General features: G+C 39.9%; 3 protein-coding genes across 5 annotated transcripts in view; all 3 read right to left on the minus strand.

Annotated features, from left to right (window-relative positions):
* Positions 1-939: 939 nt before the first annotated feature.
* On the minus strand, positions 940-14446 carry LOC121950464 (angiotensin II receptor-associated protein). The gene is made up of 5 exons (XM_042496474.1): positions 14314-14446; positions 12600-12634; positions 12324-12432; positions 9317-9527; positions 940-2028 (listed from the first exon to the last, which is right to left on the minus strand). Exons 1-5 carry the CDS (start codon positions 14338-14340, stop codon positions 1901-1903), a joined length of 510 nt encoding a protein of 169 aa, XP_042352408.1. The 5' UTR covers positions 14341-14446; the 3' UTR covers positions 940-1900.
* A 6079-nt stretch (positions 14447-20525) lies between these two features.
* On the minus strand, positions 20526-52392 carry draxina (dorsal inhibitory axon guidance protein a). 2 transcript variants are annotated; one of them, XM_042497361.1, is made up of 7 exons: positions 52213-52392; positions 35419-35939; positions 34005-34219; positions 27228-27348; positions 25638-25730; positions 23839-23928; positions 20526-21715 (listed from the first exon to the last, which is right to left on the minus strand). In XM_042497361.1, the coding sequence occupies exons 2-7, from the start codon at positions 35915-35917 to the stop codon at positions 21603-21605; spliced, it is 1131 nt and encodes a 376-aa protein (XP_042353295.1). In that variant the 5' UTR covers positions 35918-35939; positions 52213-52392; the 3' UTR covers positions 20526-21602. The 2 variants fall into 2 exon arrangements, with proteins under 2 accessions (XP_042353295.1, XP_042353307.1); XM_042497373.1 differs by having other exon boundaries at positions 35419-35942.
* An 8309-nt stretch (positions 52393-60701) lies between these two features.
* Positions 60702-72089, minus strand: part of pank4 (pantothenate kinase 4 (inactive)) — a 16073-nt gene continuing 4685 nt past the window's right edge. The window contains exons 5-20 of one of the 2 annotated variants that reach the window (XM_042509506.1): positions 71333-71425; positions 70661-70814; positions 70114-70295; positions 69859-69940; positions 69589-69689; positions 68533-68538; positions 67587-67742; positions 66855-66967; positions 65672-65759; positions 65267-65418; positions 64390-64445; positions 64219-64268; positions 63874-63978; positions 63691-63791; positions 63395-63463; positions 60702-61975 (exon numbers count right to left, since the gene is read on the minus strand). In XM_042509506.1, the coding sequence (XP_042365440.1) occupies positions 61732-61975; positions 63395-63463; positions 63691-63791; positions 63874-63978; positions 64219-64268; positions 64390-64445; positions 65267-65418; positions 65672-65759; positions 66855-66967; positions 67587-67742; positions 68533-68538; positions 69589-69689; positions 69859-69940; positions 70114-70295; positions 70661-70814; positions 71333-71425 (1752 nt within the window). In that variant the 3' untranslated portion in view covers positions 60702-61731. The remainder of the gene's footprint in view (positions 61976-63394; positions 63464-63690; positions 63792-63873; positions 63979-64218; positions 64269-64389; positions 64446-65266; positions 65419-65671; positions 65760-66854; positions 66968-67586; positions 67743-68532; positions 68539-69588; positions 69690-69858; positions 69941-70113; positions 70296-70660; positions 70815-71332; positions 71426-72089) is intronic. The other variant, XM_042509514.1, reaches the window with a different exon arrangement.

The raw sequence follows: 72089 nt of genomic DNA on the forward strand, positions 1-72089 counted from the left end.
AGGTTCAAACCGTTTTTTGTAGCAGACTGTTAACTCTATTTTTGTTTCTATTTTAACACAGGGCTGTATGGGGATTCACTTCTGGAGCTAGCCTCTAGTGGCTATTTCAAGATCTGCAGTTTTTGGCACTTCCACATTGGCTCTATTTTCAGCCCCAGAGGTTGCCTTCTGAGATTTGTTCACTGTCAGTGATCCATTATTTGATTGCCATGTGTGATTTGCCCACTACTGCAGCAGTTACAACCCATAAAGTATGGGGTGTAGTGAAGTTGGGCACGGTGTAATTGATTGAGCTCACAGTTGCCAGATGTCACCAAAATATTCAAAGTGTGGCTATGCTACATGCCTGTGGCATCTGGTGGCATTTTATGCAACTGAATGCTTCCATTAACATAGTTTTATTGAATGAAGTGGCAAATAAATTATCAAATGAAGTACTCAATTAGGATCAGTTAAGAGTACTAGTACTGTAATATTTAAAAAAGAAAAAAAGTCCAGGGTTCATAGGCTCGCTGGGTGTGGAACTACCAATGTTGATTACAAAAGACAGTAAAAGTGGTGCTGGTACTACAGTGTGATCATTTCACATCACTATAATGTGACAGACACAGTTACCAAATCTCCATTCTGTCACGTATGTCATCATGATCTGAAACAGGAACCAAAAACTTTCAAAAGAGGACCAAAGAAAATCCAAATGATGCAATCAGTCAGTAAAATCAGCAGCCGCAGCGTCCTTCACATTGTGTAATCCACACACACTAAAACTGAGAGTGCACAGTTTATCCAGTGATCAGTAAATGATGAAAAAACACTGTGCTGCTGCAAATGGTAAATGTGAACCTTTAAACCCTTCATTTCATATTTGTGATGTGACAGGACTGTCTCATGTCTTCTGTCTTCACAGAGTGGGGACAAATTCTATCAGATCAGCAGCTATCAGAGGCTGCACAGTATGCGGTCTATAATTTATTGAAACAAGTTTTACATTACAAGAAAATGTTTCCGGCAGTCTAGACACTTGCAATTTTAATGATATCTATAACAATGACACATTTAAAATGGTTTGAAATGAAAGCTTATTAATTTAAATCTTTACAAAAACTAACAGTTACAGTGACGGTAGTCTTAATACGAATTTTGCATAGATCAACATCACTATCAGTGAACAGTGTCCGTCTGTGTGCTGCACCGCACTGTGAAGGTTTTGCTGATTTCTCACTCGGTTATGAGAATTTCAATTCAATTTGGTTATTCACGTCTTCAACTCAGTCGAAGGATTTCACAGCTCTTACGAGTTGAAAGAGTACAAAGGCACAAGGTAGCTTCTAAAGGCATGGCATTGAACATTCATTTCATTTCTCTTGTGTTAAAAAAAACAGCATTTGCTGCACTGTAAAGCAAAAAAAGTAACAGGAAAATAATCATTACAAACTACACACAAGGAGAATATGATAATGTACAGATCACAAAGAGAAAATACTATGAATGCCTGTAAGTGCCAGATTTTTTAACAATGACTCACTTGGAAAAAAGTAAACTGACAAAACTGCTGCAGAAAACAGTTCAATTCAAAACCTCTCTACTAAAAACAGTAGGCGGCAACAACAGAAACAGCATGGGAGCAGAGGAGCAGTGTTTTCCTCTGTATTTATTCAGCAGCGATGTGCCAGCTCAGCAAAAAACATTTCAATCTTAGAAGAAAACATTAAAATGGGTTTAATTAGAGCTAATGATTTACCAAAATAAAAGCACTTAATTTAGTGTCAGGGCTGCTGCAGACCGACTGCACAAAGACAGGGACCGATGTGGAATCGATTGTAAAAAATTGCCCCTCGAGCAAAGCACTGCTGCATAAAGAATCAGAGGAAAACACTGCATCGTTCACCGCCTGGGTCTCTCAGTATGTGCGTGCTGCCGCCTGTTTGCTGTCCTGGGCCTGGTTGAAGGGATTCCCTGAGCTGGAGGACTCATCCTGGTGGTCAATGGACTGGTAGGCATCTCTGTTTCGTGCTACAGAGGGGAAACCTGCAGAGACAAGCCAAACGTCTTCAGCACACACAGCCAGAACCCCTGCCATGCAAATGCATTATTCATAATCATATCTGCTTAGAATCACTGCGGCTAATCAAGTGTGCAATATACATATTAAAACTGCACAAGAAAGGAATCCTTAGAAATCTTCTAAACAACTTCCTTTTTCTTGATTTTTCAGCCCAGAAGAAAAACTTTGGATTGTACATTTCTGCAAACCACAAACACTTTACATTTGTGCATTTCATACATATCATATCAGTTTCTAGCCTATATTTAAGCTGACTTTATCACTGACAGGCGAAAGGAATTATGCATGGTGACCTGGGTTAGACACCTGCCCAGATGCAGAACACCGAGACTGACACCAAAATAAATCTGTTGTGTTTTAGCAAATTATCGCTGTTTTCATCTGCTTTTCATGCTCCAAATGTGGGTGTTTTCTAGCAATCAGTGTGTTTCCAGAGGCTTTTTAGGCTTCAAACATAGTTGATTTTTAGCAACCTGTTGGTTTGTTTCTATCAGCTTTCTAGACTCCAAACTTGTATTGTGGCGACCCATCAGGTTTTGTTTATCTCAGCATCTTTTTTAGGCTCCAAACTGTGTTTTTTAGCAGCCCATTTTTTTCAGTGTCGTTTTAGGCTTCAAATATGGTTGTTTTTTTAGAACTTGTCAAAGTGTTCCCAGCTGCTTTTTTGGCTCCAAACATTGTTTTGTAGCGACCTGTCTGTGGAATTCCATCGACTTTTACGCTCTCAACATGAGTGTTGCGTAATGACATGTCAGTGTTTTTACGACTTTTCAAGCTCCAGACATAGTTATTTTGTAGTGACCTGTTTATGTAATTCAATTAAGTTTTAAGGCTCCAAGCGTGAGTGTTTTGTAGCAACCTGTCAGTGGTTTTCCAGCATCTTTAGGCTCCTGACACTTTGTAGCAACCTATTGTGTTTCCGTTGGCTCTTGGCTCCAAATGTGTTTGTGTGTAGCAATCCATTTGTGTATTTCTAGCGGCTTTGTAGGGTCCAGATGTTGGTGCTTTGTGGCAACCCATCAAATATTCCTTTTCTTTTTTCTGCTGCTTTTTAGGATCCGGACAAGTTAGTTTTTTAGCGACCTGTGGACAGGGAAAGTGCCACAAAAAAGTGGCTGGCATTTCTAGAGTTGTTCAAATGTAACGTATGCACTACATAGCAACAAGCAATCATAACGTATCCATGGTTTGCAGAAACATACAATGCCAACATTTTATCTGGCAGCTGGGATGGCTTTTTACACTTATTTCTTTTTACAGAGATTAATGACACAGTTTTTGTTATCTTGACTTGAGCATCTGGTCCCTTCTGGATAAATATAGATTTCACTGTTGAAAGAGGTCTTTGCCAACAAACAGTAAAGCACACACTGCCTCTGATAGATGCTGTGATAAGAAAACAGCTAATTACAGTCAAAAAAACTCTTTGAGTGATGCAGAAACTCCTCTCATTTAAGCATTTTCTTTCTACATCATCTACTGTCTGATTAACTGCTTTTTCTGCAGCTAATTGATAAGAAATTGACCACAGGGACAGATCGTCAATGATCTGAGAAGAAGTCTGAAAAATTTCTTGTGAGCAGAATCTTCGAATACGTGTTTACCGAAAACCTTTGATGTAAGCTCTGTATACTTTATGTAAACACGCTTTATAATGAATTTTAAGAGTGCAGTATACTGACACAATCCATCAAGTCTTACAAAGCTCCTTATGCTCTAAAACAAACAGCCTCAACTCTGACACTGTCAGAATACAAATGACGTGTTTTTGGAAGTTCAAAGGCCCACACACTCTTGCGTCTGCGTGGCCTTAAGTCCTGTAACTGTGACAAACATGCACATATTAATACAAATCAAACAAACACTTTCATTGCAGAGGGTTTGGATGATTTGGAAAAAGTAAATGTTAATTCTACTCAATCTTCACAACTGACATTTTTATTATATTTACTTTATTTTAAAGCATAAAAATACATTAATAGTTTAAAAAAACTGCACCAAGTTTCTTAACAAACATTCAATAACTTAACTCTGCATTTTAAGCAGGTCACATTCATTGTCTATTATAAGTCAACATTACTTTAATTAGGCTGATTTGAGAATGTGCACCATCATGCAGCTCTGCTTTAAATATATGCAAACAGAATACACAAACACAAATGAGCTGTCTGGAGAGTAAAAATATGAATAATACATAGATGCAAACTTTCACAAACATATAAATTCACATAATACAACAGACATGAATACATACATACTGACAAACACAGCGATGCAGGCAGGTATGGGCGGGTAAAGAGGACTGAGAAAGATGGACAACAGAACATTACCAAGAAAATAGTTGTTAACAAAATAAATAAATTAAAAAATAAATAACAATAAAAGAAAAGTTGGTTTCTTTTTTTTTGTCCTGCAGCCTTATTTGTGTTCTTACTTCCTGTGTGGGAGAAGATGGAGGAGGATGATTGGAGAAGAGAAAATGGTAAAAAGGAAGAAGCCGGGAATCAATAACGGCGGCCAATAAAAGCACTGTCAGCACTATCCGTAGTGCATCGACTGTCCACAGAGGTCTCTAAATCTGAGAGGTCAGAGGTCAGCAGTGGTGAAAAGAAGAGAAAAGAGACAAAAAAAAGTCAAATCATAACAGGAAAAAACATGAGACAACACGAATGTTCACATGTTCACATGACACAAAACATGACAGTGTGACAGATGGACAGACTGTGAAGTCAGAAACGATGACAAGCAGGAAAAGAACAAGGAAATGAGGGTTTTGACACACATGAGAATTACGCATCAACGGACGGCGTCACCACGAGACAGCTGAGGACATTCATTAAGCCCTGCTCTCCTTTAGTTACTGTTGCTATGCCTGTCAAGCTTCACATTCTGGTGCAGTTCACATAATTATTATAGATTTCACAACTCAAAATTGGTGGTAATTTTTGACACAATCATTTCAAACAGTTAACAAAAGTAGCTTCTCATTTTTAGCCAGTGACTTCAGTGTTTTTACAGGTGAAGTGACAACTGTTGCTGGCAGCTTTTTGCTATATACATTTGCTATATTTTGCTATAGCTCGCTAAATAAATGATGCATGGATTTGTAAAGAGAACTGGATAAAGCACTGGAGGCAGGGCCTGGTTCATTCCTACAAGAGTTGCTCAGTGGCACATGAAGCCTAACAACTGTTGAGTTAGGTGTGGGTTGAATACATTGTTTGCTATGATGATGGCAGCACATGTAGATGAAGCAGCCAGTAGCTCCTCAAATTCTGCTTTTTTTTGTTGCTATTTCTTTAACTTCATGGCCCCGTCTGCTGGAGCGCAACTTCTCTATGGTAGAGAAGCACATATCAACATCAGGAAAAGTTGTGTGGGTTTTGGACTGAATGCAGCAGACGGTGAGAGGATCCCCACCAACAGCATATGTTGTTGGTGGGGATCCTTGAGGGGAGAAATGAAACTGTTGAGGGGAGAGCGGCAGATGAAAAGAGGAAGGAGAGCTGGCATCAGGGCAAAGCAGACCCGATTTGGACCGAGAGCTGTTCCTCTACAAAGCCTTCTTCTGACTAATGTCCGCTCGCAGGAGAATAAAGTGGAAGAGATGCAATTAGAGATGCAAAAAGAGGCTAAATCAGCAACGTAAGATCAGAGACTGCTTTGTGCACATCTTCACAGATACATGGTTAACCCCTAACATCCCGGATCAAGCTGTTGCACTGGACGGCTGGACCTTATTGGGAGCTGACAGGACACAAGACTCTGATGCAAATTCAAAAAATGCACTGTGAGAATTGTATGATGCCATCAGCAGCAACATGCCCAAAAACCAGGATGGAATTTTCATTGCAGCTGCTGATTTTGCTCAACTTATCCTTCGACTCCAAAGATGTAGCAGGATCAAGGACAAAATTTAATGTCAGGTTTTAAATTTTTAAAAAAATGACTAATAAACCTTGTACTTTGTTCCACATGAGATGTATAAAATGACTTTATCGCGAAAATAGAGTATAAATTATCTTCTTTTTTTTCTTTAGCCATCGGCGTGAGACTCGCTTTGGCTTTGCGTTTTTCCCTCTCCCACTTCAGCTCACTGCCTCTCACAAACACACACAAAAAAGCAGGGCTTTTGCAGAGCTCCAGACTGTGACTATTTAGTAGCATTTTGCGACCACGGAGCATTAAGACTTGCAAAAATTGTTAATATATGAGCTGCTTCTGGTATAGCACTGTACTTTCTTGAATGCAAATAAAATGATTCAATCTTGTGACTCTTCTGGACTTTCCAAATAACATCAGACCAAATGGATTAAAGTTTGCTCTTTGTTTTGAAAGGCCACAAAAAACCCTCACAACTGACACTGCACACTGCTTCAGCGTGTGGTGAAATCCAAAGCCTGACAGGCCGCTGACATGGGAAGGGGAAGTGTTTAGTGAACGGTCAATTATAGTTAAGGTGTAATCGCTCAGTCTTACAGCCTCTATTGTATAACACCACGTAAAAATAAAATCAAACACACAAAAACCGAGTGATTTAGAGCAGTATAAGACGTCCGCCAATCAAAATTCAATGTATCCCCGTACGCCTGAATCGACTTCTCACTCATGCACCTGATTGCCTGGTTCCCAGAGCGCTCGGTGCAGCAGGGGAGTCGTGTTAACACCAGCTATGCAATCAGACAGCAATTAAAACACACATTGTCTGAAACTAACATTAGCAACACTCATCAGTCACGGCGCAGCCAATCACAGTCTAATGGATGTACCTGCTGCGTGTATGTGACATTAAAGTAAAAACCACAGAGGGGAACAGATTCATCAATATTCAATTATCCTCCAAACAGTTGAATCAGGAGACTGCAGTGTTGGTCACAAAGCAGGAGGAATTTCATTGCTTTTCCCAGGGTGTCGTGTCATAAATTACTGTTTTAGCTGGTGATATGACAGTTAATAATAAATCACACGTCACACCTCCTGGTTTATTTTTGTCATTTCTGTTGTTTTTATATTTATGAAGGCAAAAATCTGCATCAAATCACACAAGCTGATGGTAAATATAGCCACATTTGGTTAATCCATATAGATGAGTCACATTTTTAAGGATAAAGAGTAACAGACGTCACAGTTCGGTGGGATTTCTGATGGAAAAGCTTTCAGGGAAGCGAGTCTAAGTCTGCAAAATCAATGACCACACTTGTTTAATCAAAGAACACATCTTGAGTATCTCTTGACCAGTCAATGGAAGAAGTGTACTGAGAGAGAGAGATACTCAGCGGTCCAGAACATCACAAAATCTCTGCTTCTGTGCACAAACATGCTGCTTTGGACTCCATCTGTGTTTCTTTTACGTCAATCCTGTGCTATTTTTCTATCAAGACACTAAGGCTGTAACCTACTGAGCGCTGAATGCTGAAAGGCTTTTAATTAATGTCAACTATATGTCTATTTGTCTTTGGATGTTTAGATTTATTTGTCTTTGGATGTTCAGATTTATTTGTCTTTAGATGTTTAGATTTTGGTTATTAAAGACTGAAAAGTGAAAGTTAAGCAGACGCCTAGTCAACATTCATAATGTTACTGCGGGGGTATGCAGCACTTTTGTTAATTATTTACACGTTTTTAAGTATTTTTAATATACTTAATAATTTTTTTTTTTTAAAATGGACTAAAATCCTGATAAATGCTGTTCTGCAGCAGGGCAAAGATTGGAGACGATGTTTAAATCACGAATACGGCTCAGTGGGAAACCTCTGGTCAATTGTTTGGTCGATATGCTCTTGTGGGACCAAACTCTCATTAGCTGCACAGTCACTGTTTCTTTTCCATGCTGAAAACAGCAGTCGTTGATGTTCATCACCTGTATTTGTCCTCTGTGACGGTTAGCGTTCCCCATATTTCTTTCCACTGTGATTGGCTGGCTGGTGACAGTAACAAGGCCACCTGTCACGTCCACATGATACGCCCCTGTACGGCGTCAGCTGAGAATGCGGCTGAACAGAACTGTTCACGGTGTCATTTTATGCCAGTGGACGGCAAGTAGCACCTACAACGGCAGCATGATGCGCAGACAGTCTGCATCAGGTGAGAACGTGGCCTAGACAGAGCCTGTTGCATCAATATAATACACTGCAGGTCACCTTATGACGCTGCCGGTAACGACATAATATAAGGAGCACCACAGTCCTGGACTTTCATGCGGGACTCCTGTGTTTGATTTCCATCTGAATGTGATGTTTTTTTCTACACCTAACCATCCGTGCCCTTGTTTCCTAATCCTAAGCATGCGCTTTGATTGACATGACGGATACCTAGAGCGTAACATGAAGACGCAGAAGTCCAATGCAAAGCTGCAATATGTAATGAGTCGGGATAAGAACATGTTGGATAATATTACAATGTAGATAATGTTTATTTTTCACTTTAGGCAATTCACTTCCCAGAGGGTGGGTGTTAATATCGAGCTTTGTGAGGGGAAAAAAAGACGCTTTGGTAGAGCGCACTCAGTGTACTGTGGCCATTCGGCTTACTCGAGACTTTTTTCCAACATCAATCGATCGGTTGAAGGGTACGTAGAACTTCTTTGGTTGATTACAGCCCTAGTTTTCAGCCTGCGTGTGTTTAATGTTCCTGCATGCAGAATAAACTGGTGGCCAGACTGACACACAAACGTTATAAACATCTCGTGGAGAAATGATTATCCTGCCCGGGCTGAACTGCAGCTCAGATATTTTGCTGCATTTTCAAGTCTTGTGACTGAAACTAATTAGTTTGACTGTGGAATCATCTGCCAGTGGTTTAGCACACAGACTTCCCAGTGTGTGCTGTGCTTGGCAGGCCTTTCATGACAAACTGCATAAAACAACACAGGGAGGATCTCAAAGCGCCCCTGGACACATGCATCACTCCGTTCCTCCAGCTTTGGTCACACTCAGGGATCATTTTTTTGTGGGGAGAAAACCTCAAACATTTCTCACTGGTTCTGAAATCATACTTGAACATGTACTGACTCAGTGAAACCTTATTTTGTTCTGTAATGAGTTATTTTCTGTCATCTACCTCTCAAAAGGAGATTTGATCATATGGAGTTGATTCTGGTAGCATCACTGTAGGAATCTTATTTTTGGAAGCATTTAATTTCCTGTTTTTGTCTTAATCAGAGCTGAAAATCCCTCTTCTTCATAACCAGCCCTACACTTGTGATCACTAACTTTTCGTGTCACTGTACTCGACTTATCTCGCAGTACTTACCAAAGTTAACATTGTAATCTCCTCCACGCTCGCGGTACATTTGGTAGACGAAGAAGCAGGACGCGGGTTTGAGCAGCAGGCTGAGGATGGCCATCCCTGCGCTGAAGCGAAACGCGTTCCTCCCGCTCTCTGCTGCAAAGTCATTCATCGGGTAAAAGATCCCAAAATGGATGATGTCGGTCACTATCGTCACAAACATCCCCACCAGAAACTACAAGAGGAACAGAAAGAGAAAGACGTCTTAATGGACACAGATGGTGCGTCAGGCTTTTGGGCTTACTGCATGTGTCAGTATGGAAAGTGCTTTCACGCTCTGAAGCGCCGACACAAATCTGTAATTAGACCACGGGGAAAGATTTCTTCCAAAAGACTGTGTGTGGAAAACAGTCGAGATTTCTGAGGGGAAATGACTTAAAAACCAAAGCGGTGCCAAGAAATCAGAATGAAAAGAAAAATGCAAGAAATAAGATTAAAAACATTCAATTTGGGATTTTTCCTGTTGCCTTTATTATCTGGAAGAGTCAAATCTGTATTTTGGGATGAGAAATGATTCTCCAAGGACTCTTTAACATCAGGGACCCAGCCCGGGTCCAAGTACACCTGACCCCAAAATGTGAAGTGCAGATCAGCGAGTATAACATTATCTGTCTGTATATGGGTCTGTTTAACCCTTTGAAACCTGGATTGACATTACTTTACTTCTGCTGCTATTCTGATGCCTTTACGAATATTTAATCTTTTGAAACCTGAGCAAACTGGTGGCCTTTCTTTTCATAACAAGGGACAAAGAGATATGAGCAACTTGGCAGAAATTTTTCTGCATGAAATAAGTAGATTTTAAGCTGGGGAAAAATGTACTGTAAAACTGTATTCAGAATTATCATTATTGTATTTTATAAGATATATGATTGTATTTTATAAGTATTTTACAGAATTTTCATTATTTATTAAGCTTTTTTTCACTTCCTTGTTTGTTTGTTTTACTTTTTTCTTTCTTTCTTTTTTTGGCTAATTTTTAAGTAATTTTCTTGTAGTTTCTACCAACTTTTTGATAATTTGATAATTTAATTTCTCCATTAGTTGCTCAATGCCTTCTTCTCATGTTTTGAAAAGAAATCAAGCCAAGACATGGCTCTTGCGATTGCCAGCATTTTCTACACATAAACAGATGTCACATATATGATAACGTACTCGGTTACAGAACACAAATAATGCGAAGGCTGAGCGGAGAGGAGGGCAATGTGACTCAAGCACCGTAAGAATCAATCACACCATATATGAGAACACCTCGAAAGCCAGATATGAAGGAAATATGAATTGAACATATGATTACTCCCATTTTAAACCACTTGAGGTTCGAGAAAGAGAAGCTAAGAGTTGATAATAAAAAGCAGCATGCAGGATGCTCCATAGCACAGGAGAAAGAGGGACTATGTCCCATCTCTAGGAGGGTTTCTATTACAGATTTGCATTAAACTTGAGCAATATTTTCAAAATGTCAAAAAAATTGCGAGATGACTGCTGATTGATGTTCTGCGACTTCTACTGTGGTGATAGTTTCTACTGACAACCTCATAGCTACAGCGTCATGTGACCTATAAAAGTGAAAAAAGTGTTTCCATTGCAATTTTGCAAAAAAAATGCTTTACGACATTGCCTGAAAAACCGCCTCATGCAGGCGTAAAAACTTTTTTTTGCAATAAATGGGAGTTTTTCCGGAAATTGAAATGTTTCCATTAGGTGTTTTTTATATTTCGCAATTTCAATTTGCACAATTTGAGGGTTAATGGAAACCCGCCTTCAGTCTCTCCCTGGAGGATTTGATTTTAAAGCTGCACCCTGAACCACAAAGAGTCCTCTGCATTATTTCTTCTTTCAACTTTCCTCCCCACTTTGGCCGACTCAGTCCACAGGGCTCTTTCCTGAGGCTCCCTGGACTTTTAAGTACACAAGGTAAAGGCTCCCCTATGGTTACTTCCCAACGGCAGTGACAGTCAGAATCCATTACTGTCAGACGTGTCATTGAAAGAGGCGCTGGACAGCCAGTTTTTTTCTTAGGGTGCGTCTCCTTGACCCTGTGGTGGATTGTATTGACATGTAGCGCACATTCACAGTCAGAGGCCGCTGTCACACAGACAGACTTTGACTTTGGCTGAGATATAACTAAAAGTCAGACTTCTGATAGACATCTACATTCATTTAATTTGCTTTTTTGACTTTCTTAAAGTGGTGCTCTTATACTTTTCCTTTTTTATGTTATACATTTATCATTACTGTGTCAGATGTTCTTATAAAATGTTGCCATGGTTTCAAAGCTAAAACCGTGGTGGTAGTGAAGCATATTACCAAGGTTTTAGCTTCACTCCACTGGCTCCCAGTATCTTTTTAAATAGCTTTTAAGATTATTTAACTTGTTTTTAATGGTTTGGGACTGGCCTACATTACAACTCAGATCTTCTGCTGCTGGGTTTTTTAAATACACACAATTAAATGCACAAGGCAGCACAGCTTAATACCCCTCCAAAAACTTAAGATAGCTGTATTTTTGAACTGGGTATGCGCTCTCTAAATTTATATTCCATATTATTGTTGCTTTACAACATTATTAGAAAACCCCAAATTATGAGCCACATTTTCCTCTTTTTTTGGTCATGTGGTGACGCTGATCAGAAACAGGAGTTGTTCAAAGATATGGCAAGTCTTTATGTTTGTTAAACTTGCATTAGACTAATTTAAAAGCCAAATTAAGACTGGCCAAACACTGCAGACCAGTCTGAAACATCTGCTGCTGTGAACTGACGCACCATGAAAGCCTCGGTTATGGCGCTCTGTGCTGAATTAAGGCAAGGCTGTCTCTCTCAAAGGGACGCTCACAGATTGTCCCAGATTCCACAGACAAATAGGTTAGCACGGATACGCATTGCTGTGCCTATAGTTAGACTCCTGTACGAGACCCACATGATGTTCAGATTGCAGCCTGCGTGAAGGAATCATGTCCAAGACTCACCATGAGCACGGCATCGATGGAGTCCCTCTGTGCGATGGCCCAGACCCCGACTGCTAAAACACTGAAGTTCCCCCAGGCGAAGGAGGTGGGCAGCCACGCCATGCAGCCCCTGCAGCACACACACGATACAGTCTCATATCAGGGATACACAAGGACGTGGAGGTGAAAGAGTACGCCTGAATCATGACTCTGAGGCTGTGTGTGTGTGTGTGTGTGTGTGTGTGTGTGTGCCAGAAGAGGAGAGAAATTCCTCAGGTTTGTGGAAAAAACACTCACCATACTGTAAGCAGCCAGTGCACCAGTACTATGGCCTACAACAGAGAGCAAAAGACAAAAGACAGAAATACAGGATCGCTTTTAATTTTTTTACCGGTGGTCAAGGACACTTCAGTCTAGACATGACTGACAAAAAATGACAATCAGTACTCCATTTATTAACTAAAACTGCAAACACTCAGTGACTCCAACTTTTACACAGTGATGGCTCCATATTTTTAAGAATAGAAGAATATTTTAAGAATAATTAAAAGGTCTGGTATGCAGGATTTGTGAGAATCTATTTCTTTGCTAGATATTGAATATAACATAATATAGGGCATTTTTTTATTTTTGCATCAGCCACTGTAGTTTGATGCCCCTTGGCAGTTAGCAAGGCGGAAATACAGCTTTTTTTTTTTTTTTTTTTTTTACATAAAACTGTTTTATTCAGTGCTTTTGATTGTTTAAATCACTGGGTTTGTTTCGGAAAGTCACCTTGTTTTTCAACATTTTTGCTTTAAAAAAAAAAATACTAAAAAGGTTGTCAAAAAAGTTGGCTTTATTATTTTAGATTATTTTTCTCCCAATTGACTTATTGACTAATCAACCAAACAACTAATAACTACTCTACTTTAAAAGTGTCTCCTTGGACTATGGAACTTTTTTTTTTTTTTTTTTTTTTTTTTACATTTTCTTAACAAAATGATTCGTTTATTTATGGAAAATTAACTCACAGTTAATTCATACTAAAGATGCAGCTGTGGTTCAGTCTAAGTGAGCTCACAAACATCAGGACTACAAGACTTAATGTAAAACATGTGATCAGTTTGCATCTGGAATAAAATGTGATGCTGCATCAGTGTGACCGATTTCTCGGCTTCACAGATTGCTGGTTTGAAATTTCTTTGAACCTGAATTATAAATCAGAAAATTCACCATCTTCCCCTGAAAAAAGCATCAGTATGAGAGCTCCATCCGTTTCTTATTCACATCTATTTCTCTGACATTTCACATTACGTATTAAAGTCCAAGTTTCTGAGTTTTGAAAGAAAGTTTTTAAAACTTTTTTTGCACTTTTTTTTGCCTTGAAAAGAGTGAAAAAATATAATTCAACTGAGTGTTGGTTATTTTTTTAAAGGGACATGACACAGAGTCATCAGTTTACTCTTTTCATGTTCCTTACAGTAAAGTTGGTAATTATTTTTTTAAATGCAGCATGTGGACATTCAGAAATGACTAACAAGTTATTGTCTTTTGGTTAATTTAAAGCAGAATGTGAAGATTTTTGTTTCAATATCTAGTGGAAAATTCACTGTATATCAGTTTTTGTTTGATCTTTGCCAAAGCTGTGTGCACATCATCTTAACATCACCTATAATCATCACTATTTTTTTAACATCCAGTAATGTCAGTTTCTGTCTACAGAGCTGCTGCTGCTCATCACTGACAACAAATCAGTGAAATCTATCATCTTAAACACACTTTAACACATTTTTAAAAGCTGTATCTCCCAAATAACTAAACCTACTACGACTATATTTAACAACAACAACAAAAAAATCCAACACTTTTCTCTAGTTTATTCTGATGTGTATAAAGAGGCACGTAGTTGCCACATAAAGGAATTAGCAGTAAGAATTAAGCAACAAAGTTGGCATCATCACATCATTTCACACAGTTACACAATTAACAAAACATCCAACATTACAAACAAGTACAGACGCAGACTCACCTTTAGATTAATGGCAGGGATTTCCATCACAGGCTGTTTGGGGAAAGCAGCTCCTTCTTTATCCGCTTCACTGCTTCAACTTGTTGCTACATGAAAAGCTGCCGCAGATTGTTTCTTACACAAACTTCTCCCTCAAACTCCTCCTCCTCCCTTCAGATCAGCCTGCAAACACAAACCATGTGACAGCAGCCTGACTGCGTCCCATGTGACTCACACCTCCTCCCCCCCTCCTCGCCTCTCCTCCTGCTCCCGCTCGGACCGACAGAGAGCACGTGGGCGTCAACAGTTTCCCTCCAGAGGTTCAGTATGAATGATCAGGAATGTAGCATGTCTGTATGAACATTAAAAAATGAATGAATGAGGGATTCAGTCTGCTCAGCTGCTAACACGTTACAAGATAGGAAAAAAATATACAAAATTATATGTAAAAAGTTGAAGAAATGTATTTATTTTTTAATGCATATTGATTTTTTTAAAAATGTAAATACTATATTTACTCTTTATTTTCTGGAATATGAATTTTCTTAAAAGTAAAATTGGTAAGCAGCTACATGAAGGGCCATTAACCCATTAAATAAAAAATATAATATAGTATGTTATCAGCACAACAACAGAATTAACAAATCACTAATTAGCACTTAACATTAAGTACAGCGGATGGAAACGTCATCATTATTATGTTTTTTTAATAAAGTATTGGACAAGTTCAAATATGATTTGATGATGATGCTATAAAGTTAATGGATCATTGAAATAATTATAATCTATCCTCTGGAGATCATGGATGTGTAAATACAATTTCAAGGCAATTAATTAAGACTTTGATTTTTAATTTGACTCTAAATTAGGCAGATATACAACTTTCTTCATTATGGCTCCAACAGACATGAACTGTAATATATATAAACTCATTAAGTTTTATCTTCCTACAACAAAATGTATGATTAATGTTGTAATTTATCCTCCTGTTATCTCGCCTTCAACATGGTTATAACTAAGAGAAATCTTCTTATTTAGCTTCTTCTGGACAAATCAGTATTTATGCGGTAAATCTGATCAAAAGTAAGGTTAGTTTAGGTCAGCGTGAGGAAAGTGATTGATAGCTCACAGCTGATCAGATTAAATGTTGAAGTAACCATTTTTCAGACTGATGCTCTGCAGTCAAAGGGCTCTTTGTCTGCTTGTTTGTGACTATTTTAAATGTAATTATATTGTTTTTTTCCATCCATTCTTCCTACGCTCATTCCACAAAAATACTGTTTCTGTTTTCACGAATACTGCTGGTGTTTCGTTTTTCTGTGTGTCTCACCTCATTGTATCGACTGATTGGCTCTAAAGTTTACTGTGATCGCAACTTTAAATAATAGTTACCCAAGAAGAAATTTCCCAAGGGGACAATAAAGTTTATTTTGATCTTGACCTTGAATTTTTTGGCAGAGATACAGGCGATGTGATGCGATGCAGCAGCGGGCTTTTATTGCCGCTAGTTCTCTGTTGTCGGCTTGGTGTGTCTGGGCCTTTAGAGACAAACTTGCCTCCAAAAGTGGGCGACTTCGCTTGAGTTATCTTCAAGGTGAAGGAAAAAAAGTTACATGCTCATACTGCTTCACAGGAAACACTTCCTGCAGATAAGCATAATTCTCCTCTCACTTTTCAATTTCTCATCTCACTTTTCTAAAGGTAGAAAATCATGAAATATCTTTCACTTGTGGGAACTGACCTCCGCCCTCCTCGTTACTGAACGTCCGAAATTGTCTCGATCTGGATTTAAAGCACATTTGACCCTTGAACTCACTGTAAATCAGGGCGGACGAAGGCAGCGGCAAAATCTTTGAAATGTTCATGTGAGATGCTCTCGTCATGATTGGACTCGTTCCTTCTTGCGCCTTAAAGGAGATGATCCATTGTGTGCCTGAAGCGTGGCAGATGGCCTCCTTCAGCCCCTCATTCAGTGTGAACCCTGACCTCCTGCTGACCTCTGACCCCTGACTCGAGCTTTTCCTCCATGATTGAGGCATTGATTGAGTGCCGAATGTGTTAAATGAGATTGCAGTGTGATAAATGTGGGACGTGTTATTTAATTTGAGGTGTAACATCGTTGAACGTCAGAGGAAAAGCAATTCTCAGAGCAGCTGATGCGCATAAGTGCAAATAAATGATGCTTTTTACACCCTGAGCTGCCGTGACAGTGAGTGACAGAGTGTGTAAATGTGATGCTTGAGCTCATCATCTTTCACACTTCACTTTTATACATTTTATCTATTTTTAGTACTGCTAATTAACCCTTGATAGCTTGATTAAATAGCCTAATTTTTCTCAAGAACATAAGAAAACATGTAGCAACTTTATAAGAAATGACCCCCAAAAATCAGGAGCGTGTCGCCACAAACCTGAAATCTGATTGGCCACCTCAGGTGCCGCCCCATTACGATTGGCTGCACAATCTGTTTGAACTGTTTGACAAATAAACTGAATTTTCTTTTATAGATGCAATTCAGTCGTCAACCTGAGAGGCAGAAATGTGTCAGAGTAGTGTCTATTCTGCCAAAAAACCACAGAGGAGGAAGAAGATCTGCTGTTTGGAGCGGAGCCGCAGAGCAGAGTTTCATTTTACGTTTGTGAGGTGTTTCTCTGTTGTGTTGTGATGGGTAGGTCTATTCATCTTTTAATCTAAACTGTAAACAGGAATGTAAGACAGTGAGATGTTTGTAATTGATGTAGGTATGGGTAATGGAAACAGAAATAGCACGTTAAAACTGTGCTGATGTGGTGCTCGCAGCAGTGCTTGTACTTCATGCCACTCCTGCATAAGTCAGCGCCCCACTTGGACCACACCAATAAAAAAAAAAAATCTGGACATGCCATGGCCAAAAATTTGTAAGTTACAAGAAATTTTCATAAACATTAGCACACACAAAAAACAATAAAACAAACAAGGAAATGACTTGAAAAGGTGCTAAAAATTACATAACATCATTTCAAATACATTATTATTAGAAGTATAGGTGTAGTTTTATAGATATCGCCCTTTTTCTTTCATAATTATCTAATGAATTTAAGGAGTCTTGTTGGAGTCTGTAACATGCAAAGTTGCAGCCTTCTGTCACCCTTTAAATCTGGCGTCTTGTTTCTTTCATAACACAAAGGCAATTTGCAACTGCAAAGTGCTAAAAAATACATAATTTTCAGTATATAGGCAGTAATAGGTTTCCTATTTTCATTTAACCATTTGAAACCTGAAGCAACATCACCTTTTTGTGCTGCTTTCAGTCGCCTTTTACAAGTATTTGAACTCTCAGGAAAGTGGTGCAATGTCTTTAAAACATATGGGGAAGAAAAGGAAATGAGCAACTTGGTCAGAAATGTTCCACAAATTGCAAAAATCAGTCGATCTAAAAAGTGATTGAAAAAAGCTAGGGAAAATATCTAGGGAAATTTTCTTGTACTTTTCACTAATTTCTTGCTTATTTGGTTAGTTTCTTCTTTTGTTGCTCACTGCCTTCTTCCAGTACTAATTTCTTGCAATTTCCAAGACAATTCTCGCCAAGCTCCTGAAAGAAAACAAGCCAATTTGCTCAAGTTTCAAAGGTTTTAAATGCCTTTTAAAAGCATTAGACCACAGCACACAAAAACTGATGTCGATCCAGGTTTCATTAAACGAGTTTTGGTCTGTTTTGTTCTCTCTGTTTACTCATGTAAATACTTCTCACTGTAGCAGGCCACCTGTGTCCTTGCGAGCGTTCCCTGATCTTGAAAAGTTGTGCTAAGAAAGCAACTTTTGGTAATTAATGACTTGGAGAAACCCTTAAGAAAGGTAGAAGTGCCTTTGTGGGTGCTGGTGATGTGAAGCTACAGCTCTGCCGGGACGTGGCTCTGTGTAATCTATCACTCGGCTGGCTGTTGGCCAGGTTTCAACAGGGCACTCTCTGTCAGAGGTAACTATTAAAAATACATCACTGCTGCTTTTATTCTGTAGCCGTAAATCAGGATGGCACAATCACAGTCCGAGCGAGCCGGTGGTTGGGAGAGAAAAATGAGTGTTACTTTCTCCACCTGATCAAATATTGATAGATTCTCAGCGAGCGTGTGTGTGTTCGGATCAGAGACACGCTGAGTGTTATTGCTTGCACTTGCTCTAATGTGTCGTAAGCTTCGCGTTAAAAGGTTTTGACACAGTTCAGGGGAGTTTGGAGATAATGAGCTTCAAAGATTTGCAGCGTTCATCTCATCACATTGAGATGGATGGCGCCTCATTACTGCCTCTGAAAAAGATTATGTGTTTAGAATATGTGACAGAATCGGTCATGATCTTTATTCTTCTGAAGCAGCTCAAAGAGGAATTTCTCTCTTCCTCAAAGAAAACAAGACATTTAACCTCTCACCTTTCTTCAGAACATCCTGACGCTCACTAACCTGCTGAGTCAGCCACATACTCCAAACCTGTGCTGGAAAGTAACTGATTACATTTACTCTAGTACTGTACTTAAGGACACTTAAAGGAATTACACTTAATTTCCATGTTATGTTACTGTATACTTACTTATTATTGCAACACTGCTGTACACACACTTGTGTGTATATGCACCCACAACCTGTACATACAGTAAAACTTTATTTAATAGCCCGGGCTATTATTTGCTTAAACCACTGAACTCAGTAGGCTTATATTTGGGAGAGGTGTCTAAATATCAGACAGGCTTTGAATTACTTTTACATAAAACTGTTACTTAGCAAAGATGGAAATACAATCAAATTGTTTCATGAAGCCTTTTTTTGTCATCTCTCTTGTTTACTCCGCCAGTATTCGTCAACTAAATACAACTAAAACACGTATATAAAGATGAAATGCATGGTAACAGGGCCTCTAATTAAGAGAGGCCTTTATTTGTCAAATTGTGTAGCCACATTTGGCTAGTAAAAAGAACTGCATTTCTAATTAGGACTTGGCTTTAATTTGAAGTTTTACGTTATTTATACCTCTGTCCATATCTCACCTACAGTGTTAAATTTATATTACTTATATTTTATGGTCCTTTTTACAAAAACATCTTGTCTTATCTTAAATTAAGTTTCAAATATAGAAAAAGTTTTATCCTCTAATTACACAAGCAATTCCTGAGCTCATGGCTAGGGATGGGAACAGAGAACCAGTTCCAGCTGAGAACCCGATTCTAAATTGTCCAATCCATGGCAGTTATCACTTTCCTTTATTGGGTTTCATTAACCCTCAAATTGCACAAATGGAGATGCAAATATAAACTACGCCTGATGGAAACATGTCAGTTTTGAAAAAAAAAGGTAGTTTTTTAGGCATGGTGCAGCAGGCACTACAAGAGGTGTTATTGCATTGTATAACATCTCAAAAGTCTAGCGGATCATCAAGAAGTTTTGAATCCACATTTCCTCTGTGACTATCACCTCCCAGAAATCCCTAATATATGGCAGCTCCCACGTATAAGGGGCTCACCTTTCCATTAGCGCTCGCATAATACGCCTACGTCACCTTGACTGGAAATAATGACGGCTAGTGTGGTGGCTGCAATAGAAAAAAAAACTGCCAATGTTTTTGGAAATTCATCGCCACACTTGTAGTGCTCCGTGCAGAATTTGTGCCCAGTGTTTGTAGCGAGACGTTTGTAGCAGAGTGTTTGTAGCGAGGCGTTTGTAGCAGTGTAGCTCAGTGTTTTTAGCACAGTGTTTGTAGCTCAGTGTTTTTAGCACAGTGTTTGTAGCTCAGTGTTTTTAGCACAGTGTTTGTAGCTCAGTGTTTGTAGCTCAGTGTTTGTAGCACAGTGTTTGTAGCGAGGCGTTTGTAGCTCAGTGTTTGTAGCGAGGCGTTTGTAGCAGTGTAGCTCAGTGTTTTTAGCACAGTGTTTGTAGCTCAGTGTTTGTAGCACAGTGTTTGTAGCGAGGCGTTTGTAGCGAGGCGTTTGTAGCGAGGTGTTTGTAGCGAGGCGTTTGTAGCAAGGCGTTTGTAGCCCAGTATTTGTAGCTCAGTGTTTGTAGCAAGGTGTTGTGTTTCTATAGTTGTATTTTAGAGTTACCCTGTCCATGGTCCTGAAACAGACCTGAAACAGAACAATAAACAGAACAAACACTTTACAGGCCGTTTCGTGGTTGTACATACGCCTCAGTGCTGAAAACATAGACAGGTTTACACCACAGTTTTTTTTCTAAGTAAGTTTTTAATCATCAAACAAAAAAGACAGAAAAACACAGTATGTGTACAAACGTGTTGAAGTACAGTATAAATAAAACATATATTAAGACGTGTAAAAGGAAGGTCAAACAAGCATCTTTGTTTATCGTTCTACCGTTACGTACATTTGAAGAGAAGTGGCGCCAATTCAACTAAAAGTTGTTTTCAAACACTTTCTTATTTACAATAACAGACAGCAGACTGGGTTCAAACAGCATTTCTAAATCATTTTCAGCATTTGTTTGATGAGTAAGAGTGCCAGGAAACAAAATGTGGCAGAGACACAGAAACTAATTTAGCATAATTTCTGTGACGGCTTACTTGACTCAAACTGAATGATCCTGAACCAATAAAAGCCATCCGTTTGGGACTCCTTTGCATTACTCAAGCACAGTAATGCAATAATAAAAATGATTTGTAAACATTGTTAGACTCAGATCAGCAGGACAGAGACAATCAGATGCAGGAAAAACTGAGAGACATTTGAAAAAGGGTTTTCAAAACTCATAAAATCTGCTCTTGCTCAAAATTAAAACCCAATCAACAGCCATAATTGCCATAACTGTGGTGATATTAACACATTAAGTATGAGATGTTTCATGATGTGATGTGTTGCCAGCTGGGGGAATGTTTTATACCAATTTAAGCAAATAAAGTACGAATCTTCTAGAATGAAATCATCTTTGTTTTGCATGAGTTAGTTTTAAAAAAGCCCATTTTTTTCTATTCTGTAGTGCTGCTGCAGCGATAAAGACTGAAATAAAACGGATTTATGTGTTTAACTGAACTGAATAAGCGCTTAAAGGTGCTGATTTGCTAGAATAGAAAGTGTGGCTCATCCCATAATGCAACAGTCAAACAGTATGTCCTGTTAAATCGTGTGTTTTTTTTTTTAAATGACCAGATGTTGGTATCTGGATGTGTTCCACCGTGTTATTGATTATAAAAACCAGCAAGCCATCACCTTTCAGCACTTGGCAGCGTGTTAGCAGTGTCATGTGATGTGTTGGCTGAACTATGTCAGAGTGGTCATGGGGACATTTTTCCTGCTCTTCCTCCTTCACGCTCCTCCATCTTGTCCTCCTCTTCCTCAGATAGTGATGAAGCCTCCTTGGTCGCTGCTGACGGACTCTGGCACCACGCAGCGACCCCTCCTCCTGGTTACACGCCGCTTCCGGTGGAATTTAGCATAACAACGAAACCCTGAAAGTAAGATTTAGATTTATTAAAATCATAAACTATCAGAATTATTATTATCACAGAAGTACAGACAGTCATTGCTATGGAGATGATAGTTGCATTGGTGTGAAGTAGCAAGTTTGACAACGTTGCAGACCGGCGCATTGCACATAGTTGCAAGTTTCAACCCATTTTGTCACAAATCACTGGGCTTAAATTATGAGCAGTGAGACTTTGAGGACATGTCTAAAGCCACGTTTAGACGAAAACCACCCCACTAAAAACAGAAAAGTATTTTCTTTGCGTTTTTCAAGAAATCTTTCATAAGATAACACTGAGGGAACTATCCTCATGTACATGGATCCGCCAAAACAACAGAAAGGCTGCCAGGACGAAAGTTGGTATAAAACCTACACTGTATATAATGATGGTTCCCCTTAAGTGTAACTCGATCTCGAGTGCCCCCTGGTGTCTGTTTGCAGTATAGGTCATAAAGCCCGCCCCTCCATTTCAGTGAATGGGACACAGGCCAAACTAAAAACCCAAAGTACACTCCAAATAAATTTTCCCAAAGATGGTTTCTGTCACTGAAGGTAGTTCTCATCACCCTGATGCTTGTTCAAGTGCTTGTTTTTATAAGTTTTAATGATTTAGTAATTTCTACAAAAAAGGGGTTTTCAGCCATGATTGACAACTGTGACAGCCAATCCGTGCAATCGCATTTAATGGCGTTGCTAACGATTGTTCGGATTGGTGTTCCACCACCGCAGATATCGCTACTGCGCAGACTCCAGCTCTTAATGACATCACCAACACAAGATGGCAACGCCTGTATCTCGGATATTTTATCCTTACTTAAGCATGGTGGGGGTAAGTGGGGGAGTGTCATCCATCTTTATATACAGTCTGTGGTTCTCATATGATTCACACATTGCAAGTTCACACAGCGACAGAAAGGGTTGCATTTTCAAAAGACTGCACTCTGGAACCTGGTTTCAAAAGTTTGTATTTTCAGGTCCCCAAAGGCCAAACCGAAACTAAAGTTTAACATTTCATGCAAAAAACATAGAGGTGCAAACAGCCTCTAAAATACATGAATGCACATGAAAAGACAAGCTACTGCTATAAACACTCACATAGAATCTAAAAGTGCCACCAAGAGGAGTATTTCTTTAGAGCGAAAGTTTCACATGTACGGGATGCATGTTTATTCATTTTGTGGCTGATACTTTGATTGATAACGCTCTCACGTCTCTACAGTAAATATGAAGCTCGAGCCGCTGAACTCGGCTAAGCTCAAAAACAGGAAACAGGAAAAACATTTAGTCTGATTTTGTCTAAATCTAACAAATCCATCCCCCAGCATCTGAGCTCACTAATTAATATCTTGTTTAATCAGTACAAAAAACAAAGTGTTGACACGATCAGTAACTTCCTGGAGTCTTGTTGGTTGCCTGGCAACTGCTTCATATGTTCACTTGCTGCTGACAGACATTAGAGTGGTATCAATCTTCTCATCTTACTCTCCTCCAGAGACCAAATAGGTTTATTTCACAAAAATGTCAAACTATTTCTTTAAGCAGTGACCCATGCCTTGTGGTACTTTAACTGTTAAAATAGTGATATATCATTATAGATATATATATCATAGACATTTTTCAGAGCAGACAGTTTGACTCAGGGCAGGAAAATCACAGCTGAAATTACTTCCATTAAGTGTCCAAGTGGTTTATTCTAGTAAGGCAGCATGCACCAAGATCCACTATAAATGGGATGCAGCTAGTATTAATGATATTAAAGACACCCTTTTATTGTGACATGTTGAAATGTCTGCAGTGTAAAAATGTCTATATACACCACATTGTACTAAAGCCACAACACCAGCCAACATCCAATCACTATCACCTGAGCCTGACCTCGCCCGCCACTTTCACACCTGCTGCCACTTCGCCTCATCAGCCCTGCAGAAAACCTTTATATACCGGCTCATTTCCACACATTCCTGTAAGTTCTGCCTGTTTTTGTTGTTGTTTTTCATGAGCTTTTCCCTGTCCTTCTTGTCCCTGAGTCATTTGGGTTAAAAAACCTGTTTCTCTACTGATCCATTTAAAAAAAAAACACAGCTTGACGTCAGTCCCCTCACTCACCTTCCTCACACATGCAGTCGTCGTAGCATTTGTTGTTCAGGCCTCTGTTGTGAGGTTTGCACTCGTGTTGTCTCAAGTCACAACAAGAACCTTCAACAGAACAAGCACATGACATTCAGCAACCAGACGCGTGTGCATATTGGCATGCAGATGATTCATATGAAACAGAAAAAAGAAAATGACTCAGAGTTGTAGAAATCATAGCTTTCACAAGGACTCCCAGGTCCTGAAAAATTGTATTCAGTTTCTTATTATGACTGATGAAGTACACAAAGAACACAAAATAATCTGCCAAAGAACAGTTTAGGTTATTTCACTTTCTGTTTTTGTGCTTTCTCTCAGTGATTTGAAGTTGGCGGGGCTCAGGTGGAAAAACATGATGCCACATGCTTCTATTAACCAATCTGGATTAAGTAATTTTTGATTTGATTTGATTTATTGATTTTGAACAGGGAAAAAAAGAAATAGAGAAATTATTATGCAAAAAAAAACAACAACCATGAAGCAAAGAAATGGTCCAATACATAAGGACTTGGTTTACATTTTTGCAAAAGAGTGAGAAAAAGTGAAAATTTATTTAATCCCACCCATTCTCCATAAGTCATTGAATTTTAATTAACTAGCCTCCTTATTTATTTAAACATATACTTAGTTAAATATTTACATACACCCACATACTCAAAATTAAATATCCATGATTTTCATCATTATTTACAGAAAAAAAGAGGAAGATAAAGTAGGAAATAAATATTAAAGTCTCCTAACTCACTGCCAGTCAGGCAGCATCTCTGATGTGGGGCAGTTTGCATTTTTCATGACCAGTATCATATAATATCCTCTGGTTAGTCACAGCAACTATTCTTTGACACTGGTTAAGGTTGTTACTTCATCCGACAAAGTTCACCAGAGTTTCACTCTACTTTTGTGTTATTGTCATGATAGATGCAGAGTTGTTTGGTTATGTAGAAAATTAGCAGAGTGGTTTTTGTGTTAAGTAATATGTAAGTATGTTTTTTTTAACTTTTAAAAGTGTTAAAGGCCTTTAAAGTGCAAGTGCCTCATTTCCACTGCATAGTATGGCTTGGACTCGACTGGACTTACTTGGAACAGTTTTTTGTTGGTTTGTTAGTTTGTTTGTTTCTGTTTTCAACAAGGTTTTGGATAGTACCTGGAACTATGATATCACCTCGGTCGAGGTTCCAGTGAGCTGATCCGACATTAGAAGTTGGCGTTAAACCACTGCAGACCACTGATTGGTCAAAGAGAATCATCACTCGCGCAACACGGGACATCCTGCACAGACCATTTCTAAATAGCCAACCTTCTTTCAATAATAACTGCATTTTTTTTTTGTTATTGATTCAACTCCGATTTTAAAAAACACATTGTGGTCAACTGAGAAAGTGCAGATGTTCCTCTGTTTGGCATGAGAGAGGATTCAGTGAGCCACTATGAGGGATCAGCTATATAAAGAGGGAAAAACTGCAGTGGAAAAAGAAATTGAGAGAAGCACTTGGTACAAAAAAAGCTGAATAAAGCCAAATTGTGCAGAAAAAATGAGGCAAAAGATGGCAAACCCAACATGTTTGCACTGTTACAATTAAATTCTGTCAAATATGAAAACATTTCTTTCCACAACTGAAGGGAAAATGGCCTCTTGTTTTCCTTTGATACAAAATAGAAATGTGCTGATGTCACAGTACTTTATTCCTTTAACTATAAATAAATAGATTTTTTGTATTCTGGAGCACCGAAGAGTTTTATTGTGATCAGGAGCAACTCGTGTGATGCACACTGACCTGGGAGACAGTCCAGGTGGTGGTCACATGGCTCGATCGCATCAGCGTCTACAGTCAAGTTTCCACTGCTGAGGTTCTTACTCCGCTTCTTGTCTGCAACAGGAGCAATAAATGAAAAAAACAAAAAGCAGTTCGATTCTGAAGGTGTCTGATCAATACGCAGCCTCAACCAAACATTGATTGATTTGTCACTTGGTTACATCTTTTATGTCAGGTATTTTCTTGCGAAGCCATTTTTATTAGTACAAGAACACATTTTTCACTTGATTCATGCACAAAGATTTCAACACAGGTCAGATGGGTTAGCCGCTAACCCCCCAAAACATGAAGTATACTTAACGTTCAAGTTGGTAGTTATTATCTCAACACCTACTGGATGGCTTGCCATTATATTTTGCACAGACAATAATAGTGTCCAGATGGGAAATCCCACAGACTTTGGTGGGCTGGTTTATCCAAGTGCATGAGCTTGACGTCTTATTTTTAAGATTATTGGAATATGTTGTAATGACGGTGGCGCGTATAGATGAAGCAGCCAGTAAATTAAATCCTTACTACTTTTTGCTTTATTTTATTTTTCTATTTCCATGGCCCCTTCTCCTGAAGCACAACTTTCTACAAAAGAGAAGCACTTATCAACTTTGAGAAAAGTTATGTGGGATTTGGACTGAATGCAACAGACTGCGCGAGGATCTCCACCAACAGCATACGCCGAGCGGCCAGTCAGACCAGAGGTGAGAAACAAAACCGAAAGTGCCAGATGAAGAGAGGGAAGAGAGCTGGCATCAGGGCAAGGCTGACCCGACTTGGGCTGAGAGCTTTTCCTCTACCAAGCCTTCTTCTGGCTCATGTCTGGTTGCAGGAGAATAAAGTGGGTGAGATACGATTGAGGCTCACTCAGCAACGGGAAATCAGAGACTGCTCTGAGCACATCTTCACAGAGATATGGTTAACCCCTAACATCCCGGATCAAGCTGTTGCACTGGACGGCTGGACCTTGTTGGGAGCTGACAGGACACAAGACTCTGATGCAAATTCAAAAAATGCACTGTGTGAACTGTATGATGCCATCAGCAGCAACATGCCAAAACAACAGGATGGAATTTTCATAGTAGCTACTGATTTCAATCAACTCATCCTCCAACTCCTAAGATGTAGGATCAAGGACAGACCTGAAGTTCTCATCTTGATGTTTATTTGTCAATTGAAATGAAATGTGCTACAGATATTCATGGTCCTCTGAGGAGAAATTCTCATAATGCTGAAGATCCCGGACTTCAAGCACGACCAGTCTGAAGCAGTTTTAGTGTACTTAGTAAAATATCTCAAGGACCACAAGATTTATTGGCACCAAATTTAGTACCGAATTCCATGGTGCCCAGATGATGTATCCAAATCACTTCAGTGATCCATTCACTTCTCCAGTTGTACTACCATGAGGACATTTGTAGTTCTTTTTCAAAATATCTCAACAACGATTGGATGGATTGCCCTGAAATGTTGCGCAGACATTCACAGACTCATGAGAATGAATCACTAGAGCTTTGACCTCCTGATCTTTCATCTAGCACCTGCTAACTAACTTCAAACCTTTTTTCTTGGAGGAAGGCCAGGTGTCCACAGGTTTCATGTCCTCATAGTCTGTCCAATCAAACAGCGCCATGTCCAATGTTGGCATCACCTCTCCTTGTCCTTTACCTCTTCCGGACCTCTGAAAATAAAACATGACAACTTGCATTTTAAAACTGGTATTTAATCTACATATCAGTGGGAACATTTACACACTGCATTAATTCACATTCTGTTTAAGAAATCCAAACAGAAGACAACAAACATGCAGATCTGTAGCGCATAATCCTCTTTTCAATTAGTTTCAGCATGCTGTATAATTTCTGCCTCCATAGTAATATATGAAATATCTTCTTTATTTATGTATTCAGAGACAATTGTGATCAGAATATGAAGATGTGTATTAAAAACTAATCCTAAATTTGACATGATCCGGCCTACGAGCTGCTGTGGAGAATTCATTGAAGAGATCAATTCTGTCTCTTCAGATTAATGTTCAGTTATTACAATTACACCACAGCAGCAGAAGATGACTTTGTTTTTGATTTGTTGACTGTTTTCTGTGAGTGCTGCAGGTAAACACGTTCAGGGTGTTCTTTATGAAACACATCGGACTCGTGTTGCGAGGAGCAGCAGTAATGCTTCATTGATTCATTCATAAAACGCCCTCACAGTCAACAGAGGCAAAAGCAGAGCTTTAAGAGCCGATTGATTGGTATCAGAGAATATGACGCCCACTGCCTGGAATACAAATATAAAAATATGACATCATTTGTATTGTTAATACATATACAATATACAGACTGAAACATACGGCTCATTACACACAACCAGTGAAGGCAGCAGGAAACTAATGCAGCCTGCAAGTGACCCTAGGTAGACAATTTATTATTCCACTACCATATGGGTGAATTTAGATACAAACAAAGGTAATGGTTAAGTTAAGTCAACCTCTAATTTTGTCAAAAGCTTCACAGCATTGTTAGGACTACAGTTTTTTACCTCTTGCATGTATTTTTCAGCATAGCAGTACTTTGTGCTGCCACTTTCAATTGTTATAAATCTGGTTTTATCATGTTTGGCTGTTCTTTTGCATTGTTCATATGTATACCTCCAAAAGGTAACCACAATTCGTGAATATAAACCTTGTAATCTGCAAGGCTGCAATCACATAAACAATGTGTTGGTGTGAGTAAAGAAATAAGTAGTATAAAGTGTGAAAATGTGGGTAAGGAGGCAGGTTGAGGTGGTGAATTGGTCAAACAGACATACGACTTTATCCCAGGAGACCCATGGCTGTGTCCCATGTGAAATAACCTTTACATTTAGCATGAAACTTTAACTTAAGTAGATAGGGTAACTTGTGGAGCGCTAATTTATTTTACAAACAGCTGTATGAGGATATGTTGGCCAGTCTCCAACTTGGATCCTTTTCAGGTAAAAATGTTTCAAAAAAAGTTTAAACCGCAGCTAACCACACTTACTGAGGTAGGTGTGGTTTCATCTTTTAAAACATTGTTTAGGTAGGATGAAACATTGTCTTCAATAAACGTTCAGGTATTAATTGATTTACTTGTTCATCTATTTCTTATTTACCTTTGTTTTATCCCCACTGATGTAATGTCATCTTCTTATATTTTTGCTTATACAATTTTTTATCTTCTTTTATTGCATTTATTCTTATATTTCATTTTTTTTAATTCATTTAGTACATTAACTGCCTCTCGAGCTCTGCCTGCTTTATCACTTTTATTCCTTTTTTGCTTTATTCTTGTTGACCTTTTGTATCGGCATTTTGTACTTGCCTTTTTTGTTTTGTTTTACAGACCTTTCTCTGTATGGCACGTTTATTTTATTATTACCTAAGTTTCTCGCTTTGCTTTGTCTGTCAAAGCACTTTGTAAACAACTGTTTTAAAGGTTATATATATATATAGGCATTGCCCTTTTCCTCATGTACGCTGTTTTTTGAAAGCCTTGCATCTATGTGACGTGCGTTGAACTATCCTCTTTCAACTTTCCTTTCAAAAAGACCCATAATATGACTCACATGGTTTGTGCTTTTACTGATCTGCCACTAATTTTGTAAAAGTTTGAGATAACTAAAACTACTGAACTTAACTGTGGTGGAGGTCCACTCTGTAGAGATTAAAAATGCAGCCAACTGAAGCAATAGTTTGCACAGAAAGTTGAGTTCTCCTGCTCACAGAGCCAAGCTGGTCGTACACATAAAATTAGGTGAAAAATACTCTTTTCATCTGCTCTCGCGGCTGTGTTGGTCTTGGTTGTCCTTCACTGAAAGCAACACACATGAGTTCTCTTGGGGTTGGTAACAGCGACAAAAACTGCCCACGCTGACATTTATTGCAGCAGAATGATTTGGTTTCTGTTGGCATCTGAAAGAAATTTGAGCAAAGGCATCACCAGTTGGTGTTTGCTCTCGGCAGCTCAGGTCCCTGCCAGCCATATCCTCTCGCACGGCTCATGAAGCTGCAGCCTCGGCTTCTCTACGCTGCATTTCTTTGGCTATATACTCTGGCTCAAATAAATACGGCTGAACATCTCAGCCCAGATGCTGTTAAAGTACAGTATCTTTGTCTATTACATCACCTGCACTTATATTTTGGTTTGTCCACTAAGCTGTTGCTTAGATGTAGCTAGCAATAAAATTATGCTTTTGAGCTGCATGTAGAGCACACCCCCTTGTTACCAGTAGGCAAAATCCAACCTTTAGTTTTTTCTGCATCAAATTACGTCACGGTCACGTCAGGAAACATGCAAGGACAAAAGATTTTGCAGCTAAAAACTTTGCTTTCTCTGTCAATATAGCACTTAAGCAATTTTTCTTTCAATCGCGACATTTACCTTTAACGCTGATCATGTAATCGACAGCCACATAAAAGATGCTGAATTTGCCTAAAGACCTTGTTCATGGTTTTAAGAAACATGTTCTCATTCCCTGGTCATCAAATACTGACACTTTGTTAAGGCCCATGGCATCTGTTAGTGATGCACGGGGAACCCTTTAGTGTCTCGATGTGAGGCAAAGCTGAAACAGTTGTGGTTAGGTTTAGGCAAACAAACTACACGGTTATGTTTAAAAAAACATGTTTTAGGTTAAAATAAACACATTTGTTAGGTAACATGATGTAAATACATAAATAGAGTGACGCCATTGTGCAACAACTGTACAGTCAGAGCAACATTTTGTTTGACCCATCCACTTTCTCACTGTTTACACTACAGTAGTTGCTTTCTTGTCAGTTATCGCTGTGGATGGATTTAAATTGGATTGAGTTGAAAACAGGGTGAGTCTCATAAAGACATCACATGCTGATGAGAATGACAAAGTGTCTGTATTCAATGACCTGAGAGTGAGAACAGGCTGAGAGGCCAATGTTGACTGTTGGTAAGATACAGGATGCAAACTGCACTCTGACATAAAAGTTATTCTGTACCTCTGTTCAGACTTTAAAATGTGAAAAAAAGAAAAAATCAAAGCCTCATTCTACGACATCTAAAGCTAATGAAGACATTTTTGCTCCCTAGAGAGAACAACTGACCTTTTCTCTCGGCCAAACGTTTGGCCAAAATGTCAGAACACAACACTTATCATGAAAAACGGCGCAATGTCGATTAAGTTCATGCTCCCTGGAGAAAAAACTTTTTAATTTTACTGATCTTTAGGTCTTAAGTTTCACACTACACTCAGGTCAAATGTGGGGTGTTTTCCCCAGTAGTGACGAGGCTCTAAGAAAAGCAAAATCGTCAGTACAAGACCTCCATACTATGTAGTAGATTGAAGATTGCAGTCTGATGCTGCTATTTAAAGATTAAGTCTTTAATGCTTTAAAAACTGTGAAAATTGGTTCCTTTTTTTTTTCCAAAAACATGGGGAAAAGGCAATGAGAAAAAAAAACTATCAAGGACAGTACTTTAGTTATAATTATAATTATTCTGCAAAATATTTTAAATATATAATTATGATAATTATAAATATAATTTTTGTATGCATTTTTCTCCCAGATTTTTCATACAATTTTCCAAATCTATTAACTTTGAAATTTGTGGAACATTTCATGCCAAGCTGCTTTCTGCCTTTGTTTCCCAAAAGAAAGCAAACCAATTTGCTCAGCGTTCAAAAGATTAAATGCTTGTGAAGGCGTCAGGACACAGCACAAGAAAAATGATGTCAATGCAGGTTTCAGAGGGTGAAGTCATTACAGATATTGCACTATGACTGCAAGAATTGTAAGTTTTTTTGACTACTCCAACACATTTTAGTGGTCACACTTATGTGTATTTTTTTATGTTCCAAGACACTGTTTTCCTAGAGTGCAGTTTTCAACAAAAGTTTTAACAAAAGTTAAATAGTTAAAGTCAGCAGTAGGACACCTTTGAACTGATCCATAAATTCATATAAAGGCAGGAGGATAATAAATCCAAATATTCCACCTCAGTAAAACATTGTCATTCAGATGAGTGTTTGATGACTTTGCCATAAAACAAAACTCCTTTGTGGATTGCTCGTGCATAACTCTGCAATAAAGGCTATAAAAACGTTAACGCTGTCACTCTGCTCACACAGAGGAAGCCAAATAGAAACATTAGACAGAATAATTAAGTCAGCAGGACTTTGAGACGTCTCCTGAGAAATACTCGGTCCATGAAAGACATCCATCAAAAAAATAAGAATCAACCTCTTCATGGAAACGGATCCATACTCTCACCCTTCGTAAATACGCCTATATGGAAATATCCATTAGATTAATTGCAGGGGGCTCTCTGCCTGCGCTCGGCTGCTCATTAAACCATCAACAGAAGATCGAACATTAATTAAGAAGCCTTGCCGCATGCTCGCACCACTGAAGCGAGGCTCAGGAAAGGTCTTTTTCTTCTGTGGTCCAATAATATTTGAATTCTCTCATTGTAAAGACACACACAGCCTCCTGGACTCTGAAAACAAAGCAGACCTGCTGTCCAATCTGCAGACACAAAACATACAGACTGAACAGGAGAGTGATCACAGAGCCAAAAAAAAATCTGAATCTATGTAATATTATGATGTCTGCCCTCACCAGTAACATGACAGCACTGACTATTTGTTAAATCAGTCAACACCTTCTCACTTCCAACTCATCAAACATGGCAGCTTGGTCAGCGGCTCGATGCTTCAAACTATGAAGTCAGTTATGGATGCGTCAGTTTTGTTGTCAGTCTCCGCTTGTTCACCACTTAAACAACTAGGTTTAGGCAACATAACTACTTCTTTAGTACATAAAAACAATCATGTTGTGGCGTAAAACAACTACATATGATACGATAATTTAGTATTGTCACGTGACGTACACCTGTAACTACATGACATGGTTAAAAAACCTCAAGTTGACTTTAGATTTCACACGTATCAGTTACATAGTTACAGTACATTTGTGCGAAGTAATGAGCAGAGAAAATGTCTGTGTAGCTTAAACAGGAGGTGATATACTGTACATGCATCCAACAGCTGTTACACATAAATGTTCACTTTCTACATTTATCATTTATTTACAACAGGCAAAACTGTGCCATATTATGCACACTTTAGGGGTCTATAAAGTAAATAAGCATTAGTAATCAACAAATCTTTAAACATAATTGAATAAAAGAATAAAAACAAACAATCTTATCTACCCTCCAAACTACAAAGTGAGCCTATGTTCAGTTGAAAAGAGAGGTAACATGGATCAATAATTAGATCTGAAGAATCCTTTAAGAAGAACATCAGAATTCCAGTCGAGTAATTTGGCTGTCTCCGGCCAGAAGTCGTTCAATACTGCCGCCTATGCAGTGACTCCATGTGCATATGTTGACGTGATAGTAGCCCCTACCGAAACGTCAACAGCAGACACAGAAGGACACCTAGAGCATAACGTGTAGACACAAAAGTCTGCCGCAAAGTGGCAATATGTGACGCATTGGAATGAGACGTGTTGCTCAGTCGTATCTGTTTATGTCATTTCCACCTGTTCAGTTTGAATATATATTTTCTGTTTCTATTTTCTGATAACATCTTAACTGTGTTTTCTTGAACAGCGCTCCTAAACAAAACAACTGCCATTCAAACAGTGTCAGTGATGCTGTTACTGAGGCAGATATTTTCTCACGGACGCCCTACAAGCTGTCGGGTGTATCAGCAGCTTTTATAAATGTAAAAGAAAAAAAAAAAGTGGCTCATAATCTATTGACACCAGCTTCCGTCTTGTCATGAAGAATCTCATTTGTAACGGCTCCAACACTGATGGAGGCTTCAGAAAACACGTGTTGTTTTTTCTCTTATAAATGCTGCTGAAGCATCAAGCAGGGCGAGTGTGACAGGTGGTGAGTGGTGCTCCACGCACTCCTGCAGATTTTTCGGAGCCCACGGCCGGACACAGAAGAGACTCTCTATGCTCACATACATTTTGTCCTGCCATGGTTTTAACAAAGGAGGGTAGTTACGGGAAATGTGCTGCTGGACTCTGAACTGTGTGATTTTGATCCCCGAGGCGTACTTTGATTATACAGCACACGGTCACATCTATCATACACATGGTGACCAAGAGCCGCTGACTTTGGCCTGCTGCAGGGTATTTTTCACCGGCAGCACTTTCAGGTTCACACTGTAGAGTGTGTCATTTCCAAGATGAGCTATGAGGTTTGCGGCATTATAACGGCAGTAATGGGGCCCATTTTCGCTCTATTTCCCCCGCACACTGGCGTCACACTGAGGCACAACAGACGCAGCCTTTAATAAGCACTTGGGTTTCACTGGGGTTACCTGGGGTTTGGTGGAGGCCGGGGGCAGCGTTGGGGGATGCTCGTTCATCACCGTGGTAACCATGGAGGAGCCGGAGCCAAAGACGGCGGCGATGGGGGAGGGGGTTTCATTGGGGGGGGTCATGCTAAGGGAGGGGGAGGCGGCAGAGGAGAGAGGATCCTCGAACAGATCTCTGTCCTTAAACGCAGAGCTCAGCTCAGGCTCTGGGAGAAATCCTGGACGCAGAGAGAGACAAGATCATATCAATTCTGAGGTGTTAGGACCACAAAATGTACAATTAATGAATTATGGAACCATTTTGTTTTGTTTTTTTCAATCACAAAAGAATCTAATGCCACCAAACCTTTATGAATAGCTAAAGGACTACTTCGCCCTCTAAATGAGCATTTCCATATCAATTCCTGGCATTATAGTGGATTTGGGAAGAAAACTCATTTTTTTCTTCCATGCCTTCTACAGTGAATGAAGAATCCAAAAAAGGAATAAATTCTTGTTAAATAAAACACAATTGCAAGATGACTGCATTTCTATTGAGTGATGCTCTGGCAATAAAATTCAAAAAAGTATGATGATAGATGTTCAAAACATTAGCAGGTTTATTTCTATTGCAGCTACCGCACTAGCCGTCATTATTTCCAATCAAAGGTGACGTAGGCGTGTTATGCAAACAATAATGGAAAGGCAAGCCCCTTATACATGAGACATATGAGAGATGAGAGACAAAGGAATTTTGGATTCAAAACTTCCGGATGATCCGCTCAGCTTTCAAAGAGTTATGCGATGCAATAACAGCTCTTGTTGCACCTGCCGCATCATGCACAAGGGAGCCAGTTCCCACCGACAAGCACATATCTTTAGCATCATGTGACCTTAAAATGTGTTTCCATTGTAGTTTTACTAAATTTGGCTTTTTCAAATCGCCTGAGTGGACCGTAGTGAAATTGTCGTCCACAGTCAAGAATGAACTTTTGATCCAAAGTTTTGGACTCATCTGTCCAAGCTTTCAGATATTTGTCTCAAGAATTTCTGCCACCTCTTCAGTGAAGTGGAGCTGGATGGAGTTTCATGTGTCGCTCACAGCATTGAAAAGTCACATTTTACATAATTTAGCATCTTTCTCAGAAACAAAGTCTTTGTCACTGTGAATAATTTGCAGTCCTCACTGTGTGACGCCTCTGAGTCATCTAGAGTCACCACGCGTGGCACTGTTTATGGATGGAATTGTATAGATGATGAGAGCACCATCAAATCTGATCTATTCAAACCGTGACAGCGTGCACAATCAAAGCCTTTTATCATTGCATTCATCTCTGCATGTCTTATTGCCACATGTCAAAATGTCTTCTATGACAAAGGATTCTTGTTGGACAGTTTTGGATCTATGTTCTGTATTCTGGATCAGGTGACAGCTCACCTTTTACATGCCGCTCCTTGTCACGACGACTCCCTTGTTTCCTGTGCTCAAAATGATGTCCTTGCCCATTCCCGTGTCCATGTCCCCTCCCTTTACGTGTCCCCAGAAGCTGGTTTTCCCGGCCCTGAGACGGACTCTTCACGCTCATTCGTACTCTGTCTCTGTCCCTGCCCGGGCCCATCTCCAGTCTCACCGGGCTCAAACTCTCCAGGCCCGTCCCATCATCCTCAGGCCTCGCCAGGGGGTGCAGGGGCCTGTGGGAGAGCAGCCCAGCTCCGCCTTTGGCAATGCGGGCCCCCTGGCCCCCGTGCCCACCGCTGCGGTCCCTGCTGTAGTGGTGGCCCTGTAGACCCTGCAGAGGGTGCTGCAGGCCGTTGCTGCCACCTGCTGAGGTCTGCGTCTGTCTCCTCTTGCCGTGAGGAGCTCCGGGCTCAGTGCTGTGTGACAGTGTCAGTGCGGCAAACAAGAACGCCAGGAGGAGACTCCAGGAGAGCGCCATCGTCTGTACAGCACAGCGCCACCTGCTGGAAACAGGAAAAACATCAAATATACAACGAATACGCAAATTCTGCATGTAATTACTTGTGCATTAAAAGGGCATAGCCTAGGCTTTTACCAAGGATGCAGGTTTCATTTCAACACTGTGTGTGTGTGTGTGTGTGTGCAAATATCAGTCTCATAAATGAGTGTAACCTCTCTCAAAGGGCATCCACAGTTAATTTGAACCCTCAGTGCAGAGGGTCCTGTCTGAAACCACAGAAGTCCACAAGTTTTGTGTTCACTCTTCTACTCAGTTCATCCATCTCCCATCAGACTCCATCACTCTTGGCTTCTTCGGTGGGCGCATTAATCTGGACCTGTTGGGTCTGAGGAGGCGATAAAGAGGTGGACAGACACTTGTGCCTCTTTTTAGAAATGACTTCACGGCTGTCATTCCTGCACCTCCATGCCTCTCTCAGTATGAGATACTGCACTGCGCTCATCCGTCATCGGTGCCTGTTCAGTGGTCTCCAGAGTCCTCCAACCGTCCCTTTCATTACAAAAGTCAACATGTCTGTGAGGTGTGACTGAAGTGAAATATGAGGCTCGGTGCGTGTGCACTAAAGCCTGGCACCTCGTGCAGACGTGAATAAAATGATGGTGTTTCAATTCCCATCTTTAGGTTCCAAGCTGCGCTACAGTCAAGACTCAGTTTAAAATGTTATCTTCAAAGGTCTATTTGTACTCATAATGAAATTCAGGCGGTTCATGTATTTTGAGTAATTGATGTCACAAAAAAAAATGAGTATTATGTGCACAATTAATGAACAGATAATACTCTCCCATGCTTGAAATGCTCGGGATGAGCTGCAAGGCTCTTAATATGGAGTTTTTCCCCCCTTTGTTTAAAAATACTTGAAAATCAGTTTTTACAGAACAATATTTTTGCTTTTAACACAAGTTATTATTTGCCATAATTCATTTAAAACCCGGATTCCTGCATGTTTTTATGCTGGTTGTGTTTTGGTGTGGGTTTTTATTGTTTTATGTCCCTGTTTTAACTTTTTTTTTATTTTGCTGTCTATCTCGACCAGGACTCCCGGGCAGAAGAGATATTGAATCTCATGGGAGCTTCCTGGTTAAATAAAGTGTTTTAAAATATGTATGTTTGAGAGTTTTTTTCTATTGTCACAAAATATAAATGTCAGCAACAACATTTCATATAAAACCCTAAAATTGGTGTTTGATGCACTCAATGTACATGACTTAAACTTTTCACATATTAAAAAAACCGAAATAACATATTTGTATTAGTTAATTCACTATAATTAGATACAGTTTACTATAATAATTAATAGAGAATTAAGTAAAAAAAAACTAGCTGAAAATTAGTAGATTTTTTCTGTGCCATTTAACTTTATATTTGATATTTTATTATCAAATAAAGACACAGCTCCTGGCTATCATGCATTCATCGCTCGATGTTTGAGGTTGTTTCTGGTTCCTTACATGCTGTAAGATCAGTCATGTGAATTAGTGAATACCATAGACGTAGCATCATCATTCTCTGGAAAAAATCATATTTACTGAGTAAATAAATATTGATGGCTTTCAACACTAAATAAGAATTTTGAGAACCCAAAAGTGGTTCTTTGGCTTGTAGGGAACTTGTTGGCTGGGGATATTGCTGTTTAACCTTGCGTTTGCGTTCGCGTCTGGCTGCATCCAGCCACGTCCGGCTGCGTCATGAGTGTATTTGTATGTAAACTCGCCTATACGCAGCACGTGTAGCTGGAAGAAACACAAGAGAGCTCCTCAGTAGAGTACAACTACTGAATATGTGGGATGTAAACCACAGACATGGTGACACTTGAGGAGATTACTATCACGTTAATGCTGAGATCGAGGCAACAGCGGTGCCGATGTTGGTGGTACATAAGGCCTCTGAATCAAGCCTGTCGGGACAATGGGCTTGATATAGAGCCCATTGTCCCCACGGGGTCAATGGGCCCCACTGGGGGTCTCCTGTGCTGCCAGTGTTGTGTTTACTCTGTCGCATCTGTTCTGCTTCTGCACTGTCCCTGCTGTTTATATACATACTGCAACTCGCGTTAATGCACCAAGACGATGCAGGGGACTCATGGCAGCCATCATGCGTACACATACACGTAGTTAACAGCAACTATATATCCGGCCTAACAGTGCTATGTAGAGCCCTTTGAAATCATGCCAGATAATACTATGGAGGTGTCCTTGTGCTTCGGAATAACACTTTTACTCAAAATATGATTGAATATTGATAATTTCTTACAAAATTTGTTTAAAGGATTTGAAATCCTGCACTAAATGCTTATTGAGAAATGCAAATATTTCTGCGCAAATAGGGCCAAAAAGGTTGAGAGCCATTGTGTCGATGTCTTATCCTTCTTTCCTATAACTAAACTATGCTGAAGTGTGAATGAAAAACTGTATTTATTTTGGAATATTCCTAAAAGATGGTGGTTACATGTTTTGGAGTTGTGGTCATTCATATTTATCTTTAATTATATTTTCATTATCAAATAAGAGTGGTTATTGCATGATAATAGTTTGTGTACTAAGTGATCTATGAGTCACATGATTGTTTAATCGACTGCATATACACATACATATACATATATATGTACCTCATGTATGTATATATATATATATATATATATATATATATATATAATATATACTATATATATATATATATATATATATATATATATATAACCTCAGACACCCTGATGAGGTCATAAAATGTGACGTGCTGGAGAAGAGTTATGTGACATGTTTAATTCAAACCGAAGCTCAGACTGGTCGTCACCCCTCGCTGCTTGTGCAAACTCAAAAACCCAATTTTCAGCCTTTTTGTTCACATCACTGCAAACTAGATAAGAAACACCGGCTTGTTTCATTTTGTGAACTCTGTCCTATCATGTATCATGACATGTCATGGTGATGTTTCTAAATATGTTTGGGTTTGTTTTGTCCTCCTCTTTAATGAGGCGAGACAATCCATCGCCGCAGAGACGCACACACACACAACGCCATTATGGTGCCGTTGCTGGCAACTCCTTTGTGTTTAAAAGACAAACGGCGGTGCAGAGCATACAGAAAATCAATGAGGGAGAAGTATTGAGCTGCTGCTGATGGTGGTTTTGTGTGTGTGTGTGTTGTCGTGTGAGAGAAGAGAGAGAGAGAGAGAGAGAGAGGTGGAGTTTAGGGGGCTTGATAAGGCTTCTGCTCTTTCATCACACTCACACACACCAAGTTGAAAACTACACATCCTTTGGGGTTTACAGTGGGTTTATTTAGCAGTTTCTAAAAAGAGGACAGAGGCGGCAGTCTGTTGTGTGTGTGTGTGTGTGTGTATATTGAGGATGCTGGTGATGTCGGGGGGAAATTTGCAGTGCGAGTGCGGCAGCGCCCTGAGGATTTAGTGGCAGACTGCGTTGGCTGGCCTCTGGGAGTTGACCAGCTGTGCAGTTTGCAAACAGGAGTGTTAAGCTGGCTGCTGAGGTGAGACCTTTATCTCCTAACAGGCCTTCAGAGTGTTGGGGGGGGGGGTGGGGGGGGGTGGGGGGGGTGGGGGGGGGGAGGGGGGGGGGGGGGGGGGGGGGGGGTGGGGGGGGGGGTGGGGGGGGGGGGGGGGTGGGGGGCGAGGCGGGGGCGGGGGTGAGGCTTTAACCGACTGTGTCATGCACAAAACTGTTTAGCCAGGATTACACTCTGTCTGTTTGACACATGAGGTGCTGCTTCTGGATGCTCAACAGCCAAAAGGCTCATTTAATTTAGGGAAACAGAGAAAACAAACTTAACTGAGGGTCACTGAGGGCAATGTGGACAGAAGATCGTCCAACAGATTATCTCTGTCGTCTTCGTCTAATGTATTTTGTGTATTAAAGAAATGATTTGACAGTTTGGGAAATATGTTTATTTGCTTGCTTGCCAAGACTTAGACAAGAACATCATTTCATGTGTGCTCACTAAATATGACGCTACAGCCAGTAGCTAGTTATCCTAAATTACATTAAGGATTTATTAACCCCCTATGCACCTGGGCGTTGCTCTGCTCGTTGTTCCTCGTGACCGCACCTTTGCTGTCAGAGCCCCCAAACTGTGGAGCACTTTGCCTACTGAGATCAGACTCGCTACGTCATTTATCATCATCATCTTTTAAATCCCTTCTTAAGACTTTCTTTTATAGGAAAGCATTTATAAATAGTTAATATTTTGCTGTTGCTAGGTTTTATCATCCCTCCTCAGACATTGTACACTACCTTTTATACTTTTTTACTATTTTTTTAAATGATCACTTTGTTGTTTGCATTTTATTTTATTGTTGTTTTATTGCTGCCTTGTTTTTATCTGTTGATTTTCCGAAAAGCACTTTGTGACCTTGTTCAGAAAACTGTTATATAAATGAAGTTTATTATTGTTATTATCTTTGAATGGCATAAAGACTGAAAACAGAGGGAAAAAGCTGGTCTGGTTCTCCCCTCCACTATAATTTAGAGTCAAAACATTCTCATCCCAAGTCGTCACATATCGCCGCTTTGGGGTGGACTTCCACATCTACATAATGTTTATTTATTATTTATTTTATTTAAAAGGGACCGTGTACAGTTTAAAACCTAAATTTTACCATTTGATGCACCATACCAGATTATAGCTCAGAGCTAATTCGCATCTGCAGTCCTTCAGCAGATCAGAACAAAGACACAGCACAATGACAATATAAAGCTGTACAAGAAGAGAAAAGACACACAAAAGACATATAATACACACAAATGCACATGACATAAAGTGATTCAAAGAAGAAAACACAAGACAGACAATACAGCATAAAACCACACAAAGAGCACAACACAATATAAATCTACACACAACAGCACATCACAAGTTAATGCTTGTCAAATTAAAACCAAGTTATAAAGTCAAGAGTTCAAGGTCAGTGAGTACAGAGCCGAGCAGCTTTTAACCGTCCTGTTCCACTGATTTGTGGCTTTTACAGAAAAGCTGATTGCCCAAAAGCAGTGTGTCAAAATGGTATGTCACAGTCCTGCACAGACGCTCATCTAGTGGATCTAATATTACGCTCTAGATATCCTTATGCATTTGCTTTTGATGCAACTACGGTGATGTCAATATAGTAGGTTTATGCTGCACGTGGTTATGTTTAGGCAACATCAGCACATGGCAACCAACGTCAAGAGGTCAACAACCGCACACACAGCTAGGATTAGGCAAAAGAGGCATGTGGTTAGCTGCAGAAAAAAACATCACATTGAGACAGGAAGCAAACACTGGACTCCTGCATGAGAGTCCAGGGTTTGGGACATCCGTGCTTCTTATATTATGTTGTTAGCGGCAGAACATCAACCTGATGCCATCCTGTTGCGTATCATGCGGATGTGTTTGCGCTTTGCTCACATGCTTTGTTTCTTCACATAGCCAGTAGTTGTTTGCTGCTATATTAATGTCCTGAAAGTAGTTTTATATACTGCTCCTTTGAGGCTTCAGTATACTCCATCACAACTGTTGGCCGGATAGTCAAACATCTTCGTAAACCCCCAAATTTTTCTCTGTACGCCTACACAAAGTGATGAACCAGAATTCGTATATAACATGTAACTGGAAAGGCTTAGACTGTGAACAATGGGCTGGCAGGAGTTAAGAAGGAAACAGTATAAAGCGTGAAAGTCCACATGAGGAGGCAGGTTCGGGTGTTGGAGCGGTCAAACAAACACCGGACTTTACCTCAGGAGACCGATGTTCATGTCCTGTGAAAAACCAAGTGAACTTAAAGTTGTTTTAATGTTTTAATATTTTTTAATAAAAACTGCATCCTGCCCAGCCTTGTCACAACAATAAAATGTTTGCATTGTATATAAAACCCTGGTGTACCAGTCAGTCATTATTATCTTTCATTTATTTTATTTTCATTCATGTTAGTTGGTTGTATCACTTTCCCTTGAGTTGATTGGAGGGTGATTCAGATCACCTGTTGCTCAGGCTGTGAGGACTGACTCCTCATTAGGAACTGAGAGCAGCTTGGTGCATTTCCCCTTTGGGCCAATCAGGGTGTGTTGTCACCCTCTCTGAGGGTTTAAGAGAGGTGAGGAGCTGCACGCTCAGGACGCTGTGATCCTTCTTCTGTCAAATACAGACCACATGGTAGCCAGAAACTCTGCTCTCTAGACCATTGAGACTTCAATGCCATCTTTTGCTGTTTGATGGTGATTTTGTGCCTCCTAAAACCTCATCGCCCTTATCATAAGCTCACCTGTATCTGGGCTGTTTTGTGTTTTTGCAAGAGTTTTTGCATGCCAAGCAATCACCTAAAACCTGCAAGCTTAATAGAGTGATTTTGTTTGCTGGTTTATTTCACTTAGACCCAATATAAGCCCTACTCTCTTATATATTAACACATTTAGTTATTGTCAGAGAGGCCTTTGCCTATTGTTGAAGACGCATTTGTTTAGGATCATTAAAGAGGCACTTTCCATTGTGAAGGCTGTCATGAGTTGTGTTTATACAAATGTTTTTGTTTTTTTAAGGTGGTTGGGAACTCGTTCTCGTGCGTCTTTCCTACCAGCTGAAATCTGTGAAATCAATATCACAATCAAAACAGCTTTCATACATATCTGAACAAACTACAAAACTGGGTATTTTAAACTAGATTTTGGGACATTTCCTGCTATGTTGTAGCAACATATTCGCACTCCCAAGTTGTGACATTTGTAAGTGTCAATTTATTCTTGTGACATACATTGTATTTTTGCAAAATACAACACAGATGCATATGGTCATGTTTAAAAAAAGACAACATATTTTGGCTTAACATTCATATGGGAACTCCGGGCTCCAGAGTAAAGGTCTCATGTTTGTTGGGCCCATCCACCGCCCCTTCGTCCGCCCTGTAGATGATTTCCAGCTACTTAAGTAATGTTGTTGTCTTGGGTGTTTCAAACTGACACAAATGGACGGCTTTTTTTATCTATATCTGGGATGGAAATCACTGACCCAAGTGGCGGTTTTTGACGACGTCAGAATCAGAGCGGGTTGATTGTAGCCATCGCACCAGGTTTTAAGCACAAACATTATGTTTACCTAAAACCACCCAAGTGTGTTTTGTGCCTAAATCATTGTTGTCAAAATACAAAATTGAACATTTAAACATCAAGAAACAATGAAGTTTCAACATGTCCACTACGAAACACTTGGTTTGCAGAAATTTAAAATGTCAATCCTGTTTTTCCAACCTTCTCAATGACAGCTGGTGTTTCAGCCTGCCTTCAAGAACAATTATAAACACTTTGCCTCCCAGTTTGGAACAGATTCGTTATTTACCAACATGGCAATTACTGCTTATGGCCAAGATGCAACCTCACGCATAACTCCCTACAAAACTCTTTTAATACTTAAAATAAATAAATAAATGTTTGGACAACATCAACACCAAAATCTTGAACTATTCCTCAACAGAATTTCACCAATGAAGAAATCCGACCTTTGAGGATCAAATACTGAGATAAACTTCTGGTGGAATATTCCTTTAAACCAGATTCAGGGGATTTTTCATTGATCTTTGAAATCAAAAGGGGGAAAAAAGCGCATCCATCCACCTCTTGTATGAAATCGTTTATCTTATTTAGGAATAACACTCAGAATGAGGTGGAGATAATAGCGGAGGCGAAGCAACACGACAACTACATGACCCTTCAAAAAATTGATTTTCCAGGCATAAAAGAAAGATGTGACGCCTCCATAGAAACAGAAGGCGCCATGCGTCAACCACATCAAATCTAAGGCCTGAATAGACCTGTCATGTGAAAGAGGAGGCAGGCGGTGATGGAGGGGGGACTGAGTATCTCGGCACAGCAGTGTCCTGTTTTCCTCTCGCACACTTTCATGTGCCGCTAACAGGTGGTCCCTTTGAGGAGACGCAGGATGGAGACGATAATGGAGCACGCTGGGTGGCATTCCGGGTTTTAAGCTCGGTCTCTTGTGTGTGATAAACAACCTCGGCGAACAACACAGCCTCCTGCCAGAGTCTGTATTATACATGGCCGTGTGTTGTAGGAAGGGCACAGCAGGGCGAGCATCTGCTACTGAGGAGACGGGAGGCCAAACGAGTGGCCTGGAACCGACGAGGCTCAATCTCACATGTGATAATCCAGAGTTAGAATGGCAACACTGAAACAGATACCGCACAGAAAAACTGGACTTACACTTTCATGGCTTTAAGGGTGTTTGGATCGTACTTGGTTAAAAGAATGAAAAAATGTTCCTGAAAACATGTTTCTGCATGAGCATGTCAACTTCAGCAAAAGTTTGAAAAGTTACTTCACTGGAGACACTGATGGTTTAGCAAAACTCTTCCCGTCTGGCCACCAATGCTGTTAGATGGTTATATTTAGTAAAATTTAGGTTGTGACATTGGATGACCAAAATCTAAACATTTAATGCTAACATGTGACGTAGAACAATGACAACAGATGACATTGACATTTTGTTGGTTTTAAGTTGTGTTGTTAAAATACCAAAATCCAAACGTCTCATGCAAATGTCATTTTTACATAGAATATCAACATTTAGTTGTGAGATATAGAGAACAAAACCCCAAATCTGCAGAATGTGTCATAATGTTAACACCAAACAACATGACATTTTAATGTTGTTTGACGTGACTGATGTCAGAGTCTTTCTGATGGCATATTGACGTCCGGTACGAGCTGCTTTGCAGATTTAACTATATTTAAATCACAATCTAATGACAGCTGTTACCTTGGCTATACTTAGACTACGCGCTTCATTGGAGTATTAGTTGTGCACGTCCTCAGACATTAACGCTACAGAAACATACTCACCATCTACGATGGTAATGCTGTCACTTTTTCTAAAAGTTTTATACAGTTTGTTTTTTGTACCAGTCTGTAAACATGTTTATTTCTGCTGTAAAATGGCTTTATGGGAGGGGGGGGGACAACAAATGTTGTTCATTTAGTCATAAATATTTACTGTGATAAAGTAACTTTTCAAGGGCTTTTACAATATAAATTAGTGCGCTTCAATTCAATTTGATATTCGTGAAAGCAACATTTAGACATTGTGTTCCCCCCTTTAATAAACAGATTATAAATCAGATATAAATGTTTGACTTCAAGGAAAGGAAAGGATTCGATACGACTGGAAAGACTGGGGACTGAACTATGTGATGCAGAGAAATTAATGACTGTTAACTGACATTAGGTGAGAGTCCAATTCTTTAAAGTACAAATACTGTCATAAAGAATCTAGTGATAAAGATTTGTTCTGAACTAACGAGAAAAGTGCAAAATACTACACGCTTCTAAAGTAAATTTTTTTTAAAACGATCTTCCTCGGTCTTGTTGATCAAAACGTTGCCTTGAAAAAAGAAAAAAAAATGAATAAACTCTTTAATTGGAGCTCAATAGTATGCTGACCTCATTTGTGCCCTGCAGCAGAAACATTTTTCATTTTTGTCTTGCACCTGAGTATTCGCCTGGATGTGCGCGCCCTCCATCCCTCTTCATTATTCTTTAAAGTGGCCACAGAATTAATTCCTTCATCAACAAATAATTTGCCATAAAACAAGTCTTTCAGTCTTAACCTGGTTTAGATGTTGTGCATTATAACTCCCTTCATTACAGCTGCACTGATGATAAAATTATATTATATTATATTATATTATATTATATTATATTATATTATATTATTTATAGCCCATTAAAAGTACTTACAGCCAACAGAACAAAAGCTAAAGGGAAGCGTTGGTAACACAGGGTACTGAAACAAAAACTGCACTATGCAATAAAACTATGTGTGTGTGTTGAGCACACACACTCTGGGCTTTACAGTGCACTGTTAAGGTGTGTCTAGGATCAGGATATCCTGTATGAAGGGGAGAGATGCTTGTGATGTCAGGGGAAATTTACAGCATGGAAGTAATCAAGTAAAAACCAACAAATAAATGAAGGTTTCTGAACGTTCTTGGAGAACTTTATATCTCAGTTTGACCTCCGTCAGGGTCTCTGTTTGATCTTGAGGTTGTATTGTTGACTTTATTGATGTCTGAGCTCAGCAACGTATGGAGAGAAAATAGGAACCGCAATAAAAAACATAATGAAATCTTAAAAATCAATTCCACATTTTTTTTAGGAAGCCAGAGCAGAGGAGCTAAAATTGTGTTACGGTGGTTTACATTTTGTTGGGCAACACAATATGTGCGTGTGCCAGAAGCTTTTATAAACACAGCGTACAGTGTGAGACGGCCACCAGGGAGACGTGACTGTGCAGAGTGTGATAAGTATGAAGTGATAGGTAATCTTGCAAGAAATTGCAAAGGGGGCACTACTGGAGGGCTGGATGATTAAGATCTGATGAGATCAGAGACCTCTCTGCAGTCTGTGATCAATCGGTCTGTCCTTTAAGCGTAGCGGCGGCTCAGTGACACACTAGTTTTAAAAATATACTTAACAGCGAGCGGACCCAGAACTGTGGAAGGTGAGAGAGAGGAAGAGCAGCGAGGCGACCCCGGTATTAAACTGCTGTATGTGTGCATCTTTAAGCTTCACCTGCTGTGACACCAAACCTCCAGGAGCCATCTGCTCCTGTTGTTTTATCTCTCATAGCAACCAGCGGGGCCATAAGGATCCAGCAAACAAAGGCTCCAGACACAGGCTGTCGAAGCAGAGCTGTCATGTCAGGCAGAGGCCATCTTCAACATTTTCTTTTTTTCCCTGGCCACATACTGAGATTAAAGGAATAGCTCATTTTGGGAAAATATGCTTATTGGCATTCTGGTAGAGAGTTAGATGAGACGGTGTGAAGCCAGACAACCCAGTCGCCAAAAAAAAAAAGTTTGTATTGTACATTTTGCAAACGACAGATTGGTTTAATTATTTTGCAGTGAATGTGTTTAAACTTTGTTTCTCAGCAATGCTGTGGTGACATGATGGTTAGGTTTAGGCAGAAAAATCCCTTGGTAATGATTAGAAAAAGATCATGTTTTGGTTTAAATCACCCACATTTGGTAGCACAAGTGGCTCAAATGCTGCGTGGAAATGGCGCTATGTGTTGGTGAAAAACACAGGCTTGTGGCTCAAACGCCACTAGAAAATCTTTGCAATCTGCTGCTAAAAACACACAAGCTGGGTAAAACAAACACTAAGCTCCAAACACAGACGTTTGTGGCTCAAATGGAGCTTGAAAACATTGCAATGAGTTTATGGAAAAACACCCAGGTTCAGTGGCTTAAACGTCACACAGGTTTGGTGCCACATATGCTGCTGGGAAATGCCACAATATATAGCTAAAAACGCCATGTTTGGATAAAAAACGCCCTGGTTAAATGCGTCAAACACTGCTCGGAAATGCTGCCATTTGTCAGTGAAAAACACTGAGTTTATAGCTCAAATGGAGCTTCAAAACACTGCAGTGAGTTAGTGGAAAAACAACCAGGTTAAGTGGCTCAAACATTGCTGGGAAACATCACTATGTGCAGTTAAAAACACCCAAATGAAGTTAAGAAAAACAGGTTTGGTGCCACCAACGATGCTGGAAATGCAGCAATGTGCCGCTAAAAACACACAGGTTCGGTGCCGCTAATTGTGGCAGAAATGTTGCTAAGGGTTGCCAAAAACCAAGACCTAGATGGTCTCGCCAGGAGCCACGCCCACCGCCATCCAATCCATCTCCTAATGTCAAAATTCAGCCTATAGTGTCACATTAGAAACGTTGATATGATACGTATGAAAGGTGCAAAAACAAGGTGTTTGTGGTTTGCAGGATAATGCAAACATTTTCTTCTGTTCTGATCTGAGCCAGAAGCCAATTAGCTTAGCATTTTAGAAACAGGTTGGAAACAGTCTGGCAATGCTCAAATGTAACAAAATCTACCTGCTGCCATCTGTAAAGCTCAATAAAACTCCTTATGCCTGGTTTGTTAAATTTGCACAAAAAGCAAAGTGTATGAAACAATAACTCTCGTTATGTACTCGACTTTGTCTTCAGGAAGTTTTTGCTCCCAGTTAAGAGACAGACTGGCACACAGGCCACTGTGAGATTGTAACTTTCAGCTTCACAGTTCACCAAGCAGCAGCTAAAATATCTGATCTAAACAGACACGACAGATAATAATAAGAAAAATGCAGGTTTCAATATAATTGACTCAAAGAAAAACAAACACGTTATCTGTGGTGACACAAATAAAATCCATTCACACCGAGCCGTTCCTCTCTGTCTTAAAGTAATAATGCTGAATATTTGATGCATCAACACTCGCTTTTAAATCTCTCATCTCGGCTAAAATAGGTCTATTTTGCGCAACCAAATTATCATAAATATCAGCACAACAACAAGTGCCCAAATTACAGCTCCAGTTAATGCGTCTGCATAAGAAACACCTCTGCCAAGCTGCAGTTAACACCATAACACTTCATTTCCTCACGGGCCCATACGACTGACTTCAGCAATATAAAAGTGCTTTGTCTCCAAAAATCCTCCGCAAACAATATCGGTGAGATTCACACATCGACTGGGAGGTTTTTGGAGGTTTTTTTTAAAGGTGTGCATTAGATGGCAAAGGCCCCTGGAAGCAACACAGGGTGATAAAAAAACAAGAGCCATAAGGAAGGTCCATCTGTCAGCAAGTGAGCCGCGGCAAAGAGAGCAGGGAGACACCAAATGATTCAGTGGTAATTTGGTCGCAGGTACAACAGATGTGGGGCGAGACCAGAACATTGTCACTGATGCATGGCAACATCAGCGACATCAGCAACATCCTGCGATGTGGCCCCTCTTCTCCTGTTTGAGTGCACCGAGGCCTGCACACACACACACACACACACACACACACACACACACACACACACACACTCAGAGACAATCTATGCATACACACACACACACTCTCACAGCAGGGAAACCTCCTCCAGACACCCACATGGAGGCATGTTCCAAAAATGCTGTGAGACACAAACAGCACCAGAAGCACAGCAAGAGACGTCCCACAGAGAGGAGAGAGAATAAGAGAGACAAAAGGGGAGGAGGAGGAGGAGGAGGAGGAGGAGGAGGAGGAAGAGGGGGGAGAAAGTGAGAGGAAAGGAGAAAATAAGATGTAACGCAGAGAGAGAGGAGAGAAAATGAGAGTGGGAGAGAGAGAGACAGAGGGAGGATTTATCCCGTCTTAATTAGAACAAAGTGTCGGTGGCATCTTTCATGAGGACACCAGCGGAAACACACAAAACAAAGCTTTGGCTACCGAAACCGACAACAAAACTTGTTCTTTGCTAACCCGTGAAATCTGGACACCTGGGTCTGTGTCTGGACGCTCCGCATGGGAACAGTTTGACCGGTCAGCGGGGGGAAACACTCCTGTTTAGAGATGATCAAGTGAAGCATGTAAACGCATTATATGAACCCAAAGTTTCTCCTCTCCCCCGCCTCCTCCCTCCTTTGGTGGAGGCGAGCGGCGTTGACTGCCTGCCAATGTTGAAAGAGTCTTGATCAAACAGATGCAGCCACGCTTGGCAGTGATGTTCAAGGCCAGTTTCACACCACGGTGGAGGAGACTGGGTGGATGTTTAGCAATGTAGCCTTTTGGCTAAAACTCAGGATGGAAGAAAAAGGAAAGATGTGCTTGTGTGTCTGACTGAAAGTGCAGAGCGAAGACAAACTGGGAGTCCTTAAAGGCTGCTGGTTTAACACTTTCACACTGGGTATTCTGCATTTTTCTGATGAATGATGAAAATTTCAGACACTTTTTTGGGAAAACACTAAATTAATTTTAAAACCTTAAAATATCCTTGGGTTATTGTTTCATTTTCATATAATCACTTTGTAGTGAATCTGGGCTTTGTTTTGGCCCCGGGTCGACTCACTGTGGGGCCCCTCCACACTCCTGATCACGTCTAATGTATCCCCCGCTGATTGACCTGCTATTAATTAACATGAAATTGTTATTGTGAGTCTGCAAATATTGCTCCTCTGCAGCCTTGTTTCACTTTTAATTGCATGGTGTCACACAGAGCTGCACTTTTTACGCAGAGATTTCACTATAGGGCCACTGCAGGGTACCTTTTTGAGGCCTCTGTTGCATTTTTACAGAACCAAACAGTAGCATCATGCTGCTCCAGTGTGTGATTTTAAACAGCATGCCAGCACCGCGGCAAAAAAAAGGGGTGTGATGTTTAATACAACAGCCTCGTCAATATACTTGAGACCACTCTGCCCCCCATTCTCTGATTGTACCTCATATACAGAACAGCGAAGCAGCATATTCCTGCCTTCAACAGGCAGTGTAAAAGTATAGTGAAGGTAAAAGTGCGACTTATTAACAAGGGCCCCAGGGGGATGGGGGCCCTAAAAAAGGCATGGAATGAAAGGTTTGGTTTTGTTTGCATTTTTTTAAGTATAATGAATTTGAACTAAACTAAAATTGGCTGAATGAATCAGTTCAAAGACTTTGTTTTTTTAAATAGTAGAGGCGACTAAATGGTTAAGTCTGCCAGAGCACGAGGATTCCTCTCTAAGGGACTGTTTGTTATTTATGACGTGGTGCAAAACAGGGGAGGCACTTCACAAAATTTTTAAACACAGAACAGGGGGCGTCTGTTGTTTGGAGTGCGGCGGGGGGGGGGGGGGGGGGCGGGGTGGGGGGCATCCAACTTCACAAGGTTGCATTTATTTTAATACCCACTAAAAACCCCCAAACCAGCAAGTGGGTTTGAGAGGCATATTATCTTAAAAAAATCTCCAAAATCACACCATTCATCCGAGCCAGTAACTGTGAAATATGGTCAGGAGGGTTATGCATTTTCCTCCGTACACTGAGAGTCGTTCAGGGAAATATATTTGAAGCTCCACAGAGGATCATAATTTGAAGCTATTTAGCAGAATTTCAAGAGCAGGACCACACCTCAACCGTTACACTTCCTGCATAAAAACCCACTTCTCCTGTTCGACTCTCCTATCCTTCGCCCCTCCATCCCATTCGTCTCTTCCTCTCTCTTCCTGTACTTCACGTGAGGGGGTTTGTCGTGCCGGCATGCTACAACGGATCCCCTGACGAAGCCTCCCCAAGTATTCGACAAAGCAGTCTAAGCCTCACACATCAGTCCCATTTTTTCTTCCAAAAAACTTACACATCTTGTTGATGATGTGGTTCTTGCTAGTGAGATTAAAAGAAGTCACATCCCAGCCAACCTTTTACTCTCATAAATAAAGTCCGTAAAGGCAGCGAAAACCAAGAAAGTGAGTGCTTATGCTGCTCGAGCACCAACATACAACTGATGTCTTTCTCTAAGAGAAACCCAAGTTCCAAAACAAGAAGAAACAATAAGGAAAGAAACAAAGCTGAAATTGTTGAAAAGAAAAGTTAAAGGTGAGATCAAAAGAGGAAGGGCAGGGGGCCCACAGTGACTTATGCATAGGGCCCAGAATTCAGTGCTACGCCCCTGACACATCCACTCTCACCTTCAATCAACACCCCCTCCCTTTATCTCTCTCTCTGTGCACACACACACACCCACGCACACACACACACACACACACACACTGAGTGTCTTCGGTGAGCAGTGTGCAACAATGAGCTGTCAAGAACAGATAATGGCTGCAATCATTTCTGCTTCTCCTCATCATTCGTCCCATGAACTCCTCCGTGATGTTGATGTGATTTTTAAAGCATGACAGCAGCAGCAAACATCGACATCACAAAAGTTGAATTGTTAAAAAGGGTTAATTCTGTTTTTCCATGTCAAACCAAATCTAATTTACAGTTTGGGAAACAGTCAATCTGCCTCTCAGTCGTCTGTGTTGATCGAATCTCTCTATTAGAGTCAAACTGTATATTTTATCCATGAAACGGCGAATAAAATCAATTGTATTTGTAAAGATGTTAACTTTTTTTGGAATTATCAAGACGCAAATTTGATGCGTTTTTACGCACAAATGGAAATCATGGTTATCTGACGTTAGAGCAGCGACATATGTTGTGCGGGGCAGTTGTAGTAAACCTATAATATAATGAGGATTCAAGTCAAATCTGCAGGAGTGAGAACTACAGACAGTCTGTTGTAAAAGTAACATGAAATTAGGATTTATAAAATGACATAAATCATCATGAAGTCAGCGCAAACTCATTTGAGCATCACAGAAAACACCAAAACACCTTTAGGGACATTAAAGAAACGACACTAGTGGGTTTACGTTCCGCAAAACGGTGCACCAAAACACAATTCGTGCATAAAGATAATTCCTTACCCGCGTTTGTTTGTTTGTTTGTTGTTTTCCTTTGTTGTTGTTTATGGTTTGCAGAGCAGCAGCTCGGTCATATGGCTGCAGGCTGACAGCGGACAGCACCGACACACAGCAGCAGCACCTCTGTAGTCCGCTCTCCGTGCGCCACCCCGGGATGTGACGAGCATCCGGACTCTCCTGCTTCTTATGAGGAGCAGAGTCACCACCTGCTCCGAGTGCGCGCTCCCGAGTGCGCGTCCTGGCTGATTTGGCGAGGGCTTGTCCCAGCAAGTGTATATTAATATATCACCGCTAGAATCAGTGATTTATGAAGATGTTTTAGACAGAGATAGAGCAAGATAACTGAAGATCAGACAGATCTCTTAAAAAAAAAAAGAAAAGTGATCCATCGTGATTTTTTCCACAGCCTGTCAAACCCATCACACCAGACATCCACTTTAGTGTCCAAAATGTCCCCAACTGGAACCAGGAGAACTGGAATCAATACAGAATCAGTTTCATCCTACAATAATCTCTTTCAAAGTTTTGGTCTGGGTCTCTTTTTCATAACTGGGCTGCGTGATTTCGTTCTTAAAGGTCCAGTGTGCAGGATTTAGTGGCATCTATAGTGGTGATGTTGTACAACTGAAACTTCTCCTTTGTGCCAAGCATGTAGGAGAACTGTGGCGGTCACTGCATGTAGATAGAAACGGCTCATTTTAAGGTTATGAAAACTCAACAATTCTTATTTTCAGGCGATTATGAACTAATGAAAACACAGTTAGGTTCAGGTTACTTTATTTGTAGGTAGATTTGGTTCGCAGTATAAAGTGTGAAGCATCCATTTAAAAAAACTGTCAGACACCACAGACAACATACAGGATAAAACATGACAAGGTGATAGAAGATAAAACATTTTTAAAAAGTGCCACAGTGCCAATCAAGATGTTAAATATGTAATGAATACCAATAAAAGCACTAAACTACACACCCGTATCTTAAATGAAAACAGTCTAAAACTATGAATAAACAAATAATAAATACAGGCTCCAAAATGATCTTGTGCAAAATGCAATTATGTATATGTATGTTATGAATATCATATACAGTTTCTGTCAAAAGGTGCTCCTAAATCTCACACACTGGACCTTTAAAAAGATATTCCACTGATTTAGCATTGTACTCAAAATGGTATATTCATGCAAACAGCTGCGCCCAAGGGTAGTTCCAGCCAATGATGTTAAAACTGATGCATCATTGCAAATATGCTATTTGGTGTTGGTAATCACTGACAAAGCTGTGGTATGTGACAACCTCAAAATTCAATCCAAGATTCGTTTTTTTGCCTTGTCAAACCTGGTACCCATATTACCCACAATGCAACTCGACCACAGTCAGTGCAGTGATGTCCACAAAAAGGTGATTTGTTGTTTTTTACCAGTTTGTTCTCTCCAGAATCTGAAAGAACATCTCCCAGCTGAAATCTACACAGAACATCAAACTGCAGCTTTCTCTTTTTTAAACAGCTCGGCTATATTGTGCACATTTGTTATGTTGTGATCATTTTTACAGTTTTTCTATTTTTATTGTATGTTTATGTTGTTGACTGCTGCAGTACTTTTACTTTATTTCCTCTCTTATACACCAAACACCAAAGAAGTGAAAACCCACTTGATAATAAACCTAATTCTGATTCTGATCCGGTTCGACTGGGGCCTCAGTGAGGATTTTAGAGACACTGAAGTCATAAATATCCACACCATTCACCAAAACAAACCACAACAGCAACTTATTTTATTCATTCACGTCACTGTTAAGTTGTACTCGCTGTGGGTTTTGTTTCTAAATGCTGTTTCAAAGCTGGAATAAAACTGAAATGGCTAAATATTTTCACAATATAAAAATACCTCTGTGTCCTCAGTTTTAACAACAGCCCCGAATCAGCACTTTTCAGATGCAGTAGGCTGCCGTACCTTAACATCCAACATCAGCACTTGACCTCACTGATGCTTTTGAGGCTGAATGGAAGCAAATCTTTGCAGTCAAGTCCCAAAATCTGGTGCAAAGCCTTCCCAGAGGAGCAGAGGCTGTTACAGCAGCAGGTTAATGCTCATAGATTAGGAAGAGATGTCTGAGCTTCTTTCCCTTATAGATGTTAGTATCTATGAGCCAAGCTGAGTTGTCCTGAATTTTCTGTTCAATATTGTTTTGCCCTGAAAAATCAAAAATGAAAAAATATGTTGTTAAAAAAGACAAAAACAGAGATGTCATGGGTGCAATGCTTGTGTGTCCAAATACTTTTGGCAATGTGATGTATTGCCAGACATCAACTGAAAGGATTTTCTTTTAAAACTTAATATTTATTTCTTAAAAGACAATAATAAATGTGACCTTGTTTTTATTCCTCGATGTCAATAAATAAAAATGAAAAACTTTCTGTGGTGGATTTGGTGGATGTCCTCCGCAGCTGTGTTTTTCATGTCCCTTTTTTTTCTTGATCTTACAAAGTCTGTCGACTTCAGAGCGCAAAAAGACTAATTCTAAATGTACACTACAAGACCGTTGTGTGTCGGCAGACTTAATACAGTCGTATTTGGAGAATAATTGTGTATAAATCGCTCCGGGGAGTTGGTTGACATTTAGAATTCTAGTCTCTCATTTTGTTTTGTTTGTCCGCCTGTAAAAAAAAAAAAGTGCTTGTTAGCATTATTGAACCCAGTGAAACAAGCTTTATACTCATTTGGTTTGACTGCAAACAATGCTGACAAGCCACTTAGTGAAGTGTGAGTGTAACACAGTGGGACTGAGTCTGCTCGAGGAAGATAACACTAAAATGCCTTCTGAAATGTGCAAGGAGCACTCAGACATCTTATTTTATGTGTTTAAAACATGCACACTGTGGGGTTATTTTAACTTAACACACACAAGCATGTTTCATCATTTATCTATGTATCGATATTATGTTTTAAGAACTTCTGAGGAGGGTACTTTGCACGCTGATCCTACAGTGAATATTCCTTAAAAACACATTAAAACACATTTTTTTGCTTCTGTTTCAAGTTGAGATTTCCACATATTGCTTCATACTCTCAGTCTGCGTCAGGGAAATTTGAGCAAGATATCAACAGCTCTGCAAAGTGCGGGATATGGCATTTGTATGGGACCCCTGCTGCTCCTGTGTGCCTCCTGTGAGGCTGAGAAAGCCTCTTTTTTTTAGCGAGAGTGAGATCATGATATGATGGGTGTCAATGTCAGCAGCACATGCTGGAATTAAAAAAAACAACAAAACCCTGTATTCTCACAGGTCTGGATTATGCAGCACCACAAGGTATGAAACGTAGCTGCAGGTATTCTCAGCTGGAGATGCAGATGAGGATTTGGGGGGGGGGGGGGTATTGCAACAGATCACTGATCCCCAACCAGAGGAAATATTGGGAAGTAGTTGAACAACTTTAAATTTAAAGGAAAAGTTCTCTCCAGAGTCAGAAATACACATTTTTCCTTTTATCTGTGGTGTTAATTGGTGGTGTAAGTTGCAGAGTGTTGGAGATGTCTGTCTTCTCTCCAAACTAATGGAACTAGATGGCACTCAGCTTGTGGGGCTCAGAGTGCCAAAAAATACATTTGAAAAACCCATTAGCAATGTCTATTTCAAAAATCATTACCTCGGGATAATCCACAGACAGTTTCATTTATGAACTATTTTCTTTCTACCGAACTACACCCTCAAACCGAATCACCACGCACAAGGAAAAGGCAAAATGTGTATTTTTTGATTTTGGGGTGAACTGTGCCTTTAAGTTTTGAAAGAAAATAAACACACCAACGGGATTACAAATTGTGTGAGGCTGATTTTCGCTAAATGACCAGCAACAATGGGCAGATTGCACAAGCAAACACACCTCCCACCAACCTTATTCAACCTGAACACCATCTGCTGAGACTGAAAGTGCATGAAAAGATTTAATAAAACATCAGAGAAGCACAAATAGTTGCCTAAAAAAATGATGGATAAGTGGTTGGAACATGCACAAACTTGACCAAACCTACTGAAAAAATTAGACCAACAACTCCAGGATAGCTGTGTTGTGTATAATTGTCCCACTATCCGCTTTTTTCTAAATTAACGTTAAATAACATCCGGTATGTTGGAAAAAAAAGGTTGAGAGCCACTTCAGTATGACAGAAGGAGCCTGGAGAATGTGTCCTATTGAAGGCAGTATTAACATTTTGGCTCTGATAACTGACACTGTTTGAACATCCCAGTTCAGTAAGCTCTATCCCTTTAACACATTAAGTCGAGTAAATCACTTACAAATACAATTTGTCAGGATAAAGCCACTATAAATTACCCATAGGACAAAAGAGGAACTTCCTGTATTTACATGTGTCTAAAACATGGAGATACACAAAGCGCTGCATTGTGCGATTCAGGTCACATGACCAATCAAATTGATGTTATTGTTACTCAGAATCCACAAAAGCTTCAGCTACCGTGTTTTGAATTCGAAGCTCAAGACAGAAAAATGTCTTTTGAAATCAGTGTTTACTGTAACTACAGTAATTAGTGTTATGCAAACAGTTTTGGTCAATGCCGCTCTGTTTTCTCAGGGCCTGTCGGTATCAGAGATTTGCCTGTAATTAGAAAGTTACACAGTGAAGAGCCGTGTGATAAAAGGTTTGTGCCACTGCAGCTGCAGAGACAAGTCTGTAAAAGCTGTAACTTTGTGCCAGGTGACGTGCTCCGTGCTTCAAAGGGAAGCGTTTGTGCAGAGTGTCAGTGTGGATCTCAACTAAATACTCAAGTTCATGCGATGCACCTGAGAGTTCTCAGGGTTGCCACTGTTTTCCGTAAAATGTAATAATACATTTCAAAACTGAGCTGCGACTCAAAATTACTTTCGACTTGCTTGGTTGATTCTGCCAGTTTGAGCCAGCAGGGAACGTTCCCACAACACTGGCTAATGTTACCTACAAGTTGCAATAATGTTTTAAAGGAAACCTTTTAATCAACATTAACATTTTAATAATTAATGTTCAACAAACGTTTTAAGAATTTTTTTCTATTCAAATAATGCCACTATGAGGTTAAATCCAGACTAAGACGTAACATTATTTGTGCAACATAGTGAAGATGTTTAATGTTCTTTTATAAAACGTTCCCACAATGTTACAGGAAGAACATTTTCAAAACATTTAAACACAAACATTTAAAACACGTGTTTGAGGACTGAGATTACAGGCCAATTTTTAAATTAAAATGTAATATAATTTTTTTTAAAAACTAAGCTAACCAAAAATAAATTTTTAAAATTTTTTTTACGTTTATGCTTTCACAAGAACTTGTGGGAGTGAAAAGAAAACTTTCTGCTGAAATCGTTTCGAGCCTCCCTCAGACTTTTTATGAACATCAAACATCTGATGTACAGTTTACTCTTTGTCCAAACACCAGAGTTGAAGGTAAGATTTGGGGGGATTTTGTGGTACACAGCAGTGAGGACTGCATTGCTTCTCCTGGTTAGAAGTCCTTCAGGTTCATTGTTCAGGAGCCAAATTACCCGCAGAGTTCTCTTCCTCTAAAAAACAAACAGACCGGGTGATTTAAACTAGAAAAACAGTGAATAAAGCAGTTTCACATTATAAATTAGTGTTTCTTCTACGTGGTTTGTCTCATCGCAGACAGAGAACAAGCTAAGCACCTGCTAATCTCCATCTTTCCATTCATTTATCCGCTTATCCTGGCGAGGTCACTGAGGCAGCACGCCGAGCAAAGTACTCCAGACGTACCTCTCCACAGCACGTTTCCCAGCTCTTCCTGGGGGATCCTGAGGCGTCCCCATAGGCCAGATAAGACATATAATCCCTTGAACTTGTTCTGGGTCTGCCCCGGGGCCTCCAACCAGTTGGACGTGCCCAGAAGGTATCCTGATCAGATGCCCGAAACACAGAAACTGGCCCCGTTTCAATGCAAAGCTCCCTCTGGAAGCCCGACCTCCTCGCCCTATCTCATGTGTGCTTCCTTCTTTTATTTAATAACTTAAGATCCAGACGCTGAATTATCCGCAGGGGTCTCTTCATACCTGTAAAAAAGACTGAATAAAGAAATTTGACGTCTAAAAAACTGTTTTTCCCAACACTCTTGCTGCAGAGGGGCTGCTAACTACAAAGACTGGCGTAAAAATGTGAATGGCCCTATCTAGAGCCGGAGTTTGGCTCATCCATTTCGGGCGGCTGTAGAAACATGGCAGTGCAGCACGGTGATATCCGCAGGCAAAGACTCCCTTTGTAGATATAAACGGCTCATTCTGAGGTAACAAAAACAGAACAATTCTTATTTTCAAGTGATTATACACTAAAGAAAATGTACTTAAACTCCATTTTTCCAGTGAACCCCCTAAATGCTGGACCTTTAAATCCAAGCACTTTCAAGTACACTGTAACAACTGGCAGTAAAAATATCTAACAGAGATGTCCCACTTTTCCAAAATACAGTAAAACACTCTAAATCTTGGTGCTTTTCTTATACTTTTCAGACCTCTTTTAACTGTGAGTTCTGGTTCATCTGAAAAATGTCATTGAGAGAAGCAAAATGACTGCAAAAAGCACACCGTTTTGAGAATATTTGGGGGTCCGTTGTCTCCTGATGTGTCCATGAGTTCACTGATGCTGCAAGGAAACAATCCCGTTCACATTAAATACCACACAGTAAGAAAAAACATACAAAAACAAAACCAGAGCCTTACATATGTTATACATAGATGTCACTAAACCCACAAGGGCGTCTTGCAGAACTGATTTTTGTGTGTGTGTGTGTGTGTGTGTGTGTGTGTGTGTGTGTGTGTGTTTTGGCAGTCATAGTGATGAGCGAGAGCGAAAGCAGGAGGACCCCCTGCCAGGCCTCCTCATGCATTATCAGCCCACAGCTCCCCAGCAGGCATCAACCACCACATACCAGGGTGTCGAGCTTTTATACCGCCGGGGGCACGTTGGGTTTTTTAATATGGGACAACTTTCAACTCTGCCTGCTCCTCTGCACGACTGCAAACTCCCCCGACACACACGCAGAGAAATGAACTCACACACACGGATAAAAAGGAATAAAATAAAAGGTTTTCATCATTTAATTGTAATCGATTGTCAGGAGAATAATACACAAAATTTGTGCTTGGTGCGCTTAATGGAAGTGATGCAGTTATCACACATACATACAATACTGAACGTAATACTGAAATGTGAGTCCGCATGTCAAGTAACTTCTAGGAAACATTTTCACGCCAAGGCAGATTGAAATCAGGTATTGCCTTGAATTTATATTTTCACGATGAAGTCAGCAGCCACTTCACAATCACACAGTGACTGGTGTTTGTCACGAGATGCTGCAGCATTATTGCCTTTAAATAATTGCATTTTTTGATTTAGGATTAGAGCTTGTACTCATGCATGCCAGTTAATTACACTCAATCTGTGGTTGGCTGCAGTGACAAAAATGTGATGCTTTGTTCTGAGACAGTTCAAATATTTAACCTGAAATATGCTGTGTTAATTCTGACACCAAGCACCTTTTAGTAAGGATTTAAGAAATCATTAAAAAAAAAAAAAACCCACGTCACAGTAGAATACTGCCACCTTGTGGAGGAACACCGCCAAATCTCTTTGCTGCTTCTTCCTCTGATCAAACATTTATTTCCCTGATGCCACATTAACAGACACACAAGAGACAATCATTCATTTCGAGACATCCCAGGTGAAAACACTGGTCAGTTTTTAGATTTTTGGACTTTTTTTTTGTTGAAGTTTTTCCATCAAACTAATGGAAAGAAACATCCATCCAAAACAGGTATTTAGGTGTTAATTCAAATCCTGATTTCTGCTCTGGAAATGAAAAGCACATATTTAACTAGATAATACATCATTTGCATATTTAAATATGACATTTTTGAAAAATTATACCACAAAAAAATATTTGTTTTGATTGAAATAATCAACTGGAAAAGTTTTAATGATCTATTACCCAATTTTTCCCCAAAAATCTCAACTTATGTAGCACTAAAATACACAAAACTTTCCAATTTATTCCTGTATATATTGTAAAGTTTCTACAGAGGGCTTTGTTTATATATAATTCATAGCCTAATTTATACAACATTTTATTCCCCAAAACATGGTGAAAATTTGATTTTTTTAAATGGTCGTTGACAGTATTTTCTGATTTCTGGAGTAATTAAGAAATCCAAAATTCCTATTGACTCTAAAAGGACAACAAAGTGAAGCAAGAGTTTTGAGCCTGGCTTTATCCAATGCTCTTGAAATGTCTGCAGAAAGCACATATTTGATTATACAGTGCCTGATTTTCATATTTAAAAATAAAATATCGAAAAACTTGAAATACAAAAAATAACTGTCTTATTCGAGGTGATCAGCTGGGGAAGTTTCGTGGTGATTTCTATTAGTTAAACATTTTACCCTAGTCTTTTTTTAGTCTAAAAGCGTATGGAATTTTACTACACAAGTTATTTCTCACTTTTAAACACCAAATTTTTCTACACTTTTCTAATATTTTGAAGGTTATCACAGCTCACAGAGGCGTTTGTTTATATATCATTCATAGCTCTGATTTATATTTCTTTTTATTCCTAAAAGCATGGTGAAAAATTGATTTTGGATTCTGGAAATGTATGCAAACAAGCACATCTTTAATTAGATAATGCATAATCTGCATATTCTAACATAATATTTTAGAAAACTGGGGAAGTTTCATGGTGCTATCTGTTAGTTGAAAAGTTGACCCTTTTCACCTGGTGTGTCTCCTTTCAATCTCAATTAATTCATTTTCAGTAATAAAAAACAAACAAACAAACAAAAAAACAGGAGATTCTTCCCTGTCTTTAGCATGAGATTGCTGGGAACAAACGCAGATATTTCTGTCGTATTTCAACAGGAATTAAAAGCAATCTGAGTGAATGATGCTTTTATCATGTCGGCCTCAAGGCACATTAGACGCACTTTATGTAAAAAGTGTTTCCGCTGAAAGCTGTAATTACTCCTGCGGCTCTCTCTCTCTAACACACACCAGCCAAAGAATCTCACGCACATTACGGTGCACAGTGTCGCCTGTTGGCAGCATGTCAGTGACTGATGCGAAATGAATTAATCAATGTTGTTCATTGATTTTTCTAAAAGCTGAAGATCTCATCTGTCATAAGTCTGCTAAAGTTTACCAGCCAGTGATGAAAACATCCTCCGGACGCTGGATGAGATCAAAGCGGCAGTGATGATCGTAGCAAACTAAGTGATTGTACAGGATATCGGACAGAGACCTGTGAGAAAGCAACCATGTAAACCAGCGCCAAAATCAACAAAAATGAAATGTAAAACCTCCCTGCCAGTGATCACCTGTGAAACTCGCCGCTATTTTACAATCAGCTGCAATCAGTCATTCACTTAGTGGCAGTACACGACCATCGTCCTTACATTCAGAGCTAATCCGTTTCCGGTTGCTCGACTTCGGCGTTGTGTCCTGCTCAAACCGGAGCTCTGTCGCACTCACGAGGGCGTCAGCGCCGCAGAGTGGTGACCCGCAGCCGGTACCTCGTACTTGAAGACGACACTGAACAGCTTTCCTCCCAGCCGGTCAGCCAGCCACGAGTTCTTGATGACGGCCATCTTGAGACTCTCGCAGCTGAGCATGGCGTAGTAGTTGGTGTGAATGGCTCGGCCCATTCCCTCGATGATCACCAGGTCGGTTTTTCGCTCCCGCACCACCATCGCCAGCACTTTGTCCAGACGGCTAAGGAAGGAAACGATAGAGACCATAACATTTTGTGACTTAATTGTCATTTACGACATCTATTGCACATCTGTCCGTCCTGGAAGTCGGATCTCCCTCTGCCGCTCTTCCACTTTCTTCCACTTTTCCCCTCGTTACAGGTTTTTTGGGGAGTTTTCCCTTCGTCTCAGGACAGAGGGATGTGTTATGCTGTAAAACCCTCTGAGGCAAACTGTGTTTTGTGATAATGGGCTTTATAAATAAAACTGAATTGAAATGAATTGTTTGCTGCACTAGATGACCATAATACAGCAGGTCTATGAGCTCTTCACCAGATCTCTCCGATGACTTGCTGTTAAAAAGTGGAAATGTGCAGCACAAACCTAACTCTTCATAAACGGTGATAAAACGCATCTCAGAAATGTGCTGTGCACGTTCACGCTTCAGCTCAAAGCTCAGTTCACACATTAAAAGGATGTAGTTCATGTTCATAGTTCACAATTTTAAAATTTAAACCCAGTTCACCCTAAAACTTAACTGTTTTTTTCCTCAGTTTTGTTTTGCATAAAATATCATCAGTCACATGTAGATATTTCCTAATTGTGATTTGATACTTCATCGTGTGTCGTCTCAATGTCGTCGCAGATGTGGTCGACATTCTGACTTGTTTTTTCACACCTGGTGAGCATTAATTGCATAAAAATGTTGTTTTTTTGTAGTAATCTGTATTGATTTGCTCATAAAACTCTGGCTTCAGCAGCACCGGTGCTGGTACCTGTGTTGTCTGAATTGCCAGCTGCACTCGACATGTGGGGGTTGCGTCGAAGTCTGTTTCAGAGTCCTGCGTTGGGTCCAGTACCCGCAACGCGTGACTCACAAAAAGGGTGTTGGTTGATAAATAAACTAAAATAACGGAAGAATTACAATAATTAAATTTGATGATTAAATCTTTTTTTTACTAACAGGGACATAAACTGTGTAGATGTGCTGGACTTTATCTTAGTTTCACACGTATAAAGTGTCTCAAAATGTGCTGCCTAAGAAAAGCACTTGAACAAGGCAGGTTAATTTTAGGATTTGTGTTTGGGGTCAGGCTGCGCTCCCCACTAAAATAGTGTCTTCCTCCTGTTAAATTGCGCAGCACCCCTCTCTGTGGGTATTAAAGGAACAGGTTTTGTTCAGGTTTAGGTAGGGGGAACACAAATTGACACGGAGGCCATCTTCGACAAAACCACAGCATGCCGGGTCCCGAAAACACAGCGTGAGTGTTGTTAAGTGTCACCAGTGTGAACAACATTCACGCTCATTAACTACAAACTGATACTTTCAGTTCACTGCTCACCAAAAACATGTTCGATGGAAACGCTTTTTTACCGCACTCACACACGACACTGATTCTAACAAAAATTTAAGGTTGAGTAAAAATGTCGAATAACAAACCTCAGATCCAGACAGGGTGAACTGGAACCACTCTGGACCAGCGTCAGCCTGTCGTCCCTCAGACCGGCCCTGCACGACAAACACGCCAGAGGTCACTGTTTTAAAAAGCTTTTTAGGAGTAAAATCATGAGATCACACAGAGAAAATTACATCTTTAGAAGCTACTCAGAAAAGATAATAAGACGTTATGTAAAAGTCAGTTGACTCTGTATTGCTCTCTGTGTGAGCATAGATTATTCGCCGCGGCCTACAGGTTATATTTATTAAAATCGTCTTTTTTTTAAAAAAGCACTCACTGAATCACTGGATCCATCGCCGCGATGCTTTCCGTCAATATCAGCAGTTCGCCGTTCGTTACGTCATTCAGAGCCGGACCAGAGTTGCTGGCCAACACGACCTGAGGGGAGACGAACAGAGAAGTGGGATTAAGATTTTATCAGATATATTATTTTTGAGATGATGTTGTTCGAGTTCTTTACCTCTGTTCCTCGAGAGAGAAGCTCTCTGACAAAAGGCATCACCCCTAGAATGATGTCTACTCCACTATTATCTACGAAAAACAAGGCACACTTATGAGGAGGACCCTGCAAGAGAAAACCAGGATGGATTGTATTCAAGCACTAATAGTCAAAAACACAGAAACACTATCGCAAGTACAGTTGGTATGACTAACAAACGCTATTTAATTTGTGCTCGCTAAAACACAGCTGTGCCAGGCGCTGACAGTGTCTGGACAGCGTGCAGTGCTGTCACGTGCTTTTGATAAAACCTCTAACCTCCCACCCAATATGCTGCAATAAAAAACAGACGGGAAAGAGGCTGACCTTTAGTCTCTCAAACCACTGGTCGTAGGAATCAACGAGCCACGGACGCTCTGAGGAGAGAAGAAGACATGAGACAAATCAGTCTGAGGAACTACCTCAAGAATCGGCCTGAATAAAGATTCAACAACAAAAAAGACAAAAAAAAGAGACAGATGAGACAATTTTGGATACCTTCCAACTGTCGTTTAGCGTGCTCAAACCCAAACTCAGGATCAGACTCCAGGACGCTGCACGACATCAAAACAAAACATGCAAATATAAGACAGAAGTTTGCATCAGAGTGTCAAAATCACAACAAACTTCTCCGTCACTCGAGACTGAAACTAACCGCTGATGACTACAGACTTATTTTAAATCATTTTAAATTATTACTTTTATCTTTGCACCTCTTGTCTGCACTTTGGCTATTTTTAGTGATTTTTAAAAAATCATTTGGTAATTGATTTGACCTTTTATATCTAATATCTCCTCTCTTTTATTATAAATCTGTATCTTTTATTATGTTTTTTCGCTCTGTAATGAACTATGAATCGCCCTCTTGTATGAAATGTGCCACAAATATCTTTAGCTGCTTATCTCAGGTTCAGTTCATGATAATATCCCTGGCTTTAAATCATCCTTATCAGTCCATTTTGTGAAGAAACCAGCGCTTCTGGCCAAGAACAGCAGGCCATAGTTGACCTTTCCTGGATAGATTTACTCAAAGCTTCAAACTGCAGCAGAAACTTTAAAACATCTTGAAGAAGCATCGAGATGCAGTCACATTCATTGCTGGGATGCTTGCTAAGCAGCCCTTTAGTACCTTAATAGATTTTTTAGTTGTTTACTTTCAATCCATGCTGCCAACTGTGTGCACTCTGGCTAACCCCGGGTGGCTAACTTATCAAAACAATGAAACTCTGCCAAACGCACGACGGCAGCAGTGAAAAACTCCCCGATCAAAGCTGTGAAACGTAAAACTACATGATAAGAGCCTCTCCCGCTACCAGCACTCAGCCAGAAACCCATCAAACAGCCCGCTCGCAGGATATAAAAGCCATTAACTCACTCCGACACGGCCTTGGCCCCCCAGTCGAAGACGTTCCCGGCCAGGACGCCTCTGACCAGCGCGAACTGTCTCTCCTCCCAGCTCAACACCTCAAGAGACTTCACTGCCTTCTGGTAGTACTTGAGAGCCATGTCATTCTCCCTCTGTTTAATCTGCAAGAGGGCAGAGAGGTGATGCATACGTATGACACAGAATAAAAGAAAATAAAAGAATCCAGAGACATGAGAAAAATGTGATTTTTAAACGAATGCATTGCCCAGTTTTGCAGGTTAAATAATGGGGTGTGGATAAAATGTCAAACACTATGGAAACTATGGAAACAAAAAAAGTTGATAAATCAGATCAGTGAGGGCCACAGGTAGAAAACACAAGAAAATAAGAAAGGTTGATAGAGTTCAGTCAGACCTTAGAGTAGGGATCGGGAAAGTTGAACTCGTTTAAACAGTGTTCCCTCGTGTCTAACAGACTTCTGACAGTGAGGGATCCATAAGCACTAGGTGAGAAGAGAAGCACTCTACATTAGCCAGAGAGAAAAACATACGCACAACGAGGGCTGGGGAGTTTTCACTGGGATTTTCATGTTTTGCTTCAAATAACGTTTGCTTTTAACAGAGAAACTGACCTTTGACAAAAAACACAACAACTCTGTTATGAAACATGCAGCTGGTTTCTGAAAATCTGCAGCTTTTTTGAGTCAAATTTCATGTTTCATTCATGTTCATCATTCTGATATCACTGCGGTTTATTCGGACGGACAGAAGTAAAACTACTGATTGACACATATACTTATGCAGCACAACCAACTCCTAAAAACCTACAGTGAACAGATTTAAAGGTATACTTCAACCACCAAATTATCATCTGTATATGTTATATACCCCTTGTTTTGTTAAATTCCTGAAGAAATTTTTTTTCTTGCCCGCCTCCAAAGTGAATGAAAAATCCAAAAAGGGGAAAAAAAAAATCTTGATGAATTTTAAATAAAAGGGGGCCACGATTAACCACAGCAAAACTATATCAAAATATCTGTTTACAAACTCCCAGCCCTTTCAGATGGAGAAGTGAATGGAAACTGAAATCCAGACTCCAATTACAAAAACTACCGTTTTACATTATTAAACACAGGAGCGGATGTTTATAGTTAATATAGTTTTGTTGTTGTTAAATGCAGACCCCTATGGATGGCTTCAGTTACTCAAGTATGTTCTCAATTTAAGGCTTCTTTGTTAACTGTGGAGAAAATTTCCTCACAAATTCAACATAACACAGAAAAAAAAAGCTGTACAGTGAATGTTAATTTAAACACGTTTTATCCTAATACATTAATAAAAAAGACCTTGATTTAAAAAAAAAAAATCAATGTAACACGGAGTGAGTCACTGATACACAAATGGTCATCTTGGAGGTGCAGTTTACCTTTGACAGATTTCCTTTTTTTTAATTGACAGAGTATGTGGGCAGTCACAGCAGGTATGAAGATATGAAGCTAATGCAGACATCGAAGAAAAGACTTGAGGTCTAATCTACTACAAGAAACCTCTGAGTCAAACAGAGAAGCCATGCATGCAAAAACAAAAACGGGCCTTACAAAGGCTGGTGGCGGAGAGTCTGAAGCTTATGTCTGTATTTCTGGCGGAACTTCTCGGCTCGCTCGGCTGCCTCGGGCATGTCAGGCTGGCTCGCTACAGCTCTCTTAACCACCTGATCCGAAAAAAAAAGCAAGAGTGTTTATCGGACACATTCAAGACGCCTGTGGCTCACAAGCATCAAGTGGGAAAAAATACAAAAACAAACAGTTCATCTTACGTAAGAAATTTATCTGTAAACACTAAATATACCATCAAATGCTATATTTGCCTATTCTGTTTTATATAGTCATGGATAACAGGTGACAGACGTGACATCAAACTATGACTTTTGTCCAGTGCAAATTCAATCGAAAATGTGACGTTCTGGTTGGAGACCAGTATCAAAAATCTTTTTTTTTCTGGAGTCTGATGTTCAGTTTTTCAGTAAGAACATCATTTTAAACCTGTTTTTCACAGAGAAAATAAGCATTCTCACAATTAAACATTAACTATAAATCAAACATAGACTAGCTCTACCCTCTCATCCGAATAAGGTCACTTTTGGCACCGAAAATCCAAGATAGCAATGGCTAAAAATGCCAAACTCAAGGCTTTCGAACAGGAGTCCAAAAACCAAATGCTGAAGGTCCGGCAGCTTTGTCCTTTATTTTCTGCAGTCTATGATTTTTCCTATGGCACACTGTAATTTCACACTCTGCTGTTGTGTTCCAATACATGAGCCGCCATCTTACCCCGTCGAGGGCCTCTTCGAAGCAGTAAAGCCAGTATTCGCGGGCCAGAGCGTCCTCTGTGAGGTCCACAGTGTCGGGGATGTACGATGAAGCGTCCTGCAGCAGAGGCAGATTCACCAGCTTCCTCTCCAGACGGTCCATCTCCAACATGTCAAACTGGGCACAACAAAGAGACACGGACGTTTGTCTGTCTTGTCCACAAACTTAAGACTGCTCATTGCCTCTTCCAGCTCCTCGAAAAACAAAACCTATGTCATCTATCATTCCTTTATTCTGGGACATATTTCACAATAGTCCAATTTTCCCAGCGATTCGGTGGAAGGTTTCGCTCTTTGTTAGTATCTTTTTTCAAACATAAAGCAGAGAGGAAGATGCAGAAAGGACGAGAAGGATCTAGAAAGATTTACTCCTAAAAAGCCAGGGGAAACAGATTCATTAATATAGGAGCACAATCAATAGCCAATTAAAGAACTAACTACACTGATAAAGGTTTCTCGAGTGGCGAGTCACCAGGGATGAGCTCATATTTCAGCTGCAGTCCTGCATCACACTAATGAAAACTAAGCTGGAGAAAAGCTCCGCGGTGTGAATGTTAACAGAGGTTAACAGCTCCCGAGGCTCTACGGAAGCCTGCATGCTCAAAGTATCACACCGAGGAATCAGAAAGCTAAGCAGCTGTCAAACGCATCAAACATTGTTATTTTCCATCTTCACAGAATATTATTTGACAAAAAAAAACAGTTTAGTAACAGACGACAAAGGAGAAAGATCTTCAGCACAATCAAAGCTCAGCTCTCAGGTCGCTCTCGGCCTCACGCAGGGGAACAAAGGGAATGTCTGACGTCTCTGAACGCTGAGCGTCTACAGCGAGAGAACGAGGCGCCGTGAGCAGGAGCCACACGTCATCAAACCAGAGCACAAACATGAAGCAGACGGAGGTACTTACGGGAAACTGAAGGTGAGGGTTAGGTAGACAGACGAGTGTGTGGAGAGGAAATGAAAAGAAAAGATTAATGAATGTTTTTGTTAGGCCTGCCACGATAACTACTTCTGGTGGACTTTTGGTTGTCCCAGAAATAACTGATGTTATTGTCATTTTAAGATCATTTTATGCCACAGATATAATGAAAATATTATGGCATAAAAATCCAAGTACTGCCTTTTAAACAATGAACTGTCAGATAAGATTTTAAGTTAAGGTAAGAAGATAATTCACATGCTGCGGCAGCTCAAGTGATTGAGCACCAGACAGGAAAAAAATAATTTAAAAAAACAAATTAGTTCAAATAAAAAATAATTAACTTAAAATCTATAAATATATATTATATACACTTTCACTTATACAGATACTGAATGTCCATTATTCATAGTTGCACATGACTGTTGTAATACACATATGGCGTGTATTATTTTTACAGTAAATTCCTAAAAATAAATCCTAAAAATAAGTCGTACATTAGTATTTGAATGAGAGAAAAAACTATTAAAATATCCTAAATAAATCAAATATGTATAAAACACAACCACACAAGCAAACAAAAAAAAGTAACAAAAGTTGCACTTAAATATATATTAAACATTTGGCAGAGGGGTAAAAAGAGTCATTCCTTTACAGGAAATGTATCTCCAAACCCAGCTGTTTATTCTTCCATCATGTCGGCTGTGACAAACACGCGTGTAAACACCCCAGGCGACATCGTACATTTGTGAACATGGATATATGACTTCAGTCATTTTTGCTGACCTTGAGAAGTCAATAACGTAATTATCGTGACAGGCCTAGTCTTTTATGATGTTTTATGATTCAGTGAGGACAGCGGTGCGATGGTGTTTCCATAAAGGAGATAAAAAAATAAAAACATCACGATGGAAGAAGGTGGGTGAAATAAAAACCAACGAACCAGCAGCAGAGTGAAAATAGGTCACGAGGTTTATTTTAGTGTGTGCCATGTGGCACACGACACAGCTGCGGGTCTTCATATCTGATCAACTGCAGACTCACCGTTCCGCTGCGCGCTCGCTGCATCGGGTTCATATCTGGAGAGACGCTCATCAGGCCGGAGCTCCCCGCGTAATTCTCACCCCAACTGTACTGGTTTGGATCTACAGAGGTATAATTTAAAAAAAAAGACACTGCCAAATAATTTTCCTTCACACACTGTTAAATTTCATTCGTATCTTTCAGCCTGTTATTTAATATAATAAAACATACACAGTAACACCACTGACTCCAAACTTAGGCAATAATGTGCATTAACAGCGTTTTCCTTACTGTCCTCCTCTGCTCCTTTAAGAAACGCTCCGATGGCTCCGAGATATCCTTCGTGTCTTAGAAACAAGGCCTGAACTTCCCCCTAGAACACAAAAAAACAAATGAAGATAACGACAGAAAAATATAGGTAGTAGGGGAATCACTGTGAAATTCAGCTGATAACAAACCAAGTTCAAGACTAAACTGAGGAAAAGAGACACTTTGCGTTCACTGTGTGGTTGGTTTGTTTTTTGGTCGGCAGAGGAGAGCCCTTGCCTTGGTGAAGAAGTTGATGCTGTAGGTGATGGTGTGCATGGTGACGGGGTGTCCTCTGATGAAGAAGCCTCCAAAGTAAACTCTGGACAGGTTGTGCAGTTTGGCATACAGACAGGCCAGCTGCCCGATGTCGTTGCTGATCATATGGAGTAAGCTCTTGGCCATGTCTTCTTTAGAGAACGCTGCAATGCAGAACAGAGTTATATAAACATGCAGGAAAAAGGTCTACAACAAAACACTAAGAAAATGCTTCAGAAGGTTTCAAATATTAAATATGTGAGTAACTTTTTCAGTATTCAGATAAAGAATCTTCTAACCAACTTTCTTCTGTTCAGTGGCAAAAGAAAATATAACAAAATCATGAGTATTGGGACAAAGATTAGGGATCAAAATCCTGTTCCATATTTTCAAACTGAAACTGCAGAGTTGGACAGAAGCAGGATTTGCTCATTTCTGTCACGTGCTGCCATCCAGTTACAAACGACGGCACGTGGCAAATAATACCGCAGCGCATACACATAAAATCCACGTGCCCATCATGTGTCACCTCTGTCAGCAGTCGCTGACTTTCCAAAGCTGCTCGCAATAAGATCTCCGGTCAATCCCAAAGACCCGTAAGATCCTCCGTAGATATCTTTGACGAGCATGTCCACGCTCGTGTGCTGTCCTTTTGAGGCCAACTGTAGCAACTCGTCAAATCTCTACAGGAGAGAAAAGGGCAAAGTTCAGGAATGTAAGGATATATAATATTGTCGACTGTATAAAAGTGGATGTAGCTGCTGGATCTGAAAAGTGAAGCACGTATGGAAGTGCCTAAAACGGCGTTATTTTAAAGGCCAGCAGGAGGCGACTCTGTTTGTTGCAAAAAGAAGTCTGATTGTGAAAAAGTCTGATTCTCCACATTTCCCAAAGGCTTTATGGTCTCCATTGATAGTTTTGAAGGTAATTTTGTAAATGATGGTTATATTAGAGTAAAACAGACCAGAGTATGCTTTAGGACAGAGCTACCCTGTGAGCGACAAGCTGCAACCACAGTGTTCACTTCCGTCATACTTCTATTAAAATGCCAAAATCGAGGCTTCAAAACATCCTCAAACCACTGGGTGACGTCACGGTGGCTATGTCTGTTATCTTATACAGTCTATTAATAACACTGCTCTCAGAAGCCAATCTTTAGCGGTTGACTTCAAAGTTAGACTTTAAAAGTTATTTAGGATACCTTTGTTTTGGTGAGCAAGGCTCCGAGGCCCCAGAACGTTCCTCCGCCTATCGAGCTTCCTCCTATTCGCTCAAATTTGTCCTCTGATTCAACCTGTTGAGGAGGGACAGATCCAGATTACACAGAGGTTAGTCAGCTGGAAAAAAAACTTGCACAACAAACACAGGATGTAGTCTTGCTGAGTCGGCCATTTTTACGCACAGAAAAAGTCAACTCGAGGTCACACTTGAGAGCATTTTAATTTGAAGGTTTGTTCCTTTATAGCTACATAACGAGGACAAACACTTTCTGTGCAGCCAAACTAACACTTTTAAAGTTTTAAAAACAAATGACAATACAGATGTTAAAAAACATATTTACCAATATTTATTAATGCTGATTCATGATGATAATATGCACTGAAAGCTGATAATATGCTAAACAACAAAAATATTCTTAAAAACGTCACACCATTAACTGGTGTGTTATGTTGTCCTGCCAACAAGATATTTGCATGTAAAGAATTAAGAAATACTGTGTACAAACTGGTTTGAGCTTTATCCTGAAATTTGGTCTGTATTCAAGACATTTCTTTTACATATTGTATAATATTTATGTTACACAAATATATCTGTTAAATTGGAGCTGGATAAGTTATTTAAAATCTTTCAGCTGGAACAACCTCTTGTTTCTGAAATATATCAAAAATGTTTGTAAAATTAAAAAAAAAAAACATACCAGCAGTCTATATACCTTAACAAAACCCAGAATATGCTTT

This window comes from Plectropomus leopardus, chromosome 2 (genome assembly GCF_008729295.1).
Source record: "Plectropomus leopardus isolate mb chromosome 2, YSFRI_Pleo_2.0, whole genome shotgun sequence".
Lineage (NCBI taxonomy): Eukaryota > Metazoa > Chordata > Actinopteri > Perciformes > Serranidae > Plectropomus > Plectropomus leopardus.

Excerpts from the sequence above, each read along its gene's own strand:
- LOC121950464 (XM_042496474.1), bottom strand. The coding sequence starts at position 14,340 with ATGGAAATCCCTGCCATTAATCTAAAG. Across the intron at positions 9,528-12,323 it reads CCATCGATGCCGTGCTCATG|TTTCTGGTGGGGATGTTTGT; the intron begins GTGAGTCTTGGA and ends TTCCTCTTGTAG. Across the intron at positions 2,029-9,316 it reads AGATTACAATGTTAACTTTG|GTTTCCCCTCTGTAGCACGA; the intron begins GTAAGTACTGCG and ends TTGTCTCTGCAG.
- draxina (XM_042497361.1), bottom strand. The coding sequence starts at position 35,917 with ATGGCGCTCTCCTGGAGTCTCCTCCTGGCGTTCTTGTTTGCCGCACTG. Across the intron at positions 25,731-27,227 it reads GCCTTCCTCCAAGAAAAAAG|ACAAGAAGCGGAGTAAGAAC; the intron begins GTTTGAAGTTAG and ends CTCCTGTTGCAG. Across the intron at positions 23,929-25,637 it reads CCACCTGGACTGTCTCCCAG|GTTCTTGTTGTGACTTGAGA; the intron begins GTCAGTGTGCAT and ends GTTCTGTTGAAG.